The sequence below is a fragment of the Rhinichthys klamathensis genome, unplaced genomic scaffold (assembly GCF_029890125.1).
Source record: "Rhinichthys klamathensis goyatoka isolate OS25496 unplaced genomic scaffold, OSU_Roscu_1.1 h1tg000306l_1, whole genome shotgun sequence".
NCBI lineage: Eukaryota > Metazoa > Chordata > Actinopteri > Cypriniformes > Leuciscidae > Rhinichthys > Rhinichthys klamathensis.
The window spans coordinates 375,603-447,500 of record NW_026606825.1 but is presented as its reverse complement, the minus strand read 5'-3'; the positions used below and the strand labels follow the sequence as shown (position 1 = coordinate 447,500).

Below are 71,898 nucleotides of genomic sequence, written 5' to 3'. Positions count from 1 at the left end.
GTGGCCTTCTGTTGCTTGCAAACGGACTCTTTTAAGGAGACAGTGGATTTCCAAATTTGGTGCCCTGATTTCACGCGCAATGCACGAATACACTGCAGGCTCACTCTCGCTCGTATCCAAGGTAAAATCATCAACACTATCATCCCTTACAAGTGTTTTATTTAACTGAATACATCACAATAAGCTAAAACGCATGCGCAGGTCACTTTACTTCCTGAACAAGTGCGCACCCGAGTCCGTGTTGCTTTCACATTCACGCGAACCGCGGCACGGTTCGGGAGCAACCGAACTCACACCGCCTCCTCCAGGTAGTCTCAGGTTCGGTACCCCAGTGCGCACCCGGGTCCCATGACAGCGTTCACATTAGCGATTTCTCATGCGAACCGTGCCCCGTTCCGAACTAAACTGCCAGTGTGAAAGCCCCCTGAGTCTGAGGCTGACTTAACCCTCTGGGGACCAAGAACGCGCCCGCGCGTTTTGCTGTTTTTTTTTTTTTTTTTTTCACATAGCAGCAACAATACTCCGTCATTTATGGTCATATAAATAAAATCAATACATGATTATAAACTATAGAGGGTCTTCTTTTTTTGTGTACACTCACATTAACATCAAAACCTTGTGTTTTTTTTAAATAAATAAAATAAACAGGGTGCGCTTTCAGCTCACTCTGCCTCCGCAAAAATCTTTCTGAAACATGTCTGGAAAATGAACGGAAACTCCGCTAATACTTATCACACAAACATGAAACATACGTCTAAAGAACGCTTTAAATTTCTACTTTTAAATAAAACAATTCACATTTAAAACAAATATTCTCCTGCAATGTAATCTGTTTGAAACTAAAGAGAAGTACAGTTCCCTTTCGAGGGAACTCTCGATGCGTCACTTGACGCCTTGGGAACGCCCCCAGCGTGCATGCGTCTGAGCATCAATGTCAACTAGTCCAATGGAAAGAATGAGCGTCACGGGCGGGTGACGTCATGACCAAGAAGGGATAAAGGCTCACCCGGTGAAACGCGGCATTAGCTTCTGCGTCTCAGCAAGCGATCTGTGTCATTTTGTCTCTGTCTATTTACTGTTGTCTGTTGCGGAAAAGGATGGAAACTAAACAAGTGTACAAACAGTGTGCTTCTCCCTGCCCGCGTTATTTAACGGGTGGGGACACACACAAGCTTTGTGTCGTTTGTTTGGGAGTGGAGCATGCGGTCTCAGCCTTCGAGGGGGCTGAGTGCCAGCATTGTGAGATGTTACCGCTTCGCATGCTCCTCTCTCGCCTGTCACTCTTTGATAAAGAGAGTGGGCAGGCTCGCGATCCGCAGGGATCAGGACCCGCGTCTGCTGAGGCAGCGCGGAGATTGCATTCCTGGGGATCGCAAAAGGAACTTTCGGAGGGGTTGGAGACGGGTCCGAGGGCTCTTTCTCCTTCCTTACCCGAGAGATCCAACGCTCTCCCCCCGGTGTCGGAAGCACGCTCTGCGGTTTCTTCCGCCCGGGGAGAGAGCCCTCCATTACTTTATTGCTCTTCCTCCGAGGAGGTTGATGCGATGAGTTTGGAGAGTGAAAGCACACACATGGGGGAAAGAGATTCACAATTTATTTCCCCAGCATATGATGAGCTGGTGGATGTTATGTCGCGGGCTGTAGAGAAATTAAATATTGAATGGCCATCTGAGAAGGGCGCTCGTCCTAAAAGCAAATTAGATGAGCGCTTTTTATCTTCCACCACATTATCTCCACCACGAGGGCTTCCATTTTTTCCCGATTTGCACAATGAAATATCTAAATCGTGGAATAAACCTTACTCATCACGTCTTTTCAGCCCTCAAGTTAACACTTATTCGAGAATAAGAGGGCTGAAAGAGTATGGTTATGAGGCGATGCCCCAGGCGGAAGAGAATTTAGCCAGTTATCTTTCCCCTGGTCCCGCATCGTCTCTGAAAGCCTCGGCTTTGCCCACTAGACCGCTCAAAGCCACTTCGGTGTTAGTGGGCAAAGCTTATACGGCAGCAGGTCAAGCTGGAGCATGTCTGCATACTATGGCAGTGCTCCAGGCTTATCAAGCTGACCTGCTGGGGGATCTGGATAGTAGTGAGGGAGTCAGTCATGACGATATTCGTGAACTTCGTCGGGCTACCGATCTTTCTCTCAGGGCTACTAAGGAGACCGCCAGAGCAATTGGGCGGTCTATGGCAGCCTTGGTAGCTACTGAGAGACATTTATGGTTAAATCTGTCTGAAATTAAAGAAAAAGATCGAGCTTTTTTATTAGATGCTCCGCTTGAACCTTCTGGTCTCTTCGGCGACGCAGTCCACGCGGTCGTCGAGAGATTTCAGGAGTCAAAGAAACAAGCTGACGTTTTTAAAAAGTTTATCCCTCGCCGGGTCCAGCCCCCTGGGGCTGCTGGGCGTGAGCAGCCCCAGCCGTCGAGCTCATCATATCGTGTGCATCAGAAAGAGAGTGTTGCGTCTTGTGCACCTCCACGTAGAGACTGGAGACGGACGCAACCCTCTCAACCGAAGTCTTCTAAGTCGAAGCCGGATCTGAGGACCGTTCTTCAGGCGAAGAAGGCTTCGGTTCAAAAAAAAAGGTCCTGATGTTCATGCATCAGGCCTGTGAGGACAGCCCCGACCGAAGTGGAGCGGTGTACACCTCATTATACGGTGCCCGTTCCATTTCGGGGTCCTCACGAGACCGTTCTGCCAACCCTGCCACCCTCGGTGCTTCAGGGCGCAGCGGTCTCCAGCGAGTCGCTGATGCTATGCTGCGGCACAGCATCGGTTTCGCGCCCTCTGAGGGGGGCCTTAGAGCGGCCAGTTCAGGTAGTTCCTGCCATTATGTTTCAGGCTCCGGAATTAGCCGTCTCGATAACACCAGAGACCAGCCTCGAGAGGCTGGTTCCCTTAGTAAATTTTATGGCAGCGTGGAAGCTTCTGCCGAATATTTCTCGTTGGGTCCTGCAGATTGTAGAGAAAGGATACAGAATCCAGTTTGGTTCTCGTCCTCCTCGTTACAACGGGGTGCTGCCCACAGTGGTGCATCCCGAGCAGGCTCTGGTAATGGAGCAAGAGGTAAAGGCCCTGTTAGCAAAGGAAGCTATAGAACAGGTGTACTCACCCGACAGAGAGTCGGGTTTTTACAGCCGTTATTTCATTGTTCCAAAAAAGGATGGAGGGTTGCGTCCCATTTTAGATCTTCGTCTGTTAAATCGTTCAGTACAGAAACTCAAGTTCAAGATGCTGACACTCAAGCAGATCGTGACTCAAATCAGATCCGAGGACTGGTTTGTCACGATAGATCTGAAGGACGCTTACTTCCATGTCTCCATCCTCCCTCAGCACAGGAAGTTCCTAAGGTTTTCTTTCGGGGGCAAAGAATACCAATATCGGGTTCTTCCTTTCGGTCTAGCTTTATCACCCCGCACGTTCACGAAATGCGTAGATGCAGCTCTAGCCCCTCTCAGGCTTCAGGGCATACGTATTCTGAACTACATCGACGACTGGCTGATTCTAGCGGAATCAGAGCAGTTGGCGGTTCGGCACCGAGGTGTCGTTCTCGCTCATATGCAGATGTTGGGGTTGAGGCTCAATGCCAAGAAAAGTGTGCTTTCTCCAGTACAGAGAACCACTTTCCTTGGTGTGGTATGGGATTCAGTGACGATGCGGGCCACTCTATCGCCCGTTCGTGTAGCTGCTATCCTGACAGCCACCAAAGAGCTAAAGCTAGGCCAGTCACGCACTGTAAAACAGTTCGAGAGACTGTTGGGTCTTTTGGCGGCAGCGTCCAACGTGATTCCTTTTGGCCTGCTGTACATGAGACCTTTGCAGTGGTGGCTCAGGACCAGAGGGTTCTCCCCGAGGGGAAACCCACTTCGTATGATCAAGATCACGCGGCGATGCCTTCGTGCCTTGGTTATATGGAGAAAACACTGGTTCTTAACCCAGGGTCCGGTGTTGGGAGCTCTCTGCCATCGAGTTACCATCTCGACAGATGCTTCCCTCACCGGCTGGGGAGCGGTAATGGAAGGCCGCTCGGTTCAGGGTCGGTGGAGGAGTCATCTTTCTTGGCACATAAATTGCCTGGAGATGATGGCCGTCTTCAATGCGTTGAAGCAATTCCTCCCAGACCTGAGGGGCCATCATGTGCTCGTCCGTACAGACAACACATCGGTGGTCTCTTATCTGAACCGTCAGGGGGGTCTGCGGTCGCGTCCGCTTTGCAAGCTGGCGCACCAGATCCTCCTGTGGTCTCTGGGGAAGGTACTCTCCCTGAGGGCAGTGTATATTCCTGGGGACCAGAATATTGGGGCAGACATCCTGTCGAGGCAGGAGCTGAGGCCAGGGGACTGGAGACTCCACCCCGAGGCGGTGGAGAAAATTTGGGAGTTTTACGGCCAAGCAGAGGTGGATCTGTTTGCGTCTCAGCATACGACGCACTGTCCACTTTGGTTCTCCCTTACTCACCCAGCCCCCCTGGGGCTGGATGCTATGGTGCAGACGTGGCCGAGGCTACGTCTGTACGCATTTCCCCCTGTTGCTCTGCTCCCCGGAGTTCTGGAACGAGTCCGCCAGTACGGAATAAGCCTACTGCTAGTAGCACCACGCTGGCCGAGTCGGATCTGGTTTGCGGACCTGATCCATCTCTTAGACGGTCCTCCCTTGGAGATCCCGATCAGGAGAGACCTTCTGTCTCAGGCCGGGGGCACAATATTTCACCCTCGACCAGAAATTTGGAACCTGTGGGTTTGGCCTCTGAGGGGGCCCAACTCATAGAGAGTGGTCTCTCAGCTGAGGCTGCTGAGACCATTCTAAGCTCCAGAGCTCCAGCTACTAGGAAACTATATGCCCTTAAATGGAGAGTTTTTTCTGTATGGTGTCACCGACATCAGTGGGATCCAGTTAACTGTTCTGTGAACACAGTACTCGAGTTCCTGCAGGAGCGCTTTACGTCAGATCTATGTCCTTCCACGCTCAAGGTCTACGTGGCGGCCATTGCGGCTTACCACGCCCTGGTGGGGGGTACATCGTTGGGTCGAGACCCCCTGATTACACGTTTCCTTCGTGGCACTTTGAGGCTAAGGCCTGCAACTCGCACTAGGGTGCCAGCTTGGGATCTTGCTTTAGTACTAGAAGGCCTGTCTAGGGCTCCATTCGAGCCCTTAGATTCGGTTTCAGAGAAGTTTCTTACCTTTAAGACTATCTTTCTGCTAGCTATTTCGTCCCTTAAGAGAGTTGGAGACCTTCAGGCCCTTTCGGTTTCCCCCACTTGCCTTGAGTTTGCACCGGGGATGGTCAAGGCATTCTTATATCCAAAACAGGGATACGTCCCTAAGGTGCCGACCTTGACTCCGAGGCCTATTGTGCTGCAGGCTTTCTGTCCTCCTCCTTTTACATCTGCGGACCAGGAAAGGCTGAACCTCTTGTGTCCAGTGCGAGCACTGGATACTTATGTTCATCGGACTTCGTCAATGAGGAAGTCCGACCAGTTATTTATTTGCTTTGGATCACCTAAGAAGGGTCTTCCTGCTTCTAAACAGACGGTTAGTAAGTGGATAGTTGAGGCTATTTCACTTGCATACGAGTACTCTGACCTGCCGTGTCCTTTGGCGGTCAGAGCTCATTCTACGAGGGGTATGGCGGCCTCTAAAGCCTTACTATTTGGAGTTTCTCTTCAAGACGTTTGTGATGCGGCAGGCTGGTCCTCACCGCTCACATTCGTTAGGTTTTACAGCTTAGACCTGGATGCTGCCCCAGGTTCTCAGGTGCTTAGTGCTTAGTTTCAACAGACTGACACTCAGGTACTTGGAATTCTGGCGTTTTGGGTATTCTCGTTCCCAAGGCGTCAAGTGACGCATCGAGAGTTCCCTCGAAAGGGAACGTCTCAGGTTACGACTGTAACCGTAGTTCCCTGAGAAAGGGAACGAGACGATGCGTCACCCTGCCATACTTCCTGCTTCCCTGTGATCGGCTTGCTTCGACTTTTTGAAGCTAATGCCGCGTTTCACCGGGTGAGCCTTTATCCCTTCCTGGTCATGACGTCACCCGCCCGTGACGCTCATTCTTTCCATTGGACTAGTTGACATTGATGCTCAGACGCATGCACGCTGGGGGCGTTCCCAAGGCGTCAAGTGACGCATCGTCTCGTTCCCTTTCTCAGGGAACTACGGTTACAGTCGTAACCTGAGACGTTTCTCCTGTCTCAGCTCATTATTGTTCATTTGTTCACACCCACTCGCAGAGCGCGCTATTCATAAGATAATGTGTTGAGGCCATTTGCAAAATAGATAAACGCCCCCAGGCAAATGCTGTAAACACACTATATTTTTTAGTCAGATTACAGTTTTTTACAATCACTTTGTTACTATTTTCAGAACCTTGATGTCATTTTTCACAACTCTAGACACAAAACTCACAACCAATGATCAAAAAGCACATTTTTCAAAACTCTAACCCTTTTCTCAATTGCTTGGATACAATACACATAAAACTTAGATCATTTGTTCATTCAACAAAGATCACCTGTTCAATATGACACAACTTAACATCAAAGTACTACTATTTCAAAAGGCAATTCACACATTACATTTCAAATGAGTGTCTATTCATTTCCTTACAATGATCTAACTATCAATTGATACAACTGCTCAAAATGATAAGTAAAAAGCATTTTTTGGGGTCCTTGAGATGTTTTGACATGCCCTGACATTTGTGCTTTTTTCAGTTCCTTATAAACATCTTAATGGCACAGGTGTAATTACACTCTATTTAGCACAAACAGGCAGAGGTGGGACCAAGTCATTGTTTTGCAAGTCACAAGTAAGTCTCAAGTCTTTGCATTCAAGTCCCAAGTCAAGTCCCGAGTCAAGACAGGCAAGTCCAAGTCAAGTTGCAAGTCCTCGAGTTTAAGCTTCAAGTCGTAAACAAGTCATTAGTGCTTTTTGCACAAATTAGTGTCTGTGTTAATTACTATAGTAAATGAAATGTATATAATTTATATCAGGAAGGCTTTTAAAGGGTAACTAAACCCCTGGTCAGAGCCTGACTACGCCCACTGGCAATATTCGAAAAATGCTGGAAAAGTGGGCAAATGCTGCGTCCCAATTCGCATACTATCCGTCCTAAATAGTATTCGAAAATAGAATTAGTACGTCCCAAATCGTAGTATGTTGAAATGAGTGTCCCAAAGAGACCCGGATGGTCTACTATTTCCGGTCAGAATCCAAAGTGCAGATCGATGCACACTCTAACGGCTAATATTGCCCACAACCCATCGCGCATTGGACGAGGATTCGGTTAGAACTACAAACACAAGTGAAAAGTGTTCAAAAACTACAGACATGGAGGACAGGCGAGTCCGACGGTTATGTAGAGAGGTTTAGATAAAGGGGTTTGAATGATTATCAGTATCTAACCTGACTAAAATGTATTTATTCAATGTTGTCCACATTATATTGCATCTGCAGCAGCATTGTGAACTTTTGCAAAGATATGTTTAGCCATTAACTTTTAAATGCATTATTATATTCAAATTCCAAACACACAGGAGAGTCTTGGCATGAAAGACCCACGACTGGCAGATGAACGTGCTACAACATTTCTCTCCGAAACCGTAAGAAATTAACTTAGATTGAATGGAGGATTTTAACTGTGACGAGATGATTGACAGGGCAGTTTACGGTGACAGGATGCACGCAGCACGCGACAGATCTGTCCGTTAAAGATGACGTAGTAGGCTATGTCCCAAAGCTTGCCTACTCTTTTGCTACACACTCAAAAGTATGTACTTTTTCTTCACAAAAAGAGTACATACTTTTAAGGCGTAGTATAAGTAGGCGAATTGGGACGCAGCAAGAGTCTAGTGGAGGGGGGGGGAGTGTCACAGTGTCTGGTTGTGTTTCCCTGGGTTGTCACTAGAGGTCCTCGTTCTCACGGTGTCTTTCACATTTGACTTCAATTCCCAGCATCACTACAGCCAGATTACTAGTGTTATACACTAAACAGTTTTTAGAGATAAAACTCTTTACATTCGATTATCATGAAAACAAATCTCAGAGAACGGTTGACTAGGTACCAATGTTTTATTAGACCAAAGGTTCATTTTGCGCCAGAGTTCTCCTTTAATGTACACTGTCCCTGTCAAATAAATAAAAATATTTTAATTAACATTCAAATGACAGATAGAACCAGTTAGATTAGAACACGGTCTTGGGGTCAGAGCAAAGGACCCTTAGAGCCAGCTAGTGTCTTGGGGTCAGAGCAAAGGACCGTTAGAGACAGCTAGTGTCTTGGGGTCAGAGCAAAGGACCCTTAGAGCCAGCTAGTGTCTGGGGGTCAGAACACAGGACCCTTAGAGCCAGCTAGTGTCTTGGGGTCAGAACACAGGACCCTTAGAGCCAGCTAGTGTCTGGGGGTCAGAACACAGGACCCTTAGAGCCAGCTAGTATCTTGGGGTCAGAACACAGGACCCTTAGAGCCAGCTAGTGTCTTGGGGTCAGAACACAGGACCCTTAGAGCCAGCTAGTGTCTGGGGGTCAGAACACAGGACCCTTAGAGCCAGCTAGTGTCTAGGGGTCAGAACACAGGACCCTTAGAGCCAGCTAGTGTCTGGGGGTCAGAGCAAAGGACCCTTAAAGCCAGCTAGTGTCTTGGGGTCAGAGCAAAGGACCGTTAGAGACAGCTAGTGTCTTGGGGTCAGAGCAAAGGACCCTTAGAGCCAGCTAGTGTCTGGGGGTCAGAACACAGGACCCTTAGAGCCAGCTAGTATTTCATCCTTACTGTTAATTGCCCCACTTACGTTTTGCTAAATGTCCCTTTGCGCCACCTGTTTTTACATGAACACATCCAAACTATATTGCTATAGCCTACTGAGATTTCTTCATTTTGAAGCCTAAACTCTAGGCGACAACATCCATTAGTCAAAAGTCTTGTGGACACATATTTAGTGTGTGTTTTGTGCCCTTATTTCAGAAACTTTAGTTTTTAGTTTTTTCAATAACCATGCATAAACAATATTCTCTCAAAAATACAAACATGTACATACATGTTGCTAACATATTATGGTAGCCCTGTTTGTGCTAAATAGAGTGTAATTTTACCAGTGCCATTAATATGTTTCTAAGCAACTGAAAAAGGACCCCAAAAACACCTCAGACCCCAGAGGGTTAATAGCAGGAGGGAAGGTGAGGTGGCACAAATGACTGTAAAAAATTATGCACTTTAGGATAGCCTGAGCCTTTACCTTTCTAGGCATGTTTTACGAGATGGTGTCCCGTGTTCAGAAATGGTTTAGGTCACTTAATTTATTTTGCTCACAGGCAGTTTTTTTATTTGTTTGTTTTCCTATGTGGTTAGCCTGGGCCCTTTAAAGGGATAGTTCACCCAAAAACGAAAATTCTGTCAGTAATTACCAGGGCTGCAGACTAACATTTTGCCTTGGTTGCAAAATTTAGGTGCACCCACATTTTTCCTCGGCTCGCTTTTAACACCACAATTTCAAGGTCACCTTTTTATCACGCTCCATATACATTATGTAAATGATTTTAAACAAGAATAAGGTGTAGGTAAATACTTTTTTTTTATTTGAAGCACAATTATACTGTAGGCTATATAAAAATAAAAATCTTTTAAAAATTTCTTCTTTTTTTTTTTTTAAGTACTTCACTGAGCTGCCAAACTAAAACATTTTAAGCAAAATAAAACATTTCGAAATAGAAATAGAAAGAGCTACTGTTTAAAAGTGCTTCCCTGAACTGATGGCTGAAGCTCCATGTCTGGGCTGTTGTCGGAGCATTGACCGGGGAGAGTGTTGGGGGGAACAGAGTTTTTCTTTAAGAAAAGTAGGCCTATGTGTCTATTTCTTTTCATTGTTCGTCATCTGTTTTCTTGCGTTTATTTTGCTGATGCTGATTGCCGTGGCCTCGTTTACACTGGAGGTCTTAATGCCCAATTCTGATTTGTTGCCTATATCCAATTTTTTTGACCGTCCGAAACACGTTCTTTAAATTGTGATCCATATCCGATTCATGTGTTTACACTTGACATAGATCTGAAACATCGCGCATGTTTAACCGGGGTTCTTCTTGCACAGATGGACGAACGCGCAGCGAGAGAGATCTCGGGACTGGTGGGAACATACAAAACGTATTAAACGCCATAAAGTGCGCCATAAAGTCTTATGCACGCAAAAACTATTTTTGATGTAAATGGCACGATAAATAAAATGTGTGCAATCGACGCACTTTCAGGAGATCGTGGAGGTCTTTAACGAGGAGCAGTGGCTTTGATATGTTGTGTCAACGTTTGTCCACATTCCTCTCCTACGACGACACGTTTCGTCGGACCATCCGTCCCTTTGTAGATGCGCGTCGGGGTTTCTCTCATCAATAAATGTTTACACGACAGTCGCATTGGCACATATCTGATTTATTTCCACATATGAACGAGGCGTGAAACCGATCTCGAAATATCCGAATGCATGCGTTTTTTTTTCCTGTTTACACGATCATAGAACACATCTGATCTGTGTCACATATGAACAAAAAAATCGGAATTGACCTTTCGCCGGCCCCTACCCCAAAACGGCCATTGTCCAATCACACATCATAGCAACCGTTACTATGTGAGCAGGTCCGTCCAACATTGACTCCAAGCAAGATGGTGAAGCGGTGCGCCCACGGCGTTTGTAAATCGGACACTAGGTACCCCGAGAGATTGTCTGGAGGAGTTGTGTTCTTTCCGTTTCCAAAGCCGAAAACACAACGTGAGTGGTGCCTACAATGGATCAAACAGTGTGGACGGCCCCACTCCCAGTTACATGTGTCGAACATGGTTAACTCACGTGCAGCGTGCGTGAGACTGAGACACTGAGATTAGTCAAAGAAACGTGGAGAAAGCAGATCAAGAGGATCCACAAAGGAATTACGTTTTCTAAAGGCTTGTTGTTAACATGATATTCTCAGGGGAAATGAGCAGCAGTCACTAGCAGTGCAGCACCCGTAGACTACAGTTTAGAGGAGTGCACGCTCACAACGGGGAAAGCATGAAGCTTACTTGATAACATCAGTTCATATATAAATATCGTAACGAATAGAAATAACCTTAAATAATGTATGGTTATCTGCATCTTTCCGTCTCTTATGTATAGTTCTTTTTAAACATGCATTCAGCATGACACGCAAGCCGGGGCAGAAGGAAGAACCTCCGGCTCTATGGTATTCGAGAGGGCGCCGAGGGTCAGAAAACTCTCTTCGAATTTATAAGCGAGAGGTTGACACAATGGCTGGGACCAGACATATCCTTCACCCTAGAGCGGGTGCACACTCGCATCTGGGAAGCCCAACCAAAACAGAGCAATACTCATCCGCTTCTTAAAGTTTCAGGAGAAAGAATTTGTCTACCATGAATCAAGGCGGCGAGACATCATGCACGACGGGGTCAAGATATCCTTTGCACAGGATCTCTCAGCGGAGACGGTACGGATTCCCCCGGATACGGGGGTAGGCACTTCAGTTGGAAGTACCGGGGTTAAAACTCGAACAGTTCGATGAGTGTGGGTGTGTGCCTGTAGGAGGGGGGAGGGAGGTTCGTGTACACTTGCATCCCTTTTTTTATTTATTTTTTTATTTTTTCTCTTTTCTTTTCCTTTTTTTTTCTCTTCATTTATATTTCAAAATATGATATGATAATCAATGGAGAAAACAAAACTAACAAACAATCTGGACATTAAAATTACAAGTTGGAATGTCCGTGGAATGAGAAAATTGGCCAAACTGAAGCAAATATTGAATAGGGTAAAATATCTCAAATCTAAAATAGTCTATCTACAAGAATCACACTTGGTTGCAACAGATATACACGACTTAAATAAAAGATGGCCAGGCCAAGTGTTTCACGCAACTTTTAATAGTCATGCAAGGGGCGTAGTTATCCTCATTCATAGATCATTGCCATTTCAAGTTACAAAAACTATACAGGACCATTCAGGAAGATATATTATTGTTCAGGGGAATATTTTGACACAAAAGCTAAATCTTATTAATATTTACGGTCCAAATGATGACAGCCCATTATTTTTTGAGAAGTTATTTTTAACTGGATCTGCTTTGGAGGGATTTAATATTATTGCCGGAGATTTTAACTGTACCCTCGACCCTGTTTTGGACAGATCCACTCAAATTGATACAACTCGTATACAAACTAGAAAAACAATAATTGATTATATGAAGGATCTAAGATTAATCGAAGTTTGGAGAATGCTAAACCCAAATAGAAGAAAATTTTCCTGCTACTCAAGTTCCTATAAAACACACTCGTGCATAGATTATTTTATAATCTCAATGGAACTACTGTCTAATGTAAAAAGATGCTGGTATTATAGTATAGTAATTAGTGATCATGCTGCAGTATCTATGGAGATACATTTGGGTGGATTTCAGCATTGTTCTAGATGGAGGTTGCAAACTTATTTGTTACAAGACCCAGCGTTTATTAAATTTGTGGAGAATTGTATTGATAAATATTTTGAACTAAATACGAATGAAACTACGGCAAGTATTAGATGGGAAGCGTTCAAGGCTTACATAAGAGGAGAAATTATTAGTTATACAAGTGTTAAAGCCAAATGAAATAATCAGGAATTACAAAAACTAGAAGATCAAATTAAAAAAGTTGAAATTGAAATAAGTATTGATAATAATCCTGAAAAGTTACATAACCTGTCTGTCATGAGAGCTAACTATGATAAATTAACAACCGACAAATTGGCTAAAAGCTTAATGTGGACTAGGCAAACATACTATGATCAGGGGGAAAAGCAGGTAAGCTATTGGCTTAGAGGATAAAGAAAATGCAATCTGAAAGAACAATTAACTCTATAAAGCTGAAATCTGGTAATTTAAAGGGGCTAAATGCAACTTTTTCCCCAAAATAAACGTAACAATAGCCTTTTTATTTTACCATTTATGACTTAAACATCTCCTGATGAGCATACTGACACCTTGTCCGCTCACATTGGGTGCACCGATAAGCCTATATCCTATTTTCTGTCGTGTCGGATTTTTCCCGCGCTGTCTGCGGATGTGACGTCAAGCGCGTTCATGTGAAACGTTTCAGATCACTCTGCCACCACCGCTAGTCAGCAAGTAGCCTACACTCGCAAGCAGTGCAATAGATTTTGCGAATACACAGAAGAGACCCAGGACAACTCGGACACCAACAGTAACTACAACACGACCCTGCGGGCTCGGCTCGAAGTGTTCAACCCTCAAGCTGTCACTCCGCCCTTTCCAGGACCGCGCAAAATAAGCGCCGTTCTCAAAGGCCGCCGTAGCCTGTGGCCACCGCGACGCGCTCGCCGGACTCCCTCCCTCGAGCCTCGCTCTCGCCTTCTCCGCCTCCTCTCACAGACGCGCAGCTGCCGCTCATGAGCCGCACTGCCGTCGTTTCTGATGCAAATGCTCGCCGGAACGACTCCCTCGAGCGTTCTCTCTCTCCTTCTCCTTCTTTTATTTCACGTAATAATGTAGTCAATAAAAATTGCTAAATAGTCTTATGTATATGTGTCTTTCATACTTGGTGATAGTAAGCTACTTGTGTATAATAAGTGGTCAAGGACAGTGCTCAGATTTGTGTTTTTAATATTCTACGAAAGTTTCGGGCTGTGCGCCCTTCATCAGCGTGTAGGCCAATGGCGAAATGGGTTTATTTATTTATTTAATGTATTAATTTGTGTAGTTTGTCAGCTACACGTTTGACGTTTTGATAAGAGAACACTTATCTCAAACAATATATGTATTTGACTGTTCTTACCTCTGTAAACATAATGTTGACCTTGCAGCAGATGACTTATGAAGTGTGCACGTACGAGCGAGCGTGCGCTGCGAGAGCGAGCAGAAATGAAGAGAAGTTCTGTTTTTTGGCCACAGGTGTCAGTCGCGAGTTTAAATTTCAGAAAAACGCATATAGCCTCTTTAACTATGGACTCAATAGAGAGAAATAATAATTTTAGAGACTTTCATCAGCAGTTATACAAATCAGAATATAAAGCAAATAATAAAACAGTTCAAACATCGTTTCTTGATCAGCTGCAATTTGAGACTATATCAGAAGATGAGAAAACAGCACTAGATAGTCCATTATTAACTATAGAAGATCTTAGTGAAGCTATAGGGGATATTAACAGTGGTAAAGCGCCAGGGCCAGATGGGATTCCAATAGAATTCTACAAAATATTTAAAAGGCAGCTTAGAAGTGTCACGATACACACACACAGGAAACGTAAGATCCAAAAGCAGTATATTTAATGGGTAATCCGTACTCACAAACCAGTCCAGGCAAGGGTCAAAAGTCCAATAAGGCAATCCAAAACATGAAATACAGACAAGAACCAGACAGATACAAATACCGGAAGTGTGGGGACATAATACAAGGACTCCGTAACAAACACTGAAACTAACAGGGTATATATACACAAGTGCTAAACGAGGTGACGAGAAACAGCTGAACACAATGAACACTCAGTGACAGACAGGATCATGGGAAATGTAGTAACAGAGTGTGGGACACCGTGCGGGAAGAGGACCTCTAGTGGTTACCCAGGAAACACAAACCAGACACTGTGACAAGAAGACCCTTACTTGACATGTATGAGGAATCATTTATTACTGGAAGGCTCCCAGCTTCATTAAGACTAGCTATAATAACTATAATATTAAAACCAAATAAACCCCCAACTGAATGCTCAGACCAATTAGTTTAATGGGATGTGATACAAAAATACTTTGTAAAGCACTTGCTAGAAAATTAGACCAATATCTTCCCCAATTAATTATTGACGATCAACAAGGTTTTGTACAAAAAAGACAAGGTTATCATAATATCAGAAGGGTCTTGAATGTACTACATGAGAGACACAATGAAAAAGACACCGCAATGTTATCAGTAGATGCATGCCAAGTAGGGGTGTGCAAAAAAATCGATTCACATTTGAATTGCGATTCAATCTTTACCGATTCAGAATCGATTCATAGAATTCCAAAAATCGATTCATATATATATTTTTTTAATGGCGTGCACGGGTGGAGTGGCAATCGGGTGAGTCGGGACTTTTACCGGTGGTCCGGTAGTGTTTCGAGGCTGCGAGGGCCGGTCTGATAAATAGTTATACATTGCAAGTTCTTGCCGCCCGCTGGTCAAACTGTGCAGCCTCTCTGCTCAACCCGTGAATAAATGCATCGATCCGCAGATCTTATGTTTGAGTTCTGTAGATCTTTTGCCAAGCGTGTCAGAGGTTACGGGTTCTAAACCGCACTCGTATAGTGTTTTCTCTCTCTCATCAAAACCGAATATGTTCATCACGTTTGTGAGCATTTTATTTTGTGATTTTACCGGAGTCTCCACAACGGCGATAGATTGAAGCGCGCGTCCGAGTGAAGACTGCGCGAGCCACAGAGAGAGAACACTGTATCCATGACACTGATAGCAGCGGCAACGAGCGCGCAGCTTGATTTCATAAACAACAGATCTCTTATTTAATAGCGAACTAAATGAATGGTCTGCTAGTTAACTGGAGATACCCGCAAATTACGCCTATGAACGACTTCACTGGATCTAAACAAATCAATCTAACCATAGATGTTACCAGTAGCGGTGGCTTTTTAAAATCTATTTAAAATAATTTCGCAAGGGTTCTATGACATTGTATATATTTTTAGGAAGTTCAATGTGCCCAGTCGAGTTCACATTTCAACAGTCAACCTGGTAGCTGAAGTAGTCCTTAAACCACATTCAGTATAATTGTTTGTTTGATCTGACTACAGCACTTTAAAGCTAAATGTAAAAGCTTCTATTTAAGTTTTATTTTAAACTTGAATTAAATGTAAGCTGGCCAAAGCTTGGCACTTTGCACTTTTTATTTGCAGAAGTTTTTATTTTTGTATGAAGTCATATAAAGTAGGCCTAATATCAAACTACATTTAATTTGTTGTGTTTTTTTTCTTTTAAATTGTGTCTACTGCAATCAATCACAGGAAAAAGTAAACTACATTTATATACTGCGAATCGTTTTTTGAATCGAGAATCGTTTTTGAATCGAAAATCGATTTTGAATCGAATCTTGAGACAAAAAATCGGTATCGAATCGAATCGTGACATTTTCTGAATCGTGCACCCCTAATGCCAAGCATTCGACAGAATAGAATGGGACTATCTCTTTGAAGTTCTTCCAAGATTTGGATTAGGTGAAACTTTTCTGAAATGGATCCGGCTGTTATATACGGACCCAGCTGTTGAGATACTAACTAATAACACCATCTCAAGATCATTCAATCTACAGCGATCCACCCGTCAGGGGTGCCCTTTGTCCCCGTTGTTGTTCGTGTTGGCAATCGAACCCCTAGCTATGGCAGTGAGAGCACATATAGGAATATCAGGCATTAAAATTGGGGAAAAGGATCATCGTATCTCTTTATTTGCAGATGATATTATATTTTTTCTCTCACTAATGTGAAAATTATTTCTTAATAAGGAAGAAAGACATAGACCCATAATAAATACCCCCTTTATGTCAACTATGGAAGGATTTAGGTGTTGAAATTACTCCCGACCTTAGCGAAATCCTCTCAATAAATTACGATCCCCTGGTCGAAAGAACCACAAAGAATTGAAAAAATGGTCAAATTTACCAATATCCATGATCGGACGAATTAACATAATTAAAACGTCTATTCTACCCAAATTCTTATACTTTTTTCAAACACTCCCATTGCCATTATCAAACATGTTTTATGATAAACTAAACAAACTAATTGCTCAATTTATTTGGAATGATAGAAAAGCTAGACTTCGCCTTAAGCTGTTACACCTGCCCTATGAAAGGGCGAGGGCTTCAACTTCCACATTTTAGATGGTACTATATGGCTGCCCAGCTGACTTCAGCATTAAACTATTTCTCTACAACAGTGCCTCCAGCTTGGTTAGACATTGATCAAGAGTCCATCCCAGATATACCATTAAAAATGTATCTATACTCCTCAGATGTTAAGTCATTGAAGAAGAAAACAAAAAACCCTTTCCTCAAAAACACTGTTTCAATCTGGCACGCTGCACATAAGCATATTGGTGATATGCCGAGATTATCCCAATTTACTCCTATTTGGGGTAATGAACAATTTATACCTGGTAATAAAGATGGAGGATTTAAGTTATGGAATATAAGAGGCATTCAGAAAATTATGGATCTATATGAAGATGGTGTTTTACTTTAATTTGATCAGCTGTGCCAGAAATACAATGCATTTTTTTTAAGTATTTGCAGTTGAAAAGTTACATGTTACAAGTTACATTGCAGTTACAAAGTTACACGTCACATCACTCCTCCATAGGCTTCTAAGGGATTGCAACTTGCCGGCCCAAAAGTTATTAAAAACATTGTTAAAATAGTCCAAGTGACGTTTATCAAGCGACAAGAATACTTTTTGTGTGCAAAAAACAAACGAAAATTACGACTTTATTCAACTATTCATTTTCTTCTGCGTGGGCCTCGAGTGAGTTCACGTAGTGTAACAGCGCAGCGCTTCTAGGTTGTACGTCACACGCATCACACACATGACCAGCGTCGGCCAATAGTGAGCTTATGTGGTTATGATATCAGAGTTTTAAAATCAAACATTTTAAAAGAGAACAATATTTCACGGTTAATTAAACCAATGAGCATTAAGCTGTGTCGTCAGCAAAGTCGTTTCCCATCGTGCTTTTGATCAGCCAGTCGGTGGAGAGCAACTGCGCGCGACTGCAGAATCCGACACATCCGCCTTGCGCTCGCGAGAGTTTTTTGACATACGTCAGCATGACATCAGAGCAAGGCGGACCGCAGTCGGATACATCTATAACCGGCATGCATCTCGCGCTGATCATTGGTGATCGGTTCTGCGCAGATTTTGCTCATCTTAAACAAGCCTATTATGTTTTGTCATCACCTGCCTACGTCACTCATTTATTGTCACTGACACTAATCACGTTCAGCTGTGCACTCATCAGTCTCCATCATTAACACCTATATATATGTTCAGTTCTGTTTCAGGTCAGTGGCTGGTATTGTCTATGTTCAGTGTGTGTTGCTATCCGTTTGCCTATCTGGTAGATCTTTAGAGATTAAACTTTTTGAAATGTCACTATGGACATTTTGAAAGATATGTTGGAAGAACAATGGAAATTTTACACTGATATGCTCAACAGACAAGAATCAAGCTTCCTGTCTTTCACAAAAACAATGCTGGATTCTGTAAACTCTAGAATTGATGGGATCATTAAAGTGAAGAGAAAAACTGTTATATAACGGGTGACTTTAACATTAATATTGAAAAAAGTCAGGGAAATATGTTAAGGAATTTACTGACACTATGTATTCTTATAGCTTTAATCCTATGATTTCAGACTAATACCTCAGCAACTCATATAGATAATATTTTCACTAATGTGTGTAACAAGACTATGAAATCCGGTGTCATGTGCATTGATGTGGCTGATCACTGTCCCATATTTTTGATCACTGTTAACGAGAGTGAAAATTGTACCCCTTTACAAAATATTAAATTTAGACGAACTTTCAGTGAAAGAAATTTGATCAATTTCAGACACGCTGTAAGGCAATTATCATGGAGTGAAATCTATCAAACAGTAGATACTCAGAAGGCCTTTTCAGTGTTTATAAAAAATGTTACTCAGGTTTACAACTCATGTTTTCCTCTCCAATCAGTGCCTTTGAAACGCAAATTGTCCAAACCGTGGATAACTCCAGTTATCATAAAGTCCCTGAAAAACAAAAATAGATTACATAAAAAATACCTTCTTTGTCCTACCCCATTTAATCTGTTGCAATTTAAAAAATACAGAAATAGACTAAATCATGTCATAAGAGGAGCAAAAACCCACTATTACAATAAGAAATTAGTCGAACATAAAAACAATACATCTTGCTTGTGGAGAACCATCAATTGTATTCTTAATAAAAAACATTCTAAAAAGCAGTTACCAAACGAATTTAAGATTGACGATTCTATTGTCTCAGATCCGCAACAAATTGCCAAAAGATTTAATGCCTTTTTTTCTGATGTAGGTCCAACATTAGCTTCTCAAATTCCATCTAGCCATTTTGGACCACTAGAATACATGAAATTTCCCATGTCTGAGGATTTTAACTTTATATCTGTTACCGAGGAAGAGATTAGAGATATAATTATTAATTTAAAAGACTTCACCAGGACATGATATGATTGACAGTAAAATATTAAAAGCAATTTACCCTGATATCATTAAATCATTACTTTATATTTTTAACTCTTTAGGCGCCAAGGGTTTTTTTTAAAAAATGCTGGATTTTGACATCAACATTTCAAAAGCTTGTGGCTTGAAAGGGTTTAAAGATAGAGATCTACTGTAAATTAGAAAAATGTTGGGGATGACTGAAAGTTTATGTGGGGTGTAAATATACTCATCTAATTTGCATATTATGACGCCATTAGGGGGCGGCCCTCTTGAATTTCATAATATTCAGGAAATAGTAGATATTGAACTGATGTTTGAACTTATTTGCATGTTTTATTTATTTTTTCCTCATTCCAAATGATGAGAAAAGAGGAAACCAACAATAACAGGAGAAATAACTAAATTATTACTATACTATATAGTAGTAAAACGCATATGAACAGAAGCCTACTTTTTGATCAGTTCATCAGTAATATTCAGGAAATAGTAGATATTGAATTGATGTTGGAATTTATTTACATGCTTTTTTTTCTTTTCTTTTTTTATCCTCATTCCAAATGATCGGAAAAGAGGAAACCAACAATAAAATAGGAGAAAGTACTAAATTATTACAATATTACAATACATTAGTAGTAAAACACATGTGAACAGTAGCCTAATTTTTGATCAGTTCATCAGTAATATATTCAGGAAAAGACCACGTCCACCCCTGCCACCCCTATCCCCGTTGGGCAAATGGTCAAAATGATCTGTTTGTGCTTCGTGAACACTCTCGCCTTGCACGGCAAAGATGTACCGAGAGAAGCGCGCGGCACCATTGCGCGTCAAAGATGTACCAGGAGAATACACCAGACGATACATCTGCAACCTAGCCACCATTTCAGTGCTATTCTTCCACAGAAAAGAGAAAACCAGCTTTTCTAACTTTCTCCCATACCAAAAGGGAACAGGAAACACATAGGCCAAGTAATTCAAGCTAGGGAGAAGGTCAGCCTTCACCACCTCTAACCTACCCCACAAGGATAGCCCCCTTGAGTTCCACCTCACTATCTTCGCCTGGACTACCTTCAATCTTGCCTCCCAATTCTCCTTTGCACTATTCCCTCTAAAGAATCTGACCCCAAGGATTTTCAGCCCGTCTGCACAAATATTATAACCTCCTTTTGCCTTTGTTTTATCATCCCACAGTCCAAAAAACATAACTGAGGACTTACCCACGTTAACACGTGCCCCAGACACCTTGCAAAACCCCTCTAGAATTCTGCCAACCACCTCAAAATCTGAACCAGAAGACAGAAACAGGGTTGTATCATCTGCATAAGCAGCCACTTTGGCACATATTCCCCCTCCTCCAGGCAAATGAACGCCTCTGAAAGAAGGCGCTGTTCTCAGTGCCGCCAGCAGAGGTTCCAAAGACAAAACATAAAGCAGGGGAGACAAAGGGCACCCCTGCCTTACTCCCCTTAGCTGCTCCACCTTTTCTGAAAAATGACCATTTATCCCTATTCTACTAAAAGCCTTACTGTAGAGCAATTTTACCCAAGCCCTGAAGACTGTCCCAAACCCCAACCGCTTCAATGTGGCTTCAAGGAAGGTATGACTAACCCTGTCAAAAGCCTTCTCCTGGTCTAAACTCAAGATAGCTAAAGGAAGCTGACGTTGTTCTGCCCAACTAATTATGTCTCTGACTAGAGCCAAATTCAAAGATATTGACCTGCCTGGGACCCCACATGTCTGATCTGCCTGAACAACCGACCCTATAACCCTTTTCAGCCTTACTGTCAGAACTTTGGCCAGAATTTTGTAATCAGTAGTTAGTAAGGTAATTGGCCTCCAATTCCCCAATTCTTCCTTCAACCCTTTCTTATACAGTAGCGACACCAGCCCTGTTCTCATTGTCGCTACCATCTCACCTCTTCTAAGGCATTCCTCGTACACTCCCACAAGTTCATTTCCTATCCACGGCAAAACCATCTCATAAAAAGCAGCCGGAAGGCCATCACATCCCGGAGACGTGCCCTTTTTAAGAGAAGACACCGCAGAGCCAACTTCTTGCAAAGTCAGAGGCCCTTCTAGCGCGGCTCTCTCTTCTTCCTCTAAACCCCCTTCCAAGACCTCCAAAAACTCCTTATATGCTGTAACTGAAGGAGTTCTGTTACTAAATAAATTCCTATAAAAACCCTCAGCTACATCCAGCATCCCCTTTACCGAAGTCTGCACCTCCCCTTGACCCCTCAGACCCTCTATGTAACTTTTCCTTTGTCTGGCTCGCACTGTGGCAAAGAAAAAACTGGTTGGCTTTTCATCATAGAGTCGTTTTTGGACACTTGACCCTTGCAAGAAAGACTTAGCCTCTTCCCAAAAATGTTTTTTTAAGTCATCCTGCAATTCTCTAGCCCTGGCCCATCCCTCAGCTGACCCTAAAGCACCTTCTGTCCAAAGAGCTTGAAGCTCTTCTGACCACTTGCTTATTTTTCCCCACTTTCTTCTAGCCTTCTCCCTTCCCCAATTACGGCAGAAAAAGGCTACTCTCTCTTTGAACCCCTCCCACCAATCCCCTTGTGACTGAAACAAACCTTGCAAATTTTTCCATCCAGCCACCAAATTAAAGAGCGCAGTACAAAAAACTTTGTCACTCAAAAAGGAAGTATTAAACCTCCACACACCCCTCCCCCGTTCCTCCCCTCCTACTTCCAACCATACTCCCACCATACAGTGGTCTGAACACCACATGGGTGCTTGCGTGTAATTAAACACCTTAATGTGTGACGGCACAAAAATATAATCCAAACGTGCCCCCACCTGTCTGCTGTTTTGCCAAGTGAAAATGGGATCCCGCCCCCCCGCCCCTCGGAAGGAGTCACGTAGCGAGAACCCTGTTGTCAAAAGAGCCAGCAAACTACCTGAACCATTGTCCAAAGACACATTAAAATCCCCTCCCAAAACTAGCAGCCTGTTAGTATACAGAATAGCATTCAAGCTATCTAGAAACCCCTCCCTGTCACCCAAATTACTCGGTGCATAAACATTGATAAAGCGAAAAGCAATCCCTCTCCACCTCACATCCACAACCACTATCCTCCCTGGGATGATTACAATAGCAGACTCAATAACAAAATCCCATGAATAAAATAAAATACCCACCCCATCCGCATTGACGTTCCCCACTCCCCAAAAAGAAGGCCCCATATCCCACTCTGCAGAAAAAACAGTAATATCATTTTTGTCATTTAGATGGCATTCTTGCAAAAAACAAACATCAAGAGGTAACATTTTTAAAGAAAGAAAAATTGCAGTCCTTCTTTGTGTCATTTTTAAACCCCTTACATTCAAGGTAGCCACCTTTAAACATATCATTTAAAAAAACACCTAATAGGAAAAAAGCAAACCAGACTGCTTCCCATCCCAATGTCACAAGCTCCCCTTTTGCTCAGAACATTTTTTCCCCCTACCTTTCCCCTTCCCAAAAACTTCAGTCCATTCAGTACCTTCCTCATTGACATCTTCCCTCCCTCTTCCCTCATCCTCCTGCAAAATCGACATTACTTTTTCCAACACCCCTCCACTTCCCCTTCTTCCCTTTACAGTACTTTCTTCTATAAAACCCTCCACAATGTCCATCTCACCTCCACCCTCATCTCCCTGGCCTCGTTTGAATGCCAGATCCTGAGCCTGGACCTTACTGCATTTTCTCTCTCTATCACCAGTCATGTGATCGAAAAGCTTCCGTCTTCTGATGCCTTGTCCCAGCTTCATTGTGTCCTGTTGCCCCTGTCCAGTAACTTCCATTGGCTGGAGCTCCTTTTCGTCCCCCGCTGACTCCCCCAACCCCTGTCCATTCTCCTCATAAATGCCACACAGGACTTCTGCCACATCGAACTCTGACCATACTTGCGAAGAACCAATCTGAAGCTCCACCTCTTCTTCAATCCCTTTCTTTTCCACCTCATCTCCATTCCTTACTTCAGCTGCCTGCACTCTCACAGTAGCTTCACCAACACCCGCATTTGAAGGGCCCGCCTCCTGGCTGTCTCTCGCCACAGGAACACTTGATAATAGACCATCAAAATCAGCCTGTAGATCTTGTCCCTCTTTGAACAGGCTGGCGTATGTTTTTTTCCGCTTAGGGCATACCCGGAACAGGTGGTCCACTCCTCCACATAAACTACATTTCCTAGGTTCCGGACAAGCTGTTGCCATGTGCTCTGTCGATCCACAAAAGCGGCATCTCTGGCCTGCGCATTCTGCTTTCACATGACCCTGTGCGCCACACCTCCTACAGTACACCGGCTGACCTGGATAGTGCAAAAAGCCCCTGTTTGAACCAATGAAGAAGGAACCGGGCGGATGCACTAATCCTCCTTCAACAGCTGGGTCTGCACGCAACTTCACCAGGTATCTTCTCTTCCCTGTCCATATACCAAAACGATCTTTCAACCGCTCACCACCTTTCACAGTCTCACAGTACCTGGCCAAGAAGGTCAAAACATCACCATCTTCCACAAAAGGATTGTAGAGGTGGATCGTTAAGGGCAGAAAATCTTGAGCAAAAGCCGGGAAAAGCTGTATGCCACTCAAGCGCTGATGATCTTTTTTCTTCTCCCAAGCTTCATAAAAGGCAGCACAGTCTCTCAATTGAAAAAAAGTCAAATCCATGAAACCAGAAGTCGAAAAATCTTGCAAACAGAAAATTAAAGACGCTGAAATCCCGAAAACTTCCCTTAACAGCTCAGTCACCACAAAATCTCTTCCAAATCGTTTCTTAACATCCATCGTTGCATCTTTCTTGACCTGAAAGCGCACTGTGTTCTTTAGCCGCACCAACATGGTCGGCAGTGGAGCATCCTCTCTGGAAACGTCCATTCTGGTCGATCGCACACTTGATCTTAGCCAAAAGGCCGAGAAGCGATGACACAATGACGCAGAGGCGGGGGAGCCGGCAAAAGCCACGCCCACCTGGGCCGCGGCGAGAGGGTCTAAGGTCGCCAACAAACAAGCTCAGCTCAGATTGGTTGTCACACCGAAAATGGATCACAACAGAGTGCACAACACGACACTCTGGAGTGCAACCTGGGATTTTGGATCATCAACATTCTGCCCTAAAAGTGAGCGGGCAGACCAAAGCGTACGTCGTAGAGACTTGAAACTCTGACGGATGCTAGTACCCGCCCGGTCTACAACATCACCAAGGCTCGCCCCGATCGGCCCCAGGGTGGCGCTGCAGCGATCAAAAGTACGAAATGGCTCGTAACTCCTCGACCGTCCGTCGCAGACCCAAGTGTCTTACATGACCGGAATCCTTGGCTCGGGCCGAACAAGACGCACGCCTCGGATTGGATGGTCGCGCTGGCGAGATTTTCGGGTATTTTGGATTTTCTGAAAAACCTACTTTTGCACACTAGTCCTAGGTTTTTTGCCCGATCTGACCCAAACCGGTGCAGAAAGATTCTCTGGAGTCTGACTGCCAACAGTGATCGTGAAAAAAGTCGGAATTTCCATTCGCGTTGGCGACCGGACGCCAAAACGTTGGGAGTTGGCGAGGCGGGCTTTACTTAAATGGCTATAACTCGCCAACGGAATGAGACAATTACACCCAACTCGGTACACCTGTGTACGGGCTCAGCCTGTGGTCACGTGAAAAGGGATGCGGCGACTGGCCACTTGGTGGCGCTGTAAACAGAAAAAACAACAACATGAATACGGCCATAGACGGCTGTATATCACATGATGTTTCACACATGCACAAGGTATTCATACCACATGATAGACCTCCTCATTACGAACAACTTTGCCTCCAGGACAACTGCTGTGAATCAAATCGTTTGTTAAATATTGGAGATTATTTGAAGAAGAATAAAACAAATCCATTTAAACAAAAAAGAAAAAACCTCCTTTCACAGAGGTTGTTTTATATCTCCCGATCAACCACTGCAGTTAAAATTATCTGGACTTCCTAGGTCATCAACTATCAGAAGAAGAAGAAGAAAAACATAAGTGGAACTTTAACAATCTGCTCTTTTAACCAGTGTGTCCAGGGGAGAGCGCGTACGCAGTCCCCCACTACCATAAATTATGCAGTCGAGATTCCCACATTTGGGGAATTCGCAGGGGTCAGCACAACCGGAGTGCAATGGCCGAGCCTTGGCCGAGCCTTGGCCGAGCCCTGCCAGGTAAGTATGAATTCCCAGGCCTTCAGTCAGAAGCACCCTGTCCCTCTTCGCAATCCTCACCAACGGTTTGACAATCAAACACACACACACCCCTGATTCAACTCATCAGCTCGTTAGTAAAGACTCCAAGAGATAAGAGAGACATCAAAAATGTGCAGTGGCGGGCTTTTTTGTTGTTTTTTCATGCTCCGGCTCCGTGAGCCAAAAATCTATTTAATACGCAGTCCCCGGATAGTGGACGAATCAGATATTAAACGGATAGGAACAGAGTTTTTTTTTTTTACACCACGATTCTACCTTTACTAGTATAGTATATGATCACCTACAACACGACTATACACACTACTTCCATTAACACCTGCTGCCACATAACACCAAAACATTTCTTTCATTGAACACTTTAGGGGGGTGCACCGTTCCCAGAAGTACTGCAATACCGGGTCGATGCGTGGAGTGGACGGAGCAAGCCCCTATTCCATCTCCCAGCTCCAAAAAGCAATTTAATATATGGTGCCCGGGTAGGGCACGTATCAGATATTAAACTGATAAGAACAGATTTTTTTCTTTCGAAAAGTTTTATTGTCACAGTTTTCACAGTTTTCACAACATACAACTTACAAAGACATTAAAAAGAAATTAAAAACACAGTGGAATCATAAAAAAAAAAAAAAAAAAAAAAAAAAAAATGTGTGTATGCATGTTTGTTTTGTTTTAAAAGTCCTTTTGATTGTGTTTTGTTTGTTCAGTCCATGTGTGTTTTTCAAGAGTCTTTGTGGATGTGTTGTTGTTAAAAAGTATTAAGAAACATCTTTAGAGGATAAAACTAAATCATAGCATAAATAAATATATATAAATATATTTAGAATAAATAAAATGCTAAAAAGGAAGTCATCTCTTGTGCAGGACCGGGGTGAGTCCCTATCAAGATATTCCATCACTCCTCTCTCCGGAACAGGCAACCGGCCCAGCGCTTCTAGTGCCCAGCGGAGGTCCCCTCCCTCCGGCCCGCTGGCCCGCTGTTCCCGTAGCCGGCGTTGGTGAGGGTGCATCTACGGGCGGCCAGGTACGGTGGTGGCCGGGACCTCTCCGTGCGACCGCAGCCCCCTCATCCGAATGACGCCGTCCGGTGCCTCCTGCAGCGTAGATCTAACTAATCGCTCGCACGCGTGGAGGGGCACCGTAACGCGTTTCCCCACCAGCAGGTTTCTGGTGGTCCAGATGGCATCCTTGATGTGGTTGAGGGTGAGCCAGAGCGAGGTGTATTGTGTTGATGTCATGTCCTTCAAGCCCTGACCCACCCCCAGGATGGCGAGCTTGTAGTCCATCTGGACCCCACCCGCTGGCAGGCTCGGGAAAACCAGGGGGCTGGTCCTGGCCCACAGGTCCCGCGCAGCACGGCACTCCCAGAGCAGATGCCGCACGGTCTCCGGGCAATTACACCCGGACCGTGGGCAGGTTGAGTCTTTGGCCATGCCTCTGGAGTGCATGACCGCCCTGACCGGGAGGATCTCATGGGCCACCATCCACGCTAGGTCCTTATGCCTGTTCCGGAGAGCAGGGTGGGCAGCGTTCTTCCAAGTTTGCTTGGCCTCACCCAAGGTGAGGCCTGGAATTGGACTCACTGATTCCCGGTCCTGCACAAGAGAGACAAGAGCCTTGTGGTTAGTTAGAACTTTGACCTCTTGATCCTCTAAAAAGTGCTTCTTTAAAAACTTCTTGATAAAACTGTATTCTTTTGGCAGGTTAAAAGACACAGGGGTTGTCAAGTCAACTGGTAAAATTTTTAAAAATCTTAAGTAGGACCCCATCCAAAATCGTACGAAAGCTGCCGTCTTGTTTTCTTTGGATGGGGTCAAGGCATATCTGATGTGAAGGGCGGTGAAAGTGCTGCCTAAAAACAGGTGGGGGTCTGGGAGGCCTTTTCCGCCGTTTTCTGGTCTCCTCTTGACCACCTCCCTCTTTAATCTTTCCCACTTGGACCCCCACAGAAAGTAAAACACCGCCCTCTCTAGGTTCCTCAGGAATTTCCTAGGTGGGATAAAAACAGAACAGACAAGTGACATTAGAGGTAAAATGACGGCTTTAAAAATTAAAACTTTACCTTCCAAAGTCATCTGTCGTAGTCCCCAGAACCCCAGTCTTTTCCTAACTTTCCCTAGCAAGTCCGTCCAGTTTTCACGTCCACCCCCTTCCTTGTCAAATTTAACTCCTAAAATCTTAAAATCAGTGTCCTTAAAAACTACATCAAGTCCGTCTGTGTCTGTCTCGTCCCACGGTCCGAAGAGCAGGGCCTCGGACTTGCTTCTGTTAAGTTTAGCGCCCGAGGCCCGACCGTACCAGTCAGTCAAGTCCATTGCTCTTCGTATGGATAAAATGTCCGTGGCTAAAAGAGTGATGTCGTCCATATATAAAACACACGTTGCTGTCAGTCCGCCGGTCCCAGGTACGTCTAGTCCTTTTATCCATGTATCCCTTCTCAAGATCTGTGCCAGTGGCTCAATGCAAGCCACATACAGAAGGGGAGATAAAGGACACCCCTGACGGACACCGCTGTGGATATTTACAGCTTTGGAAAGATGCCCATTTACAAGAATTTTGCTGCCTAAGCCCTCATACAGCAGTCCCACCCAAGCTATAAACCTCTCTGGAAAGCCCATTTTTTGCAGTACCTGAAAGAGGTACTGGTGCGAGACCCGGTCAAAAGCTTTTTCGAAATCTAAATTTAGGGCTACAAGCCGAATGTTTCTGTCTCTCGCATAACAGATGGCATCTCTAATCAGAACTAGGCTGTCTGTTATCTTTCTTCTGGGCACAGCGCAAGCTTGATCCGGGTGGATTACGTCCTCTAAAACGGTCGACATACGTGTAGCTAAAACTTTACTAAAAAGTTTGCAATCAAAATTTAAAAGCGTAATAGGTCTCCAATTTTTTAAGTCAGTCCGGTCACCTTTTTTGTAAAGTAAGGAAACTATCCCTGTTCTAAAACTGTCCGGAAGTCTGTCAAGGGTCTCAAAGTCTTTAAAAATATTCAATAGTTCGTGAGCTAAAATGTCCCAAAAGGTAAGATAAAACTCCAGGGGGAGTCCATCTGCCCCTGGGGATTTACCCCTCTTAAAACCTTTAAGTGCTTTTTGTGTTTCTAAAATGGTAAAATCTTGGATTAAAAGCTCATTTGGACTATTTACTGTCTTGACTAAAAAATGTAAAACTTCCTTTAGAGCGGTTTCATGTACTTCTTTTGGACTATATAACTCCTGGTAAAAATGCTCAACCCCTTTTAAAATTTCCTCTGTTGTTTTTACATCCCTCCCTTCTACTTTTACACTGGTCATAGCCCCTCCCCTTGTTAATATCTTTTAAAAAAAATACCTAGTACATTTTTCACCTTCTTCTATATCTCTCTCTTTACTTCTTAAAATAACCCCTTTACTTTGGAAACTGGATAAAACTGACATTTCTTTTTTGACCTCTTTCATTTCATCGTTAAAATCAAAACCATTATTAAAAAGATTAAAATATCTTTGTAGTCTTTTTTGCAGCCCCATCATGTGTCTCTTTTCCCTGTTCTTCTTGTCCCTTCCTACTTTCATGAAATACTGTCTTGTCCGGTCCTTTACCATCTCCCACCACTGTGCACGTGTATCGTAAAAGTCTTGGAGGGTCTGCCATTGGCTGAACTGCTCCCTATATTCCTTTACTACATCCTCGTCTTCTAAAAGGGAGCAGTTCAGCTTCCACAGCCCTCCCCCTACCGTCACACCTGTGGGCAGTGAAAGGGTGGAAGACAGCATTAAGTGGTCAGAAAAGAAGAGGGGGGTCACTGTAGCATCGGTTGGCGGGCAGTCTCTTGTCAAAATATAGTCGATGCGAGTGGCTCTGGAGCCATCACTACTGAACCAAGTGTAGCCCTCCTCTCTTTGATGCACATTTTTAAAACAGTCGACTAATTTAAAATCTCTCACTAAGCCCTGCAATAAAACCGTTGTCTTATCGACTTTAAAATCCTCTCCTACCCTCTTCCTATCTTTTTTGGATAAAACACAGTTAAAATCCCCTGCCACCACTAGGGGAGCCCTACCTAACATATGGGGCTGCAAGTCTTCTAACAGCTCATACCTTTCATTTTTTCCTGTAAAACCATACACATTAAGAACATTTAAATCTCTACCTAAAAAGTTCAGATTTGCTAAAAGAGCCCGCCCTTCCCTCACCACTGTGCTGCCCTTCACCAAGATATGGGGATTTTTTATTAGAATAGCAACACCGTCATTTTTATTTTGGTTTGATCCACTCCATATGGAGGGACCAGATGCCCATAGCTCCTCCATCTTGGTGTACCTGGTTAAAAAGGGCAAAGCACACTCTTGTATTAAAAACAAATCTGATTTACAAGTATTTAAAAAGGATAAAATGCTCTGTGCTCGTATAGTGGACCTCACACTTCTTACATTGATGGTTGAGATAGTGAGGGCCATGAGCAGTAAGGTTAAAAAGGTATGAGACATTTAAAACAGAAGATATTAAAAGACTACAAACAAATTATTAAAATCATGTGATCTCTTGTTGCAATTGCCTTTCCCTCCTCCCAGATGGACTGGGGTCAGGAAGGCTAATGCTTACCACCTCTGGGGCTACAGAGGAAACCTCTTGTAGCTCTTTCGGCGATGATGTTCTTAGCTTTATGTGCAAAAAGGATACCTCATTTGGGGATTTTAGGGGCCACATACGTTCCGGATCTTCCAAGTTGGAACTATCCGAACGATGTGCTGCCCTAGCCTTTTTCTCCTCTGTGTCAAACAGAGGAGATCCCGCAGGCCTTTTTTGCACCTGAGCATTTGGGAATGAAAGGTCAATTTCACTCCCACTGGTTTCTAAAAACACTTCCGGAACCGTTTCTAATGAGGAAACTGTTTCTTCATCTGTCTCCTCTCCTTCCCTGTCTTTCTCATTGGTGGTGACTTTCAGTTCAGTGGTTATTTCAGTTTGAATATTTGACTCTGCCCCTATGGCCGCCCCACTTCCTCCCTCTAGCCCAATCCCTGAGGCTGGCAGGGGGTTTGAAATTCCCGCCAAAACCTCAGGGACCGCCTCCTCCTTCCTTTGTTCCCTTGTTTGGTGTGCTTGTGGGGCGGCCATTTTGAGCTTGTTGGCAAAACTTTTAGGGCAATCTCTGTAGAGATGGGTTGATTCTCCACAAAGATTGCACCGCCTGCCATTGGTACATTTTTCAAAACTGTGACCAATTTCTTTACACTTCCCACATACTAATTCTTGGCATGCCTCGGCAAGATGCCCAACTCTTCCACATTTCCTACACAACTTGGGCATCCCTTGATAGTGTATGTAGCCTCTGTTTTCTCCCAGCACAATCATGGAAGGCAGATGTTTCAGGCCTTGGTAGCCCCCAGCATCTTCCCATTGTTTGATGGGAATCCGCCAGGAGCAATTCCAAATGCCATCCTCATCTAGCACTTTGACAGGCTGACTTCTAACAGTGCAAAATCTACCCAGCCAGACACAAATATCATCTCCAGTCACTGTTTCATTGAACATCCTGACAATCACAGTTTTAAGTGTGTTATCAGAAAGTTTCTCCACAGTGAACATGGAGAACTGGGCCTTCACAGTTTCAAACCTTTGCCAAAAATCATTAAGAAGGGAAGCAGCCTTAAAGCTCAAATCAAATCCCTTGTTTAGGGGCAGAGTCATCAAACAGTTTAAGTCATCAGGCTTAAAATGTAAGGTATTTTGGATCAGCTTCCTGGAAAAGTCCATGCGGGACATACCCAGAAGCTTCCCCTCAACCTCTCTGAATGTAAAACGCACGCTGTGGTGCCTCCGTACGCCGGCACGGGCAGCCGACATGATGGAGGCACCGACAGCCTAAAACTTTAAAATACCAATAAAAGTTTAAATAAATAAATAGATAAATAAATAAATAGATAAAACAGGTCTTACCTTAAAACTGAAACGGAGTAAAATCAGCTGGGTCAATCTACCTCTCAAGAGATGTGTGGCTCGGGATACCGGGAGATCTCGAGCCAAGAACCTCCAAGAGGCGATCGCAGTCTCAACCGTCTGACCAGATACTTGATCTTAGCCAAAAGGCCGAGAAGCGATGACACAATGACGCAGAGGCGGGGGAGCCGGCAAAAGCCACGCCCACCTGGGCCGCGGCGAGAGGGTCTAAGGTCGCCAACAAACAAGCTCAGCTCAGATTGGTTGTCACACCGAAAATGGATCACAACAGAGTGCACAACACGACACTCTGGAGTGCAACCTGGGATTTTGGATCATCAACATTCTGCCCTAAAAGTGAGCGGGCAGACCAAAGCGTACGTCGTAGAGACTTGAAACTCTGACGGATGCTAGTACCCGCCCGGTCTACAACATCACCAAGGCTCGCCCCGATCGGCCCCAGGGTGGCGCTGCAGCGATCAAAAGTACGAAATGGCTCGTAACTCCTCGACCGTCCGTCGCAGACCCAAGTGTCTTACATGACCGGAATCCTTGGCTCGGGCCGAACAAGACGCACGCCTCGGATTGGATGGTCGCGCTGGCGAGATTTTCGGGTATTTTGGATTTTCTGAAAAACCTACTTTTGCACACTAGTCCTAGGTTTTTTGCCCGATCTGACCCAAACCGGTGCAGAAAGATTCTCTGGAGTCTGACTGCCAACAGTGATCGTGAAAAAAGTCGGAATTTCCATTCGCGTTGGCGACCGGACGCCAAAACGTTGGGAGTTGGCGAGGCGGGCTTTACTTAAATGGCTATAACTCGCCAACGGAATGAGACAATTACACCCAACTCGGTACACCTGTGTACGGGCTCAGCCTGTGGTCACGTGAAAAGGGATGCGGCGACTGGCCACTTGGTGGCGCTGTAAACAGAAAAAACAACAACATGAATACGGCCATAGACGGCTGTATATCACATGATGTTTCACACATGCACAAGGTATTCATACCATATGATAGACCTCCTCATTACGAACAACTTTGCCTCCAGGACAACTGCTGTGAATCAAATCGTTTGTTAAATATTGGAGATTATTTGAAGAAGAATAAAACAAATCCATTTAAACAAAAAAGAAAAAACCTCCTTTCACAGAGGTTGTTTTATATCTCCCGATCAACCACTGCAGTTAAAATTATCTGGACTTCCTAGGTCATCAACTATCAGAAGAAGAAGAAGAAAAACATAAGTGGAACTTTAACAATCTGCTCTTTTAACCAGTGTGTCCAGGGGAGAGCGCGTACGCAGTCCCCCACTACCATAAATTATGCAGTCGAGATTCCCACATTTGGGGAATTCGCAGGGGTCAGCACAACCGGAGTGCAATGGCCGAGCCATTTTTTTGTTGTTTTTGTTGTTTTTTCATGCTCCGGCTCCGTGAGCCAAAAATCTATTAATATCTATTAATACGCAGTCCCCGGATAGTGGACGAATCAGATATTAAACGGATAGGAACAGAGTTTTTTTTTTTTACACCACGATTCTACCTTTACTAGTATAGTATATGATCACCTACAACACGACAATACACACTACTTCCATTAACACCTGCTGCCACATAACACCAAAACATTTCTTTCATTGAACACTTTAGGGGGGTGCACCGTTCCCAGAAGTACTGCAATACCGGGTCGATGCGTGGAGTGGACGGAGCAAGCCCCTATTCCATCTCCCAGCTCCAAAAAGCAATTTAATATATGGTGCCCGGGTAGGGCACGTATCAGATATTAAACTGATAAGAACAGATTTTTTTCTTTCGAAAAAAGTTTATTGTCACAGTTTTTCCATTATTTCCATTTCCACATTTTTTTTTCCTTTCTTAAAAATCACATGTTTTAAAACAAAAATTACATATTTAACGTTTAAAAATCAGTTTTGTGTGGTGTGTAGTTTAAAAGTCCATGTATGTTGATATTTGTTGTTTAAAAGAAAGTTAAATGGATGAAAATAAATGCAATTAAAACTGTAAAACAAATAAAACATGCCAAATAAAACATCTCTTGTACAGGATCGAGGGTGAGTCCCTATCAAGATTGTCCATTCACTCCAGGTCTCCAGAACAGGCTCCAGACTCCCCGCTTCCGGTGCCCAGCGGAGATCCCCTCTCCTCCGGCCCGCTGGCCCGCTGTTCCCGTAGCCGGTGTGGTGAGGGTGCATCTACGGGCGGCCAGGGTCGGTGGCGGCCGGGACCTTCCCCGTGTGGCCCGGCCCCCCCATCCGAATAACGACGTCCGGCGCCTCCTGCAGCGTTGATTTTATCAGTTGCTCGCACGCGTGGAGGGGCACCGTAACGCGTTTCCCCACCAGCAGGTTTCTGGTGACCCAGATGGCATCCTTGATCATGTTTAGGGTGAGCCAGAGCGAGGAGAATTGGGGTGATGTAAGCTCCTTCAAGCCCTGACCCACCCCCAGGATGGCGAGCTTGTAGTCCACCTGGGCCCCACCCGCTGGCAGGCACGGGAAAAACAGGGGGCCGGTCTTGTCCCACAGGTCCCGCGCAGCGCCGCACTCCCAGAGCAGATGGTAGACGGTCTCCGGGGAACCACATCCGGACCGTGGGCAGGTGGAGTTTTTGGCCATGCCTCTGGAGTGCATGACCGCCCTGACCGGGAGGATCTCATGAGCCACCATCCACGACAAGTCTTTCAGCCTGTTCTGGAGAGCTGGGTGGGCTGAGTTCCTCCAAACGTCTTTGGCCTCACCTAGTGTGAAAAAGAAAATGGCGAAGTTTACAATCATAATTTAAAAGAGTGATTGGTCGCCAGTTTCTCAAGTCAGTCTTGTCCCCTTGTCCCCACCTAGTGTGAGGCCTGGAACCGGACTCACCGATTCCCGATCCTGCACAAGAGAGATAAGAGACTTATGGTTAGTTAAAATGGTGGCATCATTTGTCTCTAAAAGATATTTCTTTAAAAATTTCTTAATAAAACTATGCTCTTTTGACAAATTAAAAGACACTGGACTTTTAAGATCAATGGGTAAAATTCTCAAAGTTCTTAGGTATGACCCCATCCAGAATCGGGTCATGGCTGCTGTCTTGTGTTCTCTGGATGGGGTCAGGGCGTATTGGATGTGGAGGGCGGCAAAGCGGCTGCCTAAAAACAGGTGGGGGTCTGGGAGGCCTTTCCCGCCATTTTCTTTTTTCTTTTTGACGACCTCCCTCTTTAGTCGTTCCCACTTGGACCCCCACAGGAAATAAAATACCGCCCTCTCCAGCTTGGCCAGGAATCGTCTTGGGGGACTAAAAACAGAACAGACAAGTAAAATTAGTGGTAAAATCACTGCTTTAAAAATTAAAATCTTGCCTTCAAACGTCAATTGTCTCAGTCCCCAAAAGCCCAGTCTTTGCCTGACTTTCCCTAACATGTCAGTCCAGTTTCCTTGTCCTCCACCCTCTCTGTCAAATTTTACACCTAAAATTTTCAAATCATTGTCTTTAAAATCCAAATCTAGTCCAACTGTGTCTACGTTCCCCCACGGCCCGAAGAGCTGGGCCTCGGACTTACTCCTATTGAGCTTGGCGCCCGAGGCCCGACCGTACCAGTCAGTCAAGTCCATTGCTCTTCGTACTGATAAAAGGTCAGTCGCTAAAAGGGTCACGTCATCCATATATAAAACACAAGTCGCCGTCAGTCCACCAGTCCCTGGGATGTCTAGTCCTTTAATCCATTTATCCCTTCTCAAGATTTGTGCCAGTGGCTCAATACAAGCCACATACAGAAGGGGAGATAAAGGACACCCCTGACGGACGCCGCTGTAGAGTTTTACAGCTTTGGATAAATGCCCGTTAACCAAAATTCTGCTAGACAGATCGTTGTACAGCAGTCCCACCCAGGCTATGAACCTCCCTGGAAACCCCATTTTACCCAGTACCTTAAAAAGGAACTGGTGCGAGACGCGGTCAAAGGCTTTTTCGAAATCTAAATTTAGGACTACTAGCCGAATGTTTCTGTCTCTCGCAAAACAGATGGCGTCTCTGATCAGTACCAGGCTGTCCGTGATCTTCCTGCCGGGCACAGCGCATGCTTGATCCAGGTGGATTACGTCCTCTAAAACAGTCGACATACGTGTAGCTAAAATCTTACTAAAAAGTTTACAATCATAATTTAAAAGAGTGATTGGTCGCCAGTTTCTCAAGTCAGTCTTGTCCCCTTTTTTGTATAGTAATGTAACTATCCCTACTCTAAAGCTGTCTGGAAGTCTGTCAAGAGTCTCAAGTTCTTTAAAAACTGTCATTAAGTCGTGTGCTAAAATGTCCCAGAAAGTCAGATAAAACTCAAAGGGGAGTCCATCCAAGCCTGGGGACTTCCCCTTTTTAAAACCTTTTAGCGCTTTGTGCATTTCTAAAGGAGTAAAATCTTGGGATAAAAGCACATCTGGACTCTTTAGCTTTTTGTCTAAAAACCCTAAAACTTCCTCTAAGATGCTATTGTGTACCTCTTTAGTGCTGTATAAATTATTGTAAAAACTTTCAATTTCCCCTAAAATCAGATCTGTTGTATTTGCCTCCCCACCTGTAAAAGTTTTTAAAGTATTAATTGACCCTCCCCGTGATATTGTCTTTTTAAAAAAATATCTAGTACACTTTTCCCCTTCTTCTATTTCTCTCTCCTTACATCTTAAAATGACACCTTTACTCTTTGTTTCGGACAAATCTGACGTTTCTTTCTTTAATTCTTTAATTTCTTCTGTAAAATCCAATCCACTGTTTAAAAGGTTAAAATATCTCTGCAGTCGTTTTTGCAGCCCCATCATGCGTCTTTTTTCTTTATTCTTTTTTTCTTTTCCAATTTGTTTAAAAAACCTTCCTGTCCTTTGTTTCACCATCTCCCACCACTGTGCACGTGAGTCGAAAAAAGTCTTGGAGGGTCTGCCATTGGCTGAACTGCTCCCTATATTCACTAATCACTTCCTCATCCTCTAATAGGGAACAGTTCAGCTTCCACAGCCCTCCCCCTACAGTCACACCCGTGGGTAGTGAAAGGGTGCAGGAGAGCATCATGTGATCAGAAAAGAAGAGGGGGCTCAATGTAGCATCGGTCGGCGGGCAGTCCCTTGTAAAAACATAGTCAATTCGAGAGGCTCTGGCGCCATCACCACTGAACCAGGTGAAGCCCTCCTCTCTTTGATGCATTGTTTTAAAGCAGTCAACTAACTTAAAATCTTTGACTATATTTTGTAATAAAACCGATGTCTTGTCGACCTTTAAATCCTCTCCTACCCTCTTTCTATCCTGTCTTGATAAAACACAATTAAAATCCCCTGCTACCACTAGGGGAGCCCTACCTAGCATGTGGGGCTGCAGGTCTTCTAAAAGCTCATACCTGTTGTTTTTACCTGTAAAACCATACACATTTAAAATGTTAAAATCCTTACCTAAAAAAGTCAGACTAGCTAAAATTGCCCGCCCGTCCCTCACCACAGTGCTGCCCTTCACCAAAACATGGGGATTTTTTATTAAAATAGCAACACCGTCATTTTTGTTAAAATTGGACCCACTCCAGATGGAAAGTCCTGGGGTCCAAATCTCCTCCCACTTCCTGTAATTTGTTAAAAAAGGCAGACCACATTCTTGCAATAAAAACACATCTGACTTAAAAGATTTTAAAAAGGATAACACACTCTGTGCTCGTGTATTGCTCTTCACACTTCTCACATTGATTGTGGAGATAGTGAGAGCCATGAGCAGTATGGTTAAAAGGGTGTGAGACATTTAAAAGCAACCAAGGGACTACAGAGATATAATTAAAATCATGTTATTTCTTGTTGCACTTGCCTTCCCTTTTCCCCAGATGAGCTGGGATCAGGGGGGCAAGTGCTTGACGCCTCAGGGCTCGCAGAGTGGGCCTCTTGCGAATCCTTTGGCGACGATGTTCTTAGCTTGAAATGCAGAAAGGAGACTTCATTAGGAGATTCTGCGGGCCACATACGGGCTAGATCTTCCAGGGGGGAACTATCTAGCCGATGCGCTACCCGCAGCTTTTTCTCCTCTGTTTGAACCAGAGGATATCTCGCAGTTCTTTTCTGCACTTGAGCATTGGGGAGCGAAACATCTGTTTCACTCCCACTCGTGGACACACTAACCTCAGACACGGTTACTAGGGAGGAAGCCATTTCCTCCTCTTCATCCTCCATACTGTCTTCTTTTTCAATTTCATTTTGAGGATTGGCTTCCTCCCCCTCACCAACTGCCAGAATTGACTCCGCCCCTGTGGCCGCCCCACTTCCTCCTTCCTGTCCAATCCCTGAGGCTGGCTGAGGGTTTGAATTTCCCGCCAAAACCTCGGGGCCCGCCTCCTCAATTGTTTGTTCTTTGGGTGGGGCGGCCATTTTGTAGCTTTTTAACTTGTTGGCAAAACTTTTAGGGCAGTCTCTGTAGAGATGGGATGATTCTCCAAAGAGGTTGCACTTTCTGCCATTTTGGCACTCTTCAAAAATGTGCCCAATTTCTCTGCACTTCCTACACACTACTTCTTGGCATGCCTCGGCGAGATGTCCAAGTTTGCCACACTTGCGGCATAGCTTGGGCATCCCTTGGTAATGGATGTAGCCTCTATTCTCTCCCAACACAATCATAGAAGGTATTTGACTCAGGCCATGGTAGCTGTTGGGATCTGCCCATTGTTTAATGGGCACTCTCCACGCACAGCTCCAGATACCGTCTTCATCTAAAACCTTGACTGGTTGTCCACGAATAGAGCAATATCTTGCCAACCACACAGAAATATCTTCTCCACTAACTGTTTCATTAAACATCCTGACAATCACAACTTTCAGTGAATTATCAGTCAGTTTTTCCACAGTGAACATGGAGAAATTGGCTTTACACATTTCAAATCGAGTCCAAAAAGTACTTAGTAAGGAAGCAGAAGCAAAACTCACATCAAAACCATGGTTCAGGGGCAGAGTCAACAGGCAGTTTATGTCCACAACCTTAAAACCGAGTAACTGTTGGATGCACTTCCTAGAAAAGTCCAGTCTGGACATGACCGGGAGAGCGCTATCCTCTTTTGGTTTAAATTTAAAACGCACGCTGTGGTGCCTCCTCGTGCCGGCACGAGCAGCCGACATGTTGGAGGCACCACCAGCACGCTGCGGCTAAAACCCAACAATAAATATACAATAAATAAGTTAAAACCTGCTTACCTTAAAACAAGAAGATTCCTCGTAGAACGAGTCGTCACTTAAAAGCCGCTTGTCAATGTACCTCCTGAAGGGTGTGTGTCCCGTGTGACAAGCAACACACGAGACCAAGGTCCCACAAGAGGCGACCGCTGTCTCAGACGTCTGACCAGACCACTTGATCTTAGCCAAAAGGCCGAGAAGCGATGACACAATGACGCAGAGGCGGGGGAGCCGGCAAAAGCCACGCCCACCTGGGCCGCGGCGAGAGGGTCTAAGGTCGCCAACAAACAAGCTCAGCTCAGATTGGTTGTCACACCGAAAATGGATCACAACAGAGTGCACAACACGACACTCTGGAGTGCAACCTGGGATTTTGGATCATCAACATTCTGCCCTAAAAGTGAGCGGGCAGACCAAAGCGTACGTCGTAGAGACTTGAAACTCTGACGGATGCTAGTACCCGCCCGGTCTACAACATCACCAAGGCTCGCCCCGATCGGCCCCAGGGTGGCGCTGCAGCGATCAAAAGTACGAAATGGCTCGTAACTCCTCGACCGTCCGTCGCAGACCCAAGTGTCTTACATGACCGGAATCCTTGGCTCGGGCCGAACAAGACGCACGCCTCGGATTGGATGGTCGCGCTGGCGAGATTTTCGGGTATTTTGGATTTTCTGAAAAACCTACTTTTGCACACTAGTCCTAGGTTTTTTGCCCGATCTGACCCAAACCGGTGCAGAAAGATTCTCTGGAGTCTGACTGCCAACAGTGATCGTGAAAAAAGTCGGAATTTCCATTCGCGTTGGCGACCGGACGCCAAAACGTTGGGAGTTGGCGAGGCGGGCTTTTCTTAAATGGCTATAACTCGCCAACGGAATGAGACAATTACACCCAACTCGGTACACCTGTGTACGGGCTCAGCCTGTGGTCACGTGAAAAGGGATGCGGCGACTGGCCACTTGGTGGCGCTGTAAACAGAAAAAACAACAACATGAATACGGCCATAGACGGCTGTATATCACATGATGTTTCACACATGCACAAGGTATTCATACCACATGATAGACCTCCTCATTACGAACAACTTTGCCTCCAGGACAACTGCTGTGAATCAAATCGTTTGTTAAATATTGGAGATTATTTGAAGAAGAATAAAAAAAATCCATTTAAACAAAAAAGAAAAAACCTCCTTTCACAGAGGTTGTTTTATATCTCCCGATCAACCACTGCAGTTAAAATTATCTGGACTTCCTAGGTCATCAACTATCAGAAGAAGAAGAAGAAAAACATAAGTGGAACTTTAACAATCTGCTCTTTTAACCAGTGTGTCCAGGGGAGAGCGCGTACGCAGTCCCCCACTACCATAAATTATGCAGTCGAGATTCCCACATTTGGGGAATTCGCAGGGGTCAGCACAACCGGAGTGCAATGGCCGAGCCTCGCCCTGGGTGAACCACCTTCCTGATCATGGTGTCTCCCCTGCCAGGTAAGTATGAATTCCCAGGCCTTCAGTCAGAAGCACCCTGTCCCTCTTCGCAATCCTCACCAACGGTTTGACAATCAAACACACACACACCCCTGATTCAACTCATCAGCTCGTTAGTAAAGACTCCAAGAGATAAGAGAGACATCAAAAATGTGCAGTGGCGGGCTTTTTTGTTGTTTTTTCATGCTCCGGCTCCGTGAGCCAAAAATCTATTTAATACGCAGTCCCCGGATAGTGGACGAATCAGATATTAAACGGATAGGAACAGAGTTTTTTTTTTTTACACCACGATTCTACCTTTACTAGTATAGTATATGATCACCTACAACACGACAATACACACTACTTCCATTAACACCTGCTGCCACATAACACCAAAACATTTCTTTCATTGAACACTTTAGGGGGGTGCACCGTTCCCAGAAGTACTGCAATACCGGGTCGATGCGTGGAGTGGACGGAGCAAGCCCCTATTCCATCTCCCAGCTCCAAAAAGCAATTTAATATATGGTGCCCGGGTAGGGCACGTATCAGATATTAAACTGATAAGAACAGATTTTTTTTCTTTTGACATATTTTTATTGTGCCATTTCATTCATTTATACATCATTTCATTTTTACAGAATGTTCACATGCTTTTTTGTTCTTTGTTCTTTTGTTTTTGAAGCGATAAAACAGTTCCATTTTCCCATGTACATATATATATATATACATACACATACACACACATATATATATAAATACATACACGTATACATATATACATATACAGTACATATTTTTTTAAGTAAAAGAAAAGCATTCTGTTAAAAATAAAAAAATAAGTAAGGAATGAATAAAAAGGTAATAAATAGAATAAATATTACAGATAAAACAATAAAAAAAAAAAAAATAAAAAAATAAAAAAAAAGCTCTCTCTTCCATTGTACAGGAGTGGGTATGTCCTTATAACCATTTTTAAACCTCCACTCAGCTCTTCAGAACCAGTCCCAAGGACCCGACCCTTCTGGGCCCGGAGGAGATCCTCTTGAACCGAGGCGCCGCTGCTCCACCTAAGATGTTGGGGGGCATCTACGGGCAGTCAGGGCTCGTGGCTATGGGGACCTTTTCCTGTGAAGCTCTGACCCCCACATCCGAATGGCGACATGCGGTGTAATCCTGCAGCCTTGACTTAGCCAGCTGGATGGTGGCGTGGAGGGACACCTGCATGCGCTTCCCTACCAGTAGGTTTCTGGAGGTCCAAATGGCGTCTTTGATACAGAGGATGGTGAGCCATAGCTTTGATGGTGTTTTAGCTGGTGTTTCATCTTGGCTCACCCCTCCTCTCCCCATAGGGTAGTCTGGGACCCCCCCTACTGGCAGGTACGGGAATTGCTGGGGGCCAGCTGTTGCCCACAGGTCCCTCACAGCACTGCACTCCCAGAGGGCGTGCCTCACGGTCTCGGGCGCGCCACACCCGGGCCGCGGGCAGATGGGATTCTTTGACATGCCTCGGGAGTGCATCACGGCCCTGACCGGGAGGATCTCATGGGCAGCCATCCAAGCCAGGTCTCGGTGTCGGTTATGAAGAGCTGAGTGGGATACATTTCGCCAAACCTTTTGGGCTTCACCTAGAGTGAGCCCGCGCACTGGACACACTTGTTCCCGTTCCTGCACAAGGGAGAGGATAGAGCGGTGGTTGGTTAAAACAGTCACTCTTTCTTTTTCCAAATTAAAATTCTTTAAAAACTTTTTTATATGAGTGTATGCAGGGGGTTGGTCAAATGCAAGTGGTGTTGTCAAGTCTGTTGGTAAAATATTGATGGATCTTAAAAAAGACCCCACCCAGAACCGGGCCATGGCTGCTGTTTTGTCTTGTCTGGATGGGGTCAGGGCATACTTTAGGTGTAGTGCAGTGTATTTGGCTCCTAAAAACAAGTGAGGGTCCGGTACGCCTTTTCCTCCATTTTTTGGTGCTTTCTTCATAATTCCTCTTTTTAGCCTCTCCCACTTGGACCCCCACAGGAAATAAAACATGGACCGGTCCAGAGATACAAGAAAGAATCTAAGGGGAAAAAAAACAGAACATAACAATAAGAACAGTGGTAAAATCACCGCTTTTAGAATTAAAACCTTCCCTTCAACTGTCAGCTGTCTCAGTCCCCAGAACCCCAATTTTTTCCTCACTTTTCCCATCACATCATGCCAATTTCCACTCCCTCCCCCGTCTCTGTCAAATTTTATGCCCAGTATTTTTAAGTCTGTCTTTTTAATAGTGATGTCCAGTCCAACAGTCTTGCTAGGTTCCCATGGGCCATAGAACTGTGCCTGGGTCTTTTCTCTGTTCAGTCTAGCTCCAGACGCTTTCCCAAACCAGTCTGTCAAGTCCATGGTCCTCTGTATTGATAAAACGTCAGTGCATAAAAGGTTAACATCATCCATATATAAAACAGTCTTTGCAGTCAGTCCTCCGGTCCCGGGTATGGTCAGTCCCGTTATCCACTTGTCCGTTCTCAAGACCTGCGCTAGGGGTTCGATGCAAGCCACATACAGGAGAGGAGATAACGGACAGCCCTGACGGACACCGCTGCGTATATCTATCGCTTTTGAAAGGTTCCCATTAACTAGGATTCTGCTGGTTATGTCCCTGTACAGCAATCCCACCCAAGCTAAGAATCTCCCAGGAAAGCCCATTTTCCCCAATACTTGAAACAAGTAATGGTGCGAGACTCTGTCAAATGCTTTTTCAAAATCTAGGTTTAAGACTATCAGCCGAATATTTCTGTCTCTCGCATAACAGATGGCATCTCTTATCAGTACGAGGCTGTCCGTGATCTTCCTCCCAGGGACGGCGCAGGCTTGATCCGGGTTGATCAATTCTGCTAAAACTGTTGACATTCGTGTTGATAAAAGTTTACTAAAAAGTTTACAGTCAAAGTTTAAAAGGGTTATAGGACGCCAGTTTTTTAAATCTGTCTTGTCGTCTTTTTTGTGTAAAAGTGTCATTATACCCATTCTAAAACTGTCTGGAAGTCGGTCGAGGTTATCAAAGTCATTAAAAACACCCAGTAAGTCTTGTCTTAAAATGTCCCAAAAGGTCAGATAAAATTCTAGAGGGAGTCCGTCATCTCCAGGGGATTTCCCCTTTTTAAAATTTTTTAAGCTTTTGTCCATCTCAAGGAGGTTAAAATCATTTGTCAGACCTGCACTATCTTTTACAGTTTTCTCTATAAAGGTTAGTGTTTCATTTAAAATACCATCATCAATTACCTTTTTTCCATAGAGTTCCTCATAAAAACTTTCTACTACTGTTAAAATACCATTTGTGTCTGTCATCATTTCTCTTTCTTTGTTTCTCAATTTCACCATTGCTCCACCTCTATTAAGTATTTTCTTAAAAAAGTATCGTGTACATTTCTCTCCCTGCTCTATTTCCTTTTCTTTACTTCTCAGAATAATTTCTCTACTTTTAACTTCCGCCAATTCAGACATTTCCTTTTTGACGTCTTTTATTTCATCCTTAAAGTCGAACCCCTGATTAAAAAGATGAAAGTAGCGTTGTAGCCTCTTTTGCAGTCCCACCATTTGTCTATATTCTTTTCCTTTTTTCTTTTTCCCTGCCCATCTAAAAAAAGTCTTGGTCTTTCCCTTCACCATCTCCCACCACTGTGCTCTTGAATCATAGAAGTCTTGTAGGGTCTGCCAATTGCTGTACTGCTCCCTGTATTCTTTTACTATCTCCAGGTCTTCCAACAGGGAGCAGTTTAGCTTCCACAGACCTCTACCTGTTGTCAAACCGGGAGGAAGTGATAGGGTGCAAGATAGCATAGTGTGATCAGAAAAGAAAAGTGGGGTTAATCTGGCATCCAATAAAGACCAGTCTCTGGTAAAAATATAATCAATGCGGGAAGCTCTGGTGCCATCACCACTGAACCAGGTGTGGCCCACATTGTTGGGATGCATGGATTTGAAAACGTCAGTCAGTCTAAAATCTTTTATTATATTTTGCAGTAAAACTGTAGTCTTGTCCTTTTTAAAATCTTCCCCTGCCCCTTTCCTATCTTTCCTCTGTAAAACACAATTAAAATCTCCTGCGAAAATTAAAGGAGTCTTTCCTAGTAAGTGGGACTGCATATCTATTAAAAGGCTGTATCTGTCATTTTTTTCTGTGTTCCCGTAAAAGTTTAAAACATTAAAATCCCTCCCTAAAAAAGTCAAATTGGCTAAAAGGGCCCGTCCGTCTCTTAATATTGTGCTCCCTTTCACCAATATTTGTGTGTTTTTTATCAGGATGGCTACTCCGTCTGCTTTATTTTGATTTGAACCACTCCATAAGGAGGGTCCTTGCTGCCATTGGTCTTCCCACTTCTTGTAGTCTTTTAAAAAGGGTAAGGCACATTCCTGTAGTAAAAAGACATCAGAGGGTTGTGTACTTAAAAAATTTAAAACTGTTTGTGCTCTCATTTGTGACATCAGGAGGACATCATATAATTTTCAGTAAGAAAATATGTAATATAATTGAGTATTGGTCAGCATTTATCATTATTACAGTGCATAATTGTTGGGGAGAGCTAGCAATGCAAGTCATTCTGGGTTAATGTAATTTTTAAGAATTCATTCTTACATATTTAGAGTATGAAATCAATAGTCTTCTCCTAAGGCGAGATCTTCTAGCTGCCCGACGTCTCCTTTGTGCAGACATTGCAAACGTTTTGCTGGTGTTGAAGAAAACCGTAATGGGTATGGTTGTCGAGGTACTAATGAAATCAGGTGTTGGTGCACCTGTCGCTCTAACTTTTAAGCTATTGCACTTGTGATAACGTCAACATGGCGAATGATGTACAGATCACATTCATACTTAACCCTTTAGAACCTGAAGCTAAAATAGGTGTTTTTTCACACATTTTGATTTTTTGACTGTAAAATTCTAAAATAATGTGGAGACTTTTCCCATCTCTACAGAGATTGCCCCAAATCGTTTGCCAACAAAGTTAAAGCACACAAAATGGCGGTTGAGGAGAGAGTGCAACAGGATAACGAGGAGGCGGAGCCAGATTCAAATCTCCCGCCAAACCCTGTGATTGGTGGAGAGAAAGCAGATGACAGAGGTAACGAAGGGGTGGAGCAAAGGAGTGAAGTAAAACAAGGTGAGGAAGATCAAATGGAAGGGACAGATGAAGTCAACACAGAGGTAAGTGAAAATGCAGGGGAGGATACAGACGAGTTACAAACAAAAAGTCAATTAAGTGAGCAACTCCCCTGTGCTCAATCGATAAATAAAAAGAGAGCGGCACATTCCCCTCTCTTGAAAGAAACCGATAAAGATAAAATAGGAAGATTCTCTGACTCCTCCTCGTCAGAGGACCTGAATAGATTATTCCCAAGTCATACAGCAAATGAGATTTCTTTCTTATCGATTGAGCTGAAATCATCCACACCCAGGAGCTCACCCTGTGATTCAGAAGGGAAAGAAACTCATTCCCCTGCCTCCCCTTTGGTGGGAACGCAGGAAGAGTTTGTTTTACAAGGAAATCTGTTTTTTAATGGATAGTTGTTTTTAAATTTTTAAAATGTTGTATCTGTCTTCTTTTATACTCATTTTAATGCTCACGACCATCACTATCTCCACCTTAAACTGTTATTGTCATAACATAATATGGACAAATGGAGCCAATGTGAATACTTTAATTTTCAGTCATGAATTTAATTAATGTATAAATTAATGAAAGAATTATATTTAACTGACTACAATAAGAAACATGAACAACGAGCAAATAAATTGATAAAACTAAAACGAACTAATACAATAAACAAATGCAAGTCAACAACCCATGAAATAAAGCTTTATTCAAATTTCTTGTTTTAACAACTTATCACATTTACAGGCGGTGAACCCCACATCCTACTGCCATCTCAACAGAGCTGTTCCCATTCTGCGGCTTTATCTTGATGAAGCAGCTGACCACCATGCCCACCTTCGCCTGTCTCTGCCGTGCATCAGGTCCCTGATTGCTGCAGTCAGACTGGGATCTGACCATGGATGGGACAGGGACATCGAGGTGCTTGTGTTCCTGCACCGTTTCTTTCCAAATTACAATTACAAGCTAATTTTTTCTAGCTTTATTACTTTTGTTGTGTAGTGGGCTAAACCACTGAACTGGTAAGCAGTAGATTGCTGGTCGGTCTCCACAGCCTCCACCACTAGTGTGTCCTTGAGTAATGCTCTGTACTCCAGGTTGATCCAGGGTCATTGTCCCTGTAATAAATGCACTGTGATAAAAACATCTGCCAAATGCAATATTTCAATGTTTCAAATGTTTTATTAATTGTCTCAGGAATAAACGTTCAAAGTTACTAATTTCTTCAAGGTACTACTATAATACAAAATGCATACATTAGGGGTGTCACGATTCTCCAAATCCTCGATTCGATTAAATTTTCGATTCTAAAGTCACGGTTCGATTCGATTCTCGATTTTTAAATTTATTTTTTTTAAAGCCGAAACCGGCCAATCAGGATGCTCTCTGTCGTGCGCTCGCTTCATGGGGCACACACGCAAGGTCTCTCGCTCTCTCCCTCTCTGCCGTGCGCGCGCTATACGGTTTGGAGCACAGTTTTTTCTGTCTCGCATGCGTGCTCTTGCTCGCTCACTCTAGATTCCTGGAGATTTTAACTAATTTGCGGGCATCAGGGAGCCGCTATCAATATGCGGGAGACTCCCGGAACTTCCGCGAGACTTGGGATGTCTGCAAACTGTGAGTTTTTTTGAAGCGCGAACGTTGTCAATATAACTCACTGGAAATCCAAAAAACGTCCACACCTGCGACTTCAATGAAAGAGGAGGGGGTTCAAGTTCTGTCGATGGGTCTCCTGCATCTGCAGTTGCCATGCTATCTTTTGAATGGCTGTAGCTAAGTTAGAGGAGGTTGACCATAGACTCGCAGTACTTCAAAACGTGTTTTTTTCCGCTTGGGACGCCGACCGGACGTGACATGGGAGCGTGGCAGCATCGACGATTCCATTTTTTAATTCGAAGTTCGAGATTGTGAATTAATTTCGGTCGATTTCGATTTAAAATCGAAATCGTGACACCATTAGCATACATATATTTATTACATTTTTATTTCGTGGGTTAAAGGGTTAATTCACCTAAACATGAAATCAAAATCAGCCATTGTTTACTTTCTATTCTTTACAATTTTACTTGCTTTCATGTTATCAGATCCCTCTATTTGAAAAAAAAAAAAAACACAAAAGGTGATTTTTGTTAAGTATGTTCTGCTGGTTTCGGATCATACAATATTGGTCAATGGAGCCCAACTTTCAGAAGCTTCTGGCATTATGTGATGCTTTTCAAGCTTCTGAAAGTCCATTGACTGAAATTATATTAAACCATCACAACAAACTTGACCAAAATCACCTTTCGTATTCAGGAATTTTTAATGATTATATTTATGTGTTTTGGGTGCACTAACCCTTAAAGTCACTATTTCACTGGATGTAGGTAATGCAAAACTTAAGGTAATATGTGTAAAGAGTCCAACTTAGGTCATGGAGGGCCATTGTCCTGCAGAGTTTTGCCTACCCTAATTATACACCCCTGAATCTATTTAAACCAATTAATAACTGACTAATAGAAAATTACAGACAGGTGTGTTGGAACTGAACTCTTCATGACCTGCCTTGAAAATCCCTGCATGAGCTCTGTATGCATTTAGAAGTCACATAATACACTACAAAAAAAATGTTTTTTTTTTATTGTTGCTATTATGTACTGTTGATGCCTAGAAATTGTTTGTTTTATACACAAAGTATTGTGCAAAAGTCTTAGGCCACCATTTGATGTTGCTGTAGCAATGGTATAATTTTTCTTCTTAATGATACTTTATTCTTACTGATGTTTGTAAGAATCCATTTTGTATAGATTTTTTGGTAACACTTTACTTGAAGGGGTGTACATAAGACTGACATGACACCTTCATAACCATGACATGACATTTGTCATAAACATGCATAAACCCTACTTCATATTCATGACATCTGTCATTAAGTGTCTTTCGCTCAATTGAGACATAATTGAAACACATTTTGAATGCAAATATGACATTGTTTAAGATGTCTTTGTTATGACACCTTGACATAAACCATAACATCATAACCTGTCAGTGTCTTTGTCATGACAACTTGACATTAAATTAAGTTAAACTGTCATGTGGTTGGTTTTGACATGGGCTGTCATAAGGCCATTATAACTGTGTCATGAACAATGGCGCCACCAGGGGGTAACTCCTGGCCACCCCAACGGCCAGAATAAATTTTAGTAGTATCAGTTATGCATTTCATAAATAAGTCAAAAATATTATTTAGTAAAAGAAGATGGGGCATTATGTGTCGTGACGTGCTTTTTAAGTGCCAAATGGTTACAGTATACTGTTACAGCAGCTTTTTGATGTGTCTTTAATTGCCACGTTTTGACAGGATGCAAACAGCGCGCTTTTCGGCGCCACCCGCATTTTTTACGTCAGTTTGGGTGACAAAGTCATCTGAAGTTATTCCATAGCTTAATGTGAGGGACAGAAGTCTATTTACATCTTTAAAGTATACGGAAACTCGTTTTCCCTCCTCTGCGGCTGTCAATCATTCTCCATTCAAATTCAAACAGCGTGCGCGCCTCTTGAATGCACGGTAAAACTCTCTCCAATATGATATATTCACATTATAATGCATGATCTGTAGATAAAAGGCTGTAGATTTGCATAAAATTACTTTATTTTGTTGGAGTTTGTTGTTGTTTTTAAACGACTCACTACCGTGTGCTTGCTAGATCATCACACACACATCACAAGGACTATGAATCGGCATCAAACGCACAATAACTGGAATATAAAACTGAAACAAAGGAACAAATCACACTAGGATTTGTGCGCTCGACATTTCTTCGCTTTGTGACGTGAAAAATGCGCACTTATGCAGCGCAGCGCTGCACACACAGAGTCACCATGTTGCTTTGAGCACATCATTCGGCACACGCTGTGTGTGTGCGCTCTGTTTTTCATGTTATCATGGGTTTGCGCACTGAAATATTATTAAAAGCCAATATATTTTGTTATACCCAGCCTGCTCAATACATTTAAAATGAGCATAATTTAATTGTATATTATTTCTTTGTAGTGTAGGCTATATATGCACTTCTGAATTCTTGACATTAATATATAAATATAAAATTGTGAAATGTATGATTGCCTGATTGAATTTTATAAGAGAACTAATAGTAATTTGTTTTTATTAACATATTTAGATTTTATAAAATTACTGTGCAGATTTTTTCAAGAATTACTTTTTGCTGCTGATTTATACACTCATTAAGTTTATTAAAAATTCATAGTACATTTATGTAATATTTAAAGGTGTTAACTGGAATCTTACACTGCAAAATAATAACTTAAAAGGATTAAATTCATCACAATTATGTAAGTATCTGGAAATTTGCCGCGGGGCGAGGGCCCTTATATATATATCATTAATATATATCATTATATTATATTATAATAGGGCCCTACTAATATCATTATTAAGCTAACATTGAATATAACACAATAAACCAAAGTATATCAGTAGGAGTTTCCTTAAGTCTTTCTGATAGTTTTCTACAGGCCGGTTTACTACAACAGTAGAATAAAATTCTGAAATTATGGTTTATAGTTTTTGTGTGCCACCCCAAGATTTTAAGTGGCCCCATCTGGCCACCCCTATGAAAAATTTCTGGAGGCGCCACTGGTCATGAATATTTTTCGTGACCTCAACTACAGTGGTACAAATTAAATTTGTCATTAAACAGTTATAATGGCTTCATGACAGCCAATGTCAAAACCAACCACCTGACAGTTTAATGTAATGTTAACCAATAAAGCTAAGTGGTTTCTTAAGTTTGATAATTAATCTGCTATGTCATGTTTATGACAGGTTGTGTTGTCTTAGTAATGTCAAGTTGTCATGACAAAGACACTGACAGGTTATGATGTATTGGTTTATGTCAAGGTGTCATAACAAAGACATCTCAAACAATGTCATATTTGCATTAAAAATGTCATAATTGAGCGAATGACACTTGTCACAAACATGCATAAAACTTCCTTCATATTCATAACATGTGTCATGTCATGATTATGAAGGTGTCATGTTAGTCTTATGCACACCCCTTCAAGTAAAGTGTTACCGTTTTTTTTTTTAGTTAATATTTCCTTTATTTTATAGTTTTTATCTTAATTGGTCAAGCCCCACACCCTTTTTGTTCTCTTTGCTCACAAAATATTTTGGGGACTTTTATGCATATAATGTGGGACTGCCCTAAGATTTATGACTTTTGGACTAAAGTGCTACAATCACCGTCTGATCTGATAACTCCCTATGGACCCTGTTTTACACCTCCTCAATGATGATTCTGAATTTGAAGATATGGATGAAAGGTCTAGGAAAATTTGGTTAGCTGGGCTAACGGCAGCCAAGAAGATCATTGTTCAAGTTTGGGTTCCACCGCACAACTTAGCTCATAAGCACTGGCTGAATACATTTCTGGAGATTCTCTTTCTTGAACTCAACTGCGCCACACCTCGGACAATTCAAACATGGAATGATGGAATTACCAAAGTTAAGTGTATTCTGCTGGATGGGCATTAAGCTGACTGTTCTCTAACTATGTCTGTGCTACATTGATATTTTTGTTGTATCTCAAGCAGGGAGAGTGGATGAGATGGGAGAGTGTGGAACAACGCAAAATGACCTTTGGTCAATGGAAGAGAGTAGGATCAGTTTCCTTATTAGGTCAACATATGATGTTCTCCCATCACCGCAGAACCTAAACCTCTGGGTAGGAGAGGATCCCTCTTGTCCTTTGTGTTCATCACCTGCCACATTAAGGCACATTTTGACAGGATGTAAGGTGGCTCTTAGCCAAGGTCGGTTTACTTGGCGCCATGACCAAGTATTGCGATGTTTGGCTTTAGCACTGGAAGGCAAGCGTAACATGACCAATAAGTTGCCGTCTGTTCTAGCAAAACATTACACAGACAATATTCCTCCGCCCAGGCGAGCAACCACCAAGAAAAGGTGTTAACACCAATTCTCGCCCAGGACAACTGGAAGCTGCTAGGGACTGGAAGATGCTGGCTGATCTTGATCAACGGCTTATTTTTCCACCTGAGATTGCCACCACTAACCTACGACCAGACATTGTTTTGTGGTCTGGATCAGCACGCATTGTTCAACTGATAGAGTTAACAGTGCCATGGGAGGATGCGGTAGATGAGGCATATGAGAGGAAGAAACTGCGGTATGCTCATCTGGCCACTGAAGCAGAACAGCGAGGATGGAAAGTCCTGGTTTATCCAGTGGAAGTGGGTTGTCGAGGTTTTGTGGCACACTCTACAACCCGGTTCCTCAGAGACGTCGGATTCAGTGGCCAAGAGTTGCGTCGCACAGTAAAGAACTTATCTGAAGCAGCAGAAAGGAGCAGCAACTGCCTGTGGCTGAGACGGAAAGATTCTAGCTGGCTGTGTACAGGCCGCCCCGCTACGGTTTCGTAGAGTTCTTGAAAACTTGAAGAGTCTGTTGGTTTATTTGTATACATTCCTGTGGATATTGCGTGAATTACGGGTGGTTGGGCAGATATTGTGTTTTGCGGTAGGTGGTATGCCATACGGAACCGTTGCCACTGAAACTGCATATTAACGCACCAGTGGGGCTCGACAGCCTTAGTCAAACGGGTTGGCGCGTATGGTTGGGTTGCGGAGAGATTGTGAGATTGTGGTTAGGTCTCAGCAGCAGGAGGGATGTAGAGGTCAGTAAGCTGGGCTGAGTTGAGTGGGGGACGGAGGGGGGTGACTCTGGGACGCTAGAGTCACTGTCGAGCCCTCTTGAGGTGTCGTGGGCTAGTCGACGAAACACTGAGGACGAAAGGTGCCCACTTGAAGACCCTAGAGATGTCCCCTACTCGGCTCAATCTAGACGGTTGTCGTGCTGGTCCACTAGGGAGACCACACTGTAGTTGCAGCCGTCGTGTGTGCTGACGCACCAAGTACACTGCAGCCGTTAACGCCAGACAGAAGGGGAGTCACACCACCATATGGAAAGAAGCGTAAATGGATGAAGCATAGTTTACTGTAAAGCTACGTCTTAGTGTTGCTTATCTTGTCGAAATCCGAGTACAAATCAGCATGAAGTTTTAACATCTACTCTCGTGTAATGGAAATCATGTTTAACACACAAAAGAGTGATTATCAGTTCAACACAGAGTTATAGAAATTGTACTTGATTAAAAAAAAAAACTGCGCTGGTATCGGTATCGGCCGATACTCAGAATTTTTGTATCAGATCGGATCGTTTTTGAAAAAGCGGTATCGTTGCATCCCTAGTTATTAAAATTTCACTTCAGCCATACAACCCTGACAAAATACCACAATCAACCACAAACAACATGATACGAGTAGGGGAGAACGGGGTAATGTGAGACATCGGGTAATGTGAGACACCCCCCTGTATCTAGGCAACGGAACACATTTGTGGTCATGTGACCATTATGTTTTCAAGCCCCTCGAATTTCCCCTTGGCCATGAAGGAGAGGACCTCGTAGTGCTGTGGTAAGCATGTTTATTTCACAATATATTTTTTGCATGAAAAAGTACATTTTCTTGCTGTCAACTTAATCAACTGTTGTGCCAAAGCAAATTGATTCAAGTAGAAAAACTTATATCATATATGTTTATGAACTACCAACATATAAAACCATGTGATGATGCTAGCTGAAGATTAGCCTGAATTGCTAAGAGAGATAGTTTTTTTCTAAAATGTGGCGTTGGGGTAAACTGGGAAATGCTGTGGGGTAAAGTGAGACATGAGTCACAAGTTAAGTTTAGTCTTAAACATATTTTAATGTAATATTTCATTACTTTTTTTTTTTTTTTTAAATGTCATAAACATTGTAGAAAAGCCATCATGCCAAGGTAATACACCAGGAAGACAACCTGGGGCAAAACACCCCTCAATGAGATGGAGAGTGCAGCCGCTGAGGTCAAGGAAGGAAAGTCTATAAGAGCAGCTGCAAGAGATAGAAATATTGACAAGTCAAGCCTCTTAAGATTCATAAAGAAAAAGGAGAAAGGGGAAGTAAAATCAGTAGCCTGGGGTGCAGTAGCTGAGGCAAAGAGAATTTTGACAGATGAGATGGAGGAGCTTGCCAAAAACTTGAAACAACTAGCTGAACAGTTCCATGGTTTTCCTCCAGTTAAGTGCCGTCAACTGGCATTTGAATACGCAGAGAAAAACAATATCCCTGTCCCTGCCAATTGGACAAAGACACAATGTGCAGGTAGGCTAGGTTGTGCAAGAGATCACATGATTCTGTAGGTTAACTAAGGCCAATTGATCTTGCCACAAAGCTAAATCTTATAGCTAATAATGAACTGTCTACTTTAGGTGAAGATTGGTTTGGTAGCTTCCTAGCACGTCGCCATCTCTCTGTCCGAACTCCAGAGGCAACATCCCTGGGAAGGGCTACAGCCTTCAATAAAAATACAGTCGGGGAGTTCTATGACAATCTGGCTGTAGTGATGGACAGGTGACAGAATTAATTCTTTAGTTGCAAATGTTTTATGGAGGCTTTACCTGTAAGATTTGGTTTTGATTTTGATAAGGGTCTTCCCCTTGCCTCTCATCTTTAACAGGCATACATTCCCTCCACACATGATATAAAATGTGGATGAAACAGGCGTCTTTACAGTACAAAAGCCACAGCAGGTAGCCAAAGCTACACATGATACACTAGAGAGCACCAGACTGATACCGAGTGGCTTGTGATAATGACCAGCTAGCTATTGACAGAATGCTGAAACTAATGCTATTAGTAATGTTGTGAACTGGAAAAAATGAATGGACTGAAAATAAATACAATGTACCTTTAGACCAGTAGTAGCCTACTGATTGCAGATGCCATTGATTCTAAACTTTCTATTTGATTCAGGTTGTGACAGAGAAAGGAAAAAAGCAAGTGGGTTCAGTCACATCGGCTGAGAGAGGAGAACTGGTGACTGTGGTGTGTGCAGTGAATGCTGCTGGGAATACCACACCTCCCATGTTTATCTTCCCCAGAGTTAAGTTGAACCCTCTGGGGACCAAGAACGCGCCCGCGCGTTTTGCTGTTTTTTTTTTTCACATAGCAGCAACATAGACTTAAGATACTCCGTCATTTATGGTCATATAAATAAAATCAATACATGATTAAAAACTATAGAGGGTCTTCTTTTTTTGTGTACACTCACATTAACATCAAAACCTTAAAATAAAATAAACAGGGTGCGCTTTCAGCTCACTCTGTCTCCGCAAAAATCTTTCTGAAACATGTCTGGAAAATGAACGGAAACTCCGCTAATACTTATCACACAAACATGAAACATACGTCTAAAGAACGCTTTAAATTTCTACTTTTAAATAAAACAATTCACATTTAAAACAAATATTCTCCTGCAGTGTAATCTGTATGAAACTAAAGAGGTACAGTTTCTCCTGTCTCAGCTCATTATCGTTAATTTGTTCACACCCACTCGCAGAGCGCGCTATTCATAAGATAATGTGTCGAGGCCATATGCAAAATAGATAAACGCCCCCATAGCCTGGTTAAAACCAGACCATTCTCAGTTGTAACTGAGTTATGGTCTGGCAAAGCATCATAGACAAATCATTTCCAGAGGGGCGTCACCAACGGACGTCGTGGATAGACCTAAAACAAATCAGAGCGATGAAGGAGATGACGTATGCAGAGCGGCGGAAAAAACATCTCCGAGTGTTGTTCTTTGCTCGGTTTTTAACTAAAAGGAAACGTTCAAATCGCTTAAAACAGACGCGATAGCTGATTCGAACGAGTGATGTTCGACGGCGGCATCCATCTTTGTAATGTAGGCTACAAAATCTGCTTCAAAATCTGCTTCATGTTCAAAATCCCAGCGCTGTCATCATCGTGTAAAGCCCGCCCCAACGTTTCTGATTGGTGCCGCAATTTCGGCGGATTGGAAATGAGCTTGAATGAGCTCTTTGCCAGACTAACTTTCAGAGCAAATCTAAATTTGCGGAAGTTGTCTGGGCTTTCCCAGGCTAACGCCCCCAGGCAAATGCTAAACTCTGTAAGCACACTATATTTTCAGACTGATCTCATGAAATGGCGTATGTATGACACGCCAATTCGTATTTCCATTTTTGGCGTGCTATCAACACGCATAATCGCTTTTCAGCGTGTTTATCAACGCCTTTGACTTAACGTTATATTACTGTATTATGTATATATAAATATATGACCTACCCCAACCCCGTCCCTAAACCTACCCGTCACTGGGGTTAATACCATTTATGAGTCTTCTCCTACCATCCTAGGAAAAGAAATATCGCTCCACAGATGTAGATATAGATTTTGCTTCGTTTCGCTCGGACATTTAACGGCGTACACATACACGCGGAATAACTCGGGCATTTAATGGCGTAGACATACACGCAAAAGATTTCGGCGTGGACATACACGCGGATAGCTCAAAATGCGTATAGATAACACGCCACTTGACTTGAAAGTGGCGTGTATGTTTACGCAAAGTCATGATGTCATGTTGATATTTTTTAGTCAGATTAAGATTCGTCTTGCGCGGCTATGAGGAATAATCCTGGGACATTTACCACAGAACAAGTGCTGGTTTATTTTCACTTCGAGGAGGAGCAACAGATTCAGCTGAGAAGTGTAAGTGTTTTATGCTTGTGCTTTTGTTCTAATCGCGATATAGAATAACGTTAGTGTCTGTAAACGGAAAAATAGCATACTGTTTAAATGTGAATCATGTTTCTGTGTGTGTGTGTGTGTGTGTGTGTGAGTGTGTGTGTGTGTATGAATGAATGAATGAATGAACGCACAGATACGCACTGTTACAGACGAAATAAAATAACATTTCGTTGACTAGTTTTGGATAAAGTTTTTCAAATCAAATAAGCTTCAAAAAAGCTTCAAAATAAAGACATCAAATAAGCTTTTGTTAGGAGTTACTGCTCATATGTTAAATATATAGTATGTTTTGTCAATAAACTAATCAACTAAGATGTTTGTTCCAATGCAAGCTATATCAAAATAATGAATCCTCAACTTTGAAATATGTATGATCAAACTAAGACATTTATGGAAAAAGACTATTTTCTTTTCAAGATGTTTCCAACTCTAACTTTGAACTGAAATAAAACCATGTCTATATGGTGAAGGGTGTGTGATAGAAGTGTCCAGACGTATGCACACTGTATGTTAAAGAAGAACATTTAATTATTTGCGATACATTATTCATTCACAAAGAATTCAGGGACATTATTCATGTCCCTAAAGGTTGGAGTTTTCCTCATTTTTAAAATTAAGGCATTAAGATTTTTTATTCCTCTTTTTAGTCAACTTTAGCATGGGTGTTTTCACTTATTCTAAGCAGTGTGTGTGTGTGTATATATATAATTAAAAAGCAATTTTAACCAGAAACCAGTCCTTTGTTGTGTATCTTTGGAATATGTTGTGTTGTAAATAAATCCAAACAATCTAAAAGCCATTCTTTTTTAAATCTCCTCATTCTTTGTGCAAGGCTCCTCGTAATGATAGGGCCTGATAGCATCTAATAGGCCCATTATGGGAGGGTCTTTGTCTTTCTCAGGTGTGAAATACCATACATATTAATGAGAGATCACGCCTCCTCGCATAAAGCTTTCTCAAACAAAAGACGTCATACACATTCTAAAAGACTTTATTTACTTATCTGAATGAGTAGTCAGGATGATTCTCACATAGTTTTGGAGCAAATATTCTAGACTATGTGATACAATTTTCAAAAGTCTTGTGAAGAAATAATCAATATGTGTTTTGTGGCCTTATTTCAGAAACTTTTATTTTTAAGTTTTTCAATAACCATGCATAAATAATATTCTCTCAAAAATACAAACATGTACATACATGTTGCTCACATATTATGGTAGCCCCGTTTGTGCTATATAGAGTGAATGTACACCTTTGCCATTAACATGTTTATAAATAACTGAAAAAGCACAAATGTCAGTGCATGTCAAAACATCCCAAGGGCCCCAAAAACCCCTTGGTCCCCAGAGGGTTAAGGACCTCCAGGAGCCAAAGGTACCTCCACCAGAACGGGATGGATGAATGAAGACACCTGGGCTGAGTTCCTTGATCACCTGATACAGCACACTAACTGCACCCCTGACCGTCCCATGCTGCTAATCCTGGATAATCTTACGGCACACATCTCACTCAAGGCAGTAGAAATAGCCAAGAGCAACGGTATTGTTCTGCTCACCCTCCCACTCCACACATCCCATCGCATGCAGCCTCTCGACGTGACCGTGTATGGCCCGTTCAAGAACCAATACAGCCGAGCTCTTGATGGGTGGATGAGATCCAACCCTGGCAAAACAGTCTCGATCTACCAGATTGCAGGACTTGTGAATGAGGCCTTTATGTCAGCAGTGACACCACGCAACATCACTTCTGGATTTAGGTCCACTGGGATTTTCCCATATAACCGATACATTTTCCCTGATGAAGCGTTTGCACCATCCATGGTGTCAGACCGGCCAAACCCTGAGCTGCAGCCTGCCACTGCATATGCAGACTCAGCAGACTCAGATGTGCCACGTGTTCCCATATCCGACCTGGATATGTGTCTCCTCGTGAAATCCCACCACTTCCCAAATGTCCCCCCAGAACACAAACCAAACGAAAGCGTGTGAAGACAGCCATCCTAACTGATACTCCTGAGAAGCAGGCAATTGAAAAGGCTTATAAAGAAAGACAAAAGAATCCAGGAGTGATCCAGGAAACACGGTGACTTTATCATAGTTAACTTTGCAACCAAACACAGGAGCGTCCGTTACATTGGCATGGTTGAGAAAGTAGAGGACAACGAAATACTTGCACAATCTTTCAGAAGAATCCAGGGAAACACGAAAGAGTGGGAGAGACCCACGTTTGCTCTAAAGGAAAATTATGTGGCACATTTTCCCAAAAGTGATGTGGTGAAGAAGCTGCCTCAACCTAAAAGGCCTGGAGGAACCACACGGAGAGAGCAACTCGTCATGTTTCCCTGTAACCTTCAGGGCTGGAATGTAGAGTAGGCCTAGTTGTAGAGTATAACAGTAGTCTGATGTTCTAATCCAGGGTCCTTTGCTCTGACCCCCAGACACTAGCTGGCTCTAAGGGTCCTTTGCTCTGACCCTCAGACACTAGCTGGCTCTAAGGGTCCTGTGTTCTGACCCCCAGACACTAGCTGGCTCTAAGGGTCCTGTGTTCTGACCCCAAGACACTAGCTGGCTCTAAGGGTCCTGTGTTCTGACCCCCAGACACTAGCTGGCTCTAAGGGTCCTTTGCTCTGACCCCAAGACACTAGCTGTCTCTAACGGTCCTTTGCTCTGACCCCAAGACACTAGCTGTCTCTAACGGTCCTTTGCTCTGACCCCAAGACACTAGCTGGCTTTAAGGGTCCTTTGCTCTGACCCCCAGACACTAGCTGGCTCTAAGGGTCCTGTGTTCTGACCCCTAGACACTAGCTGGCTCTAAGGGTCCTGTGTTCTGACCCCCAGACACTAGCTGGCTCTAAGGGTCCTGTGTTCTGACCCCAAGATACTAGCTGGCTCTAAGGGTCCTGTGTTCTGACCCCCAGACACTAGCTGGCTCTAAGGGTCCTGTGTTCTGACCCCAAGACACTAGCTGGCTCTAAGGGTCCTGTGTTCTGACCCCCAGACACTAGCTGGCTCTAAGGGTCCTGTGTTCTGACCCCAAGACACTAGCTGGCTCTAAGGGTCCTGTGTTCTGACCCCCAGACACTAGCTGGCTCTAAGGGTCCTTTGCTCTGACCCCAAGACACTAGCTGTCTCTAACGGTCCTTTGCTCTGACCCCAAGACACTAGCTGGCTTTAAGGGTCCTTTGCTCTGACCCCCAGACACTAGCTGGCTCTAAGGGTCCTGTGTTCTGACCCCTAGACACTAGCTGGCTCTAAGGGTCCTGTGTTCTGACCCCCAGACACTAGCTGGCTCTAAGGGTCCTGTGTTCTGACCCCAAGACACTAGCTGGCTCTAAGGGTCCTGTGTTCTGACCCCAAGATACTAGCTGGCTCTAAGGGTCCTGTGTTCTGACCCCCAGACACTAGCTGGCTCTAAGGGTCCTGTGTTCTGACCCCAAGACACTAGCTGGCTCTAAGGGTCCTGTGTTCTGACCCCCAGACACTAGCTGGCTCTAAGGGTCCTTTGCTCTGACCCCAAGACACTAGCTGTCTCTAACGGTCCTTTGCTCTGACCCCAAGACACTAGCTGGCTCTAAGGGTCCTTTGCTCTGACCCCAAGACCGTGTTCTAATCTAACTGGTTCTATCTGTCATTTGAATGTTAATTAAAATATTTTTATTTATTTGACAGGGACAGTGTACATTAAAGGAGAACTCTGGCGCAAAATGAACCTTTGGTCTAATAAAACATTGGTACCTAGTCAACCGTTCTCTGAGATTTGTTTTCATGATAATCGAATGTAAAGAGTTTTATCTCTAAAAACTGTTTAGTGTATAACACTAGTAATCTGGCTGTAGTGATGCTGGGAATTGAAGTCAAATGTGAAAGACACCGTGAGAACGAGGACCTCTAGTGACAACCCAGGGAAACACAACCAGACACTGTGACACTCCCCCCCCCTCCACTAGACTCTTGCTGCGTCCCAATTCGCCTACTTATACTACGCCTTAAAAGTATGTACTCTTTTTGTGAAGAAAAAGTACATACTTTTGAGTGTGTAGCAAAAGAGTAGGCAAGCTTTGGGACATAGCCTACTACGTCATCTTTAACGGACAGATCTGTCGCGTGCTGCGTGCATCCTGTCACCGTAAACTGCCCTGTCAATCATCTCGTCACAGTTAAAATCCTCCATTCAATCTAAGTTAATTTCTTACGGTTTCGGAGAGAAATGTTGTAGCACGTTCATCTGCCAGTCGTGGGTCTTTCATGCCAAGACTCTCCTGTGTGTTTGGAATTTGAATATAATAATGCATTTAAAAGTTAATGGCTAAACATATCTTTGCAAAAGTTCACAATGCTGCTGCAGATGCAATATAATGTGGACAACATTGAATAAATACATTTTAGTCAGGTTAGATACTGATAATCATTCAAACCCCTTTATCTAAACCTCTCTACATAACCGTCGGACTCGCCTGTCCTCCATGTCTGTAGTTTTTGAACACTTTTCACTTGTGTTTGTAGTTCTAACCGAATCCTCGTCCAATGCGCGATGGGTTGTGGGCAATATTAGCCGTTAGAGTGTGCATCGATCTGCACTTTGGATTCTGACCGGAAATAGTAGACCATCCGGGTCTCTTTGGGACACTCATTTCAACATACTACGATTTGGGACGTACTAATTCTATTTTCGAATACTATTTAGGACGGATAGTATGCGAATTGGGACGCAGCATTTGCCCACTTTTCCAGCATTTTTCGAATATTGCCAGTGGGCGTAGTCAGGCTCTGACCAGGGGTTTAGTTACCCTTTAAAAGCCTTCCTGATATAAATTATATACATTTCATTTACTATAGTAATTAACACAGACACTAATTTGTGCAAAAAGCACTAATGACTTGTTTACGACTTGAAGCTTAAACTCGAGGACTTGCAACTTGACTTGGACTTGCCTGTCTTGACTCGGGACTTGACTTGGGACTTGAATGCAAAGACTTGAGACTTACTTGTGACTTGCAAAACAATGACTTGGTCCCACCTCTGCCTGTTTGTGCTAAATAGAGTGTAATTACACCTGTGCCATTAAGATGTTTATAAGGAACTGAAAAAAGCACAAATGTCAGGGCATGTCAAAACATCTCAAGGACCCCAAAAAATGCTGGTGCTGGTTGAGGAGAGAACCCCTGATATGATTGTAAAGCGCTTTGGGTGTATAGTAGTACATATTAAAGCGCTATATAAATGCCTCCATTCATTCATTCATTCATTCAAAAACACCTTAGACCCCAGAGGGTTAAAGAACATTTACATTACATTGCTTAAATGGTATTGGTTAATATGCTGTCCAAATCCTTATTTAGACATTGTCTAATATTACTGAAAAGAGCTTATAAAAAAAGGCTGCATGCTCTTCACTTTGAAACAGGAGCGCAATAGACTATTTACTTAATTTCAATCTTTCAGAATTTGTTATGGGCACTAAGCCATATCATGCTTTCGACTTTAGTTCATTTGACAGATTCTTTGCCTAAGCAATGGCACAGAACACAATGTTAAATACATTTTATGTTATTATTAAAAGTGTAAAAACATTTTTTGGTTCATTCGGTTCAAACTGGGGCAGGACAAATTAGACTGTGTTGGGCCAGCAGAGTAAAGGCAATTAATGGGAAACACTATGTAAATAGTTTAACTAAAACATTTAAATACCTCCTTGACTCCTTTAGTAGGTGCACAAACGCTCTGCTCCTCATTTAACAAGTACGAGGCATCTGAAAACAATGAAAAAAGAAGGCTAATGTGGTGAAGATACACTACAACAAACTAGTATTTTCTAAAATGATGCAATGGTCTTTTAATTACCATCTCAACATCCTCCTCAACACAGTCTTGACCTTCCAATGATAATCTGTCCTTCTCAGGAGTCACCTGGAAGTAAAGAAAATAAAAAATAAAATAAAAATTGTCTAAAAAATGTGAAATATATCTATTATCTACAGAAAGCTTGTTCTAAACAGAACCATCCAAAACAAAATAAAACTATGTAATCCGTAGGAAATGTGCATTTCTCTCCGGCGCGTTCACTACTGCGAAGATCGCAAGTCAGTATCGTCAACTTCATCTTTGGAGCCGACACAGAAAACACTTGTTTATTGATAAACAATTAAAATGTCTCATTGCCAACCATAGACCATATATAAGAGGCGCAAACAGAGCGGAAATGACCTAAAACTTAAATCGCAATTCATTTTTTATTCGGCAAATAACGTTTCCATCAGCGTTTATCGCATAAGCCGTATATCAATTACGATAAAATCCGATGAGACAGAACGCATTTCATTTGAGTCGATATTCATGAATTTCAATAGAAATTTACTGTTTCCATAAGGCATTTTTCATTCGATATCACTTAATGCGTATAAAAACGTGTGGATGGAAACATAGCTACAGACATACCTTTTCCAGTCCTTCAGTGGATGCACAGACCCTTGATTCAATTAACACTGACTGATCACTGACAACTGTCAACTGAAAACATGAAATAAAAACAAGCTCACATTATGAACGAGCAGCTCAAGCAAAAGATGGCTAATGATACCATTATTAGATGATGCCTGAACAAATTCAGGTATGATGGCACATTTTCAACCACTGGGTAATTATAGTGGGCAAATAAATCCATAGGTTACAGCGGTGACTTCCACATTTAAAAGAGGGAGAAATATTAACGTGGTATTCAAGCATTTAGTTAAAACTCTGAATATATGTCCATAACCATTTGATTTTTAGAGAGAGAAAAAAACAATACCTTATGTACATCTCTGGCTTCTGACAGGGAATGAGTGTTCACTTTAAGAGTGGGGGGGGTTCAACCTCACGGAGAGTCTACAAAACATAAAATTAGACATTTGAAACACTGGTCTAAATATGTTAAAAGCCTAGGTCGCAAAAACATCTTTGCTACATTCGCTAATATGAGTTGGGAATCAAAACCAATTCCAATTCTAAAATATGATACTTACTGTCAGGAATTGTATACTAGTAATAAAATTAACATTTCAATTACTCCGATCTATTCCTTTGTGTGCATTTTAATATGACTTTGAACTATTCAAGCGCTAGCCCAATGCATTGTTTTCTGTGCTGCACACACACCCAAAGCACACTCACAGAAAAAGTGTTCTAATGTTCATTTAAACCATAGACTCACGCATTGCTCTTCTGTGCTGCTCACACATCAAAAACAACATTCTTAACATTCGGTAGATATGCAGAATCGGAATTAATAATTAAGTGATTACCAACCCTACTTATTCTCTTAAAGCACAACTCACACTTTCCTTGTCTAGTCCCACAGTCAGAGTAGCACAATCACTTCCTGATGAGAACTGGCTATTATTGCTCATCTGAAAATATGAAATAAAAATTTACATACAGATAAAAGTTATAAAACATTCCGGTAACCCTGTAATTTTTAAAAAGGCTATACAGTAATGTACTGGTTCACCATTATCTCAAAAAGGTACGCAGTGTATGTTCTCGCTAAATTGCTCCCAAATGTAAGATTGTTATATCATAATAGTAGAATAAGTACCCTTTAGTTCTATAATACAACCCGAATTCCGGAAAAGTTGGGACGTTTTTTAAATTTGAATAAAATGAAAACTATAAGACCAAATCAAATCACATGAGCCAATATTTTATTCACAATAGAACATAGATGACATAACAAATGTTTAAACTGAGAAATTTTACACTTTTATCCAATAAATGAGCTTATTTCAAATTTGATGCCTGCTACAGGTCTCAAAATAGTTGGGACGGGGGCACGTTTACCATGGTGTAACATCTCTTCTTTTCAAAACAGTTTGAAGACGTCTGGGCATCGAGTTTATGAGTGTCTGGAGTTTTGGTGTTGGAATTTGGTCCCATTCCTGCCTTATATAGGTTTCCAGCTGCTGAAGTGTTCGTGGTCGTCTTTGACGCATTTTTCGTTTAATGATGCGCCAAATGTTCTCTATAGGTGAAAGATCTGGACTGCAGGCAGGCCAATTCAACACCCGGACTCTTCTAGCCATGCAGTTGTAATAGCTTTATAATAGCATAGCATAGTTAGCATAGCATGTAATAGCATAGTTTAAATGAGCCTTGGCCCACAGGACACGACGCCGCTTCTGGACCATGTTCACATATGGCTTCCTTTTTGCATGATAGAACTTTAGTTGGCATCTGCAGATGGCACGGCGGATTGTGTTTACCGACAGTGGTTTCTGGAAGTATTCCTGGGCCCATTTAGTAATGTCATTCACACAATCATGCCGATGAGTGATGCAGTGTCGTCTGAGGGCCCGAAGACCACGGGCATCCAATAAAGGTCTTCGGCCTTGTCAAAGATTCAAAGGTTTTTATTTGTCACATACTCATACAAGATGCGCAGTGAAATGTTTTTGTGACGTACTGTACTTCTGTGCTCAATTGAAGTAGAAAATAAAAATACAATAAAACACAATAAATACAATACAATAAAGCTATAGCGGAAGTTATAATTAAGTTACTATTAAGTTATAATTAAATTATGCTTATGACTATTTTACATGTGCAATAGTAATGCAGTCAGTGTGCAATGGTTAGAAATAAAGAATAATATTATATCTATAAATTAAAACTAGACAGGCAGATGTACAAATGTTAAAATTCAGTGACTGGGTCAAAAATGTTGAAAGTGTATTCGAAATTAAAAGTGTTCAGAGTGCAGAGTTAAAAAAACTGTTCCTCATCCTCTCTGTACGTGTTTTATGACAGCGCAGGCGTCTGCCTGACCTGAGGGTTACAAACAGTTTATTGCAAGGGTGATTGGGGTCCTTGATAATCATTCTGGCCCTGTTAGTACAGCGTGTGATGAATAAGTCATGCAGAGGAGGGAGTGTAATGCCCATGGTCCGCTCAGCGGTCCTCACCACCCTCTGCAGAGCTCGCCGGTCCCGACAGGAGCTGTTACCGTACCAGACAGATATGGCTCCAGTCAGTATGCTCTGTACAGCAGCATAGTAGAAGGAAATCAGGATCCGTTGGGAGACCCTGAATCTCCTGAGCTGTCTGAGGTGATAAAGGCGCTGTCTTGCCTTCTTCACCACAGTATCCGTGTGTACAGTCCATGATAAATCCTCGGAAATGTGCACTCCAAGGTATTTAAAACTGCTCACCCTCTCCACTGGTGTCCCATCTATCAGAAGAGGGGTGTAGGTCCTGCGACGTTGTGGGCAGAAGTCCACCACCATCTCCTTCCTCAACGTCAAATTGCAAAGGCTTTGCAATTTGACGTTGAGGAACATTGTTTTTAAAGTGTTCCACAATCTTTTTACGCACTCTTTCACAGATTGGAGAGCCTCTGCCCATCTTTACTTCTGAGAGACTCTACCTCTCTAAGACATCCCTTTTATAGCTAATCATGTTACAGACCTGATATAAATGAACTTAATTAGTTGCTAGATGTTATCCCACCTGAATCCTTTCTAAATTTCTTGCTTTTTCAACCATTTGTTGCCCCCGTCCCATTTTGAGACCTGTAGCAGGCATCAAATTTGAAATGAGCTCATTTAGTGGATAAAAGTGTAAAAATTCTTCAATTAAACATTTGTTATGTTATCTATGTTCTATTGTGAATAAAATATTGGCTCATGTGATTTGAAAGTCTTATAGTTTTCATTTTATTCAAATTTAAAAAACGTCCCAACTTTTCCGGAATTCGGGTTGTACTTACAGTATAAATATTTTTTTAATTCTCCTGGTTGTTACCCCTTTATTCCCCAAATTTAAAATACTGTTCCCTTATACTTATATTGTAAGTACGTTATAGGTACACTATAATTACCGAAGGTTACACTGTAAAATCGCTTTAATTATGCAGTACTTTCCGGGCTGTAATCTAAAGCGTTACCAACATTCCTAATATATGAAATATATCAAAGGGATAATATACAGTCATCCAGTAATTAACCCTCTGGGGTCGGCGGTATCGCCGGCGATACCAGCTCACTTTTTTCCTTATCAGTGCAAAAGAGACTCAAATTACTCTGTTGATTTTGATCTTACATATAAGTGTTATACATCATTCGATCCTGTTAAGTTTGTATTTTTTTTGTGGAACCTCACAATAAAAACAAAGTGTTGTGCTTTTCGCCTAATAAAGAAAAATAAACATGATGCGCGTTCTGCGTTCTCTCTGTCAGTGAAGTCCATTCTGAAACGCGTCCGAAAAATGAACTGTAACTAAGTCAATACTTGTCACAGAGATACGAGACGTGTCTTTTTAAAGCTTGTATTCTCTTCTTTTAAATGAAGTAATTTATTAAAAAAATAAATATTTCCAGTTTATGTAATCCGTTTGAAACCAAGGAGAGGTACAGTTTTTTCGTTCTCCCTTCATTATCTTTAATTAGCTGAGGCCGCCACGCCCCTAGCGCTTTTAACATGGTAAATAGGTGATCTAACGTTATGCATCGCACACGCCCAGCGATCAATGGCATAAAAACACGAAGTTTCTCCACTGATAGATTCATTGCGTTTTGAGGATGGCACGGTACTCCGACAAAGAGGCCCTTCAGATGATTCTGGACAGCGAGGAAGATTATAACTCGGATGAGGAACGGCTGCATTTTGAAGAACGAATTGATCCCGCGCCGAGGATAGGCCTACAAGTTCGGAGTAAGTTGTTTAGTGTTTTATAATTTCTTTTCTGATTGTATAGAGCTCAAATGAATTTTCAGACTATATTTTGCCTAGCTTTTGACATCTTACAGAAAAGATTGCCTCACAATATCCCTAACATTCGTTCGTGTAAACTTTTTAAATGTGATATTACTCTCTAAACATATTTGTATATTAAATATATAGTTTTGAGTAGCTTATGACACTGATTATCATGCTAAAATACTGCCTTATGCGTTATGTATTTTGTTTGCTAATAACTGCATGTTTAGGTATAGCCTATTGATTTAGTGAAATATATTTCAGCCTCCGGTAAAATATGTGATACTGTCTAAATACAATATATTTTTTATATAAAAATGTTGAGTTTTGGTTAGCCTATGACACTACTTATGCTAAAATAGTGCCTTATGCGTAATGTAGCCTATTTTGTTTGCGAATAACTGCTTAGGTTATATAACGAGAAATATATTTCAGGCTCCGGTAAAAGAGGTCTAAATACAATATATTTTTTATATAATTAAATGTTCAGTTTTGGTTAGCCTATGACACTATATCATGCGTAAATAACTGAATACAGGTGTAAATGTTTGAAATGTAGTGATGTGTCGTTCGCGAACGATCCATTCATTGCGTGTATCATTAAATGCGTGCGGTCTATATGGGCCATCAACAGATATTTCTCCGTCCCATGGCCCATCAACAGATATATACATACATTGTGCATCCATACCCATTCATTGTTCATCAGTTTACTTTGGATAATGTATGCTAACAGTTTTTATTTTTATTTTTATTAATTTTTTAGGAATGTGTTTGCATCATGCTCTCCTTCGCCAGCACCTCGCAGAGGGATGTGTCGTTCAGTTCTCAGTGCGATCGAGAATCATACTGAGTAAGTGCACAGACGTAATATTTTACAGATGAAATTTAGCCTAATTGTGTTTACATCGTCATAATGTAAAAGTAGGCTACCTATTCTTGTGTGAAATTACAAAAAAAAAAAAAAAACTTATCCATGGCAATTAGTGATTGATAATGATAATAATACAGTTTATTTGATTGTGTTATCAGCATGCTCATGCTTTTTTTCTTTTTTATAACAGATGTGACAATGAACACGTCCATCCACCAGTTCCGAAGAGAGCCAAGGCAAACAAGCAGGCAAGCAACAGGCTGTCCACTTTTTTATATAAAAAAACCAACAAGTTTGGTCTTTTTATGTTTGTTTTTTTTGAAAGGATGTGTTAAGTGATAGTAATGACTTTAAGTCTTTACGTTCTTAGGAAAGATTTCTATTTTGAATAAATGCTGTTCTTTTTAACTGTTTATTCATCAGTGAATCATTCTTAGTTCAGGCTGCCTCACAGCACCTTGATGGGCCATTGGGGGAGTGCCTTTAGTCTTCCCAGGTGTAAATCACATTAATATTCATGCCCATTCGAACTCCCACGCATACAGCAGTGCTGACCAAAAACTGACGTAAGAAATTTAAATCATTATATTGTTGTTTGTGAAAGAGTGGTCAGAATGATTTTCACTTCATTTTGAAGTAAAAATTCTAGCCTACAAGAATAGTAACTCAAAAGTCTTGTGGACAATTATTCAGTATGTGTTAAATGGCCTTATTGCAGTGACATTTTTTTCACCAAAACGTACTAACCACGCATAATATTTTTTTTCTATAAAATGCAAACATGTACACATCCATTTCTCACATATTATTGTAGCAGAGTTTGTGCTGAATACAGCAAATGTATATGTTGGCAAATGGTATGTTTTAAGTAGCTGAAATAAGCACAAATGTCAGGGCATGTCAAAACATCTCAAGGGCCCCAAAAACACCTCAGACCACAGATTGTTAATGCAAAATATACATGAACTGGATGACCAGGGTCCCTCATACAAAGTTACTGACCAATAAATGCTGTATATGCACATGAAAATGAACGTTTTCTTTGCTTTTTCCATCGTCGAGTATCACGTCTGAAATGCGTGCAAGTGTCTTCGTGCTTCAAATGTTGTTGTTGATGTGTGTGACGTGGTTGCTGATGTGTGTGACGTCGTTGCCGTAAAGCATGTCGTGATTCTCGCGAGATTTGTCAAGGGGCGCTCCTCTCAAACTTCCGCGCCCCCCCCCCCAACCCCCCCCCAACCCCAACCCAATCCAATCCAATAAACTGCCATCAAGATGACATCTTTCCTGGGAAGCAAGACAATGCCAGGCCTCATTCTGCACGTGCTACAACTGAGTGGTTTCTAGACACTCTGCACCATAGAAGGGATGTGCCTGTTTACTGCAGTCCATACATGTCTCTTATGGAAAATGTATGACCCATTATGAAAAGGAGAATCAGGCAAGGATGACCACAGACTGTTGAGCGGCTGTCTTGTATCAGACAAGATTGGGCAAATATTCCAACAGCAAAACTCCAACAATTAGTATCCTCAACTCCCAAATGATTAAAAAGTGTAATTAAAAGGAAAGGTGATGTGACACAGTGGTAAACATGTCTCTGTCCCACCTTTTTTGGGGTGTGTTTCAGCCATCAAAATCAAAATTTGTTCATATTTACAAAATACAATTATGTTGGTCAGTGAAAACTTTGGAAAACTTTTCTTTGTACTTTTGTCAGTTAAAAAAAGGTTAAAAAGAATGAACAAATCACAGATTCTTGATTTTATTGCATTTTACAAAATGTCCCAACCAGGGGCGGATCTACCGGGGTGGCATAGGGTGGCAAATGCCACCCTAAAAGAAAGCCTTGCCACCCCTGCTGCCACCCCAGTTGGCAGCAACAAATTAAGTTATGGCCAATTTGACAATTTACGAGCGCGAATCTCCAAAGTCCGACGGCGCCGGTCTCTCTCGCGCAGTTCGCTTCGCTTTTATCCAGTCCGGCCCCTCATACCCGACTGCAGTGAACGCAGCACGAGATGACGTCAGAGTAACTGATTTGTTTGGAAAACTGAGTGGCGCGAAGCGATGAGCCAGGAGTTGCGAGGAAAGGAGACACAGGAGGAAAAAGGTAAAAACGGATTAACTATCTATCAAGAAATGGAATTATAATGAAAGCACAGTGCTAGCATAGTTGTGATGCTGATTTTGAGATGATAAAAATCAGGTTGAAGAACGTTATATACTATACATATAATGTTAGTTAGGTCTGACGTTTGTTCTGTGTAAAGTAGGCTAACGTACAAAAGCTAATATTAATTAAACTCTGTCAAGGAAAACATTGTAGCCTAAAGTTATTTTGAATGTTACAGAAATGAAGAGGAAAGGTAGCATATGCAGTTTTTTCTCACCAAAGAGAAAGGCGAGAGAAATAGAAAATGAACATCTGAGCAAGGTAGACGGAGAAGCTGAGGAGGAAGGAGAGAGAAAAGAGGTGGAAGGAGAGGACGAAGACGAGGTGGAGAGAAAAGGGCAACAGAAATGTGGCACAGATAGAACACAAGGCCAAGGCGACCAGGGACAGGAGGAGGTGGGAGAACACCACAGCGGTGAAGATATGGAGGGAGAGCATCACCAAAATGAGGAGGGAGAAAGCGAGAGACAAGATAATGTGCAGGGCTCAGACAGTGAAAGGGAAAGGAGAGTGCCTGGGCCATCACCAACGATCTCCAGTCGAGCTGGTCCACATGGTATGGAAATTATTGCTGCACAGTATACTAAGTTACATATGAATAAGAACAACAAATGACAAAGACAGACATTTGTTATAATATTTAAGAGACATTGCTTAGACTTCAAATAAATATAAAAATTCATGTTTGCTTAAATATGAATAATTAGGGAAAGTTGTCAGTGTGAAAGTGTGATGAGATGGGGAGATGATTTTTTACATTTTGTGTAGGATGTATTTTAGATCTATTGCTCAGATGAAAAAATAAAATAAAATGAAACAAATGAACCTAAAAATACTCTCCCAGGCTAAAATGTTAGTGTGTGTTAACACAGTCTGATGGTTATAATAACCAAAGGTGTCAAACGTATTCACATTCGTTACTCAAGTAGAAGTATAGATACTAGGGTTTAAAAAGACTTCTGTAGAAGTTGAAGTATCAACTCAAGCTTTTTACTCAAGTAAAATGTAAAAGTGCTGGTTTCAAAACTACTTAAAGTATAAAAGTAAAAGCAATGTAAGGGAAAGAAATGCCATTAAGGACAAAAGCTTAGGCTTCGCCACAGGGGCCTATAGTGCACTACCCCACCTCAAAACAACATCTTTCTAATGGCCGTAGTGACTATAATGTTATATTAAAATGTTAATGTTGATAAAAATTTGGGATGCACTAGGCTCCCTGTTTCAGCCGCATATATGCCCATTGAAAATGAATGCATTTTAGTACAATGCAAATACATTAAAGAACCATATGTGTAATACATGTCCGATGGATCGCGCACAAACCAATAGGGTGTCGGAATGGTATATTTTTATACTTCTCATCCAACCACAATCAAATCCGGATGGTGTGATTTATCTGGATGGGCTTTTTTTTCCCTTTTTTTTTACATTGACAAGCCGGAATGAAAACAAGCCAAAATGAAATGGGAGTAACGAGGCTATTTTTAAAATGTAAGGACTAAGGAGTGGAAAGTAGCTACAGATAATTGAGTGGAAATGTAAAGAGTAGAAGTAAAAAGTCGGCTGAAAAATAATAACTCCAGTAAAGTATAGATACCCAAAATGTAACGAAGTATTTGTACTTCGTTACTTGACACCTCTGGTTATAACTAATCAATGACAGTTCCTAATTGATTATGTTTTTTACTAGTTGTAATATTTACTAGTTGAAATATTGTATAATTAATTTAGATGTAATTCAGTATGAATCTTTCCTCCCCACCATCTTCTAGATGTATCCAAGTCCAGGTGTGAGGTGCCAGTGCAGCCAATGCGCGAGAGTTTCCCTAAAACCCTCCAGGGAGGAGCCAGGAGAAGCTTCCGCAGCGACTGGTACAAATCTCATCCCTGGTTAGAATACTCGCAATCGAAAGATGCAGCTTACTGTTTTGCTTGTAGACATTTTTCCCTCCCCGATGCTCCAAGGACTGTTTTCACCTCATTCGAGGGTTATAGTAACTGGAAAAAGGCCACAATGAAAGACAGTGGTTTCTGTTCTCATGCCAGATCTGAAGGCCATGTAAATGCAATGTTCGCATGGACAGAGAACAAGAAAATTATGGATAAAAATACCTCAATGTTTGGACTAATGGATGAGCAAAAAAAGAAGCAGGTGGCTGAAAATCAATACTACATTAAAACATTAGCTGAAATTTTAGTTTTAACAGCCACAGAAAACATAGCACAGCGGGGTCACAGGGAGTCTCTCGACTCAGAAAAAAAAGGTGTTTTTCTGTCTATG

The 71,898-nt window shown here is 42.5% G+C and overlaps 1 protein-coding gene, 1 long non-coding RNA gene, 2 other non-coding genes and 4 pseudogenes across 5 annotated transcripts in view; 1 reads left to right on the top strand and 7 right to left on the bottom strand.

Annotated features, from left to right (window-relative positions):
- Window positions 1-25,288: 25,288 nt before the first annotated feature.
- LOC130104255 (U1 spliceosomal RNA) lies at window positions 25,289-25,434 on the bottom strand (annotated as a pseudogene).
- Window positions 25,435-25,829: 395 nt separating this feature from the next.
- Window positions 25,830-26,004, bottom strand: LOC130104272 (U2 spliceosomal RNA; annotated as a pseudogene).
- A 6,664-nt stretch (window positions 26,005-32,668) lies between these two features.
- LOC130104257 (U1 spliceosomal RNA) lies at window positions 32,669-32,826 on the bottom strand. Its single transcript, XR_008809466.1, has one exon. It is a non-coding gene; the product is annotated as a U1 spliceosomal RNA (small nuclear RNA).
- Window positions 32,827-33,034: 208 nt separating this feature from the next.
- On the bottom strand, window positions 33,035-33,212 carry LOC130104274 (U2 spliceosomal RNA; annotated as a pseudogene).
- Window positions 33,213-39,893: 6,681 nt separating this feature from the next.
- On the bottom strand, window positions 39,894-40,057 carry LOC130104268 (U1 spliceosomal RNA). The gene has a single exon (XR_008809473.1). It is a non-coding gene; the product is annotated as a U1 spliceosomal RNA (small nuclear RNA).
- A 395-nt stretch (window positions 40,058-40,452) lies between these two features.
- On the bottom strand, window positions 40,453-40,625 carry LOC130104294 (U2 spliceosomal RNA; annotated as a pseudogene).
- Window positions 40,626-61,680: 21,055 nt separating this feature from the next.
- On the bottom strand, window positions 61,681-62,779 carry LOC130104243 (uncharacterized). Its single transcript, XR_008809453.1, has 3 exons — window positions 62,627-62,779; window positions 62,275-62,346; window positions 61,681-61,746 (listed from the first exon to the last, which is right to left on the bottom strand). It is a non-coding gene; the product is annotated as an uncharacterized LOC130104243 (long non-coding RNA).
- A 6,464-nt stretch (window positions 62,780-69,243) lies between these two features.
- Window positions 69,244-71,898, top strand: part of LOC130104241 (zinc finger MYM-type protein 1-like) — a 4,434-nt gene continuing 1,779 nt past the window's right edge. Inside the window, exons 1-2 of one of the 2 annotated variants that reach the window (XM_056270731.1) lie at window positions 69,244-69,554; window positions 71,390-71,898. The exon at window positions 71,390-71,898 is cut by the window's right edge and continues 1,779 nt beyond it. In XM_056270731.1, the coding sequence (XP_056126706.1) occupies window positions 69,512-69,554; window positions 71,390-71,898 (552 nt within the window). In that variant the 5' untranslated portion in view covers window positions 69,244-69,511. The other variant, XM_056270730.1, reaches the window with a different exon arrangement.